The sequence below is a fragment of the Podarcis bocagei genome, assembly GCF_964188305.1.
Source record: "Podarcis bocagei genome assembly, chromosome: 13".
Taxonomy (NCBI): Eukaryota; Metazoa; Chordata; class Lepidosauria; order Squamata; family Lacertidae; genus Podarcis; species Podarcis bocagei.
Genome location: NC_138138.1, coordinates 31773937 through 31845317, shown reverse-complemented (window position 1 = coordinate 31845317; position 71381 = coordinate 31773937). Strand labels below are relative to the sequence as shown.

Below are 71381 nucleotides of genomic sequence, written 5' to 3'. Positions count from 1 at the left end.
TCACTATGGATATTTTGAAAGATTGTATTATGTGTATTCTCAGTGAGGCTTTTCTATTTCTTGCTAAATACTTTAGTAATGTAAAACATGGAAATGGAAGCTTTCTTCAAGTATATTGGAATAAAAAATTGTCAGTTCTCAAATATTTGGAGGTTTTCCATCAAAAATATATGACAACAAACTATCATCCAAGTGTATGTGTTTTGAAAGGTGCTCTCCATTTTTTTCAATTGAACAACAGCATAGCAATTCACATATTACCTAAGAGCAGTGAAGAATCAACCTGAATGAATTAAGTTTTAGCAATGAAGACTGATTGCTAGAATACTGAAACATCAAAGATTTCAACAACCTGCAAGGAGAATTGAAAAAAATCCAAAACTTTATTTTATTTATTTCTAGTAACATGGCCCATGGAAACACTCCAAAAATGGCTATACTTCTCAATGTGCAGGCAGAATCATATTAATTTCTATCCTATTCAAAAAAGACAAGACAAATTCCATTTGGATAAGTAATTTCTATTCTAGTGATCGTATTACCATATATTATAATTTATTTCATTTAATTTTTTTGGAAAAGATAACCCAGAAGCATCCATCTCTCAATTAATTTCTGTCATATGCAGTAGGTAATTTGTTTAACCAGCCAATCTAATGAGCTGACAAGATAAAGACTGCACCCTGAATCATTAAAAGCTTCCCATTGTTGGAAATGCCATAGTTACTGAAGAATTCCGGAGTATCTGCTTACCACCATTGTTGCTGTGAACAAGAAAGAGTTATGGTAGCACTTGAACTTACTCTATTATCATATTTCTTGTCAGTTGTCAAATGTCAGTTGTCCATATTCCAGTGTGAAATATATCTCTGCACAGTTTTTCCAAGTTTTCTGTTGCCTTCTCCTATATATAAAAGAAATGATACTTAAAAAAAAATAAGAAGTCCACTTTACACCAACTACTACATCAGTCATTTTGCAATCTTTTCAGAATTGAAAGCTCGAGCATCCTTGAGTCCCTTCATTCTCTTTAAAGAGATCAATAAGGATTATACTCACCACTGTTTCTCTCAGATTAGAGTGCCAATGTGCTTGATGTGATATTTATTTGAAGGTACATGGCTTGTCAGGAGGAGGTGGAGAAGGTGATGTCATCCTCCTTTCCTGTGCTATTTCTGGTTCTCTCTTTGGAGAACATACCAGTCCCATGGTGCTGTGCAAAACAAATGTTGTCCATTTCCCTACTAGTTCTTTTAATATGCATAAGAATATAAGAGCCTGCTGGATCAATCCAGAAAGCGAAGGACACAAAGGGAGCTGAGCAGATGAAAAACTCAACCTAGCCAGCCCAGTTCTGCCCCAGTTGCTCCTCAATATATGTGAAAAGCAAGACGAACAGGAGAATAGTGATATCGCATCAGAGTATTTCCACCCAATCCTTGTATGCTAAGGTTGTCTCATTCACTCATTTCTGCCAGTGAAATGTACACAATGTGTAAATGAAAAGAAGTGGCAATGTTTCATGGACAACAAAAATCCAAAACACACACACCAGTATAATATCAGCAAACTGCATTCCCCAGATTTACTTGTTCTCAGATATGCAAACAAAGATGTCATTGCAAAATCTCTTGAGAATCTTTGCTCCAGGGAAGTTTGTGCTCTCCCCATGTTGGTGCCACTTGAATTAATTTATATTTGCTGAAGGATGCCCCTTGAGGCACAATATTGTACAAAGAAGATGAAACGGGCTCCAAAAATTAATTGACTTCTAGTATGCAAGGATACTTTTTCATTTTTTTTCTTGTCATGCATACCTAAATTTCATATACGTAACATCACAACTATTTTTATTGTCCTCTCCCCCAACACTGGCAAATTCTTTCTGATCATGAACTTCTACTTCTGCTTTCTGATCATGAACTTCTATTTTGAGCTTCCATAAGTGTTCAGCTGAAGGAGCTTAGATTGCCCTTCATATGAAGTATGCTCTTCCATCATGTGCATTAGAGCTTACATACGAAGGTTGGGAAACTGGGTGCACCCAATGGCAGTAATAGACATTATAGTAGTGCAGTGGCTCTCAATTGACCTCCACTCAATTTCATCACTGCTGCTTAGCAGGAGTTAAGAAGCCTGCACCTGAAAGGCTTTCTTTAGTTGTGTCTGTCTGTTCCCTACTGGAAACTCTCACAGCATAATTTAAATTAAAAGATCAGGTGATTGACAGGTACATGGCCTGCTCAAACATAGACATCAGCCAGTAGTGGATAGCGTAATGGGGTGCTGGCATACACTTGAGCTCTGCTCACTCACACTGCTGCTTACAAAGGATAATCCAGTAATGGCCAGTTCTGCTAGGAACTCAAAAGGAAGTTATCTTCAGGCTTCCATTTAATCCCAATAGCACATCAAGACCCCAGAGCATCCCCAGGGATAAATAAATACACACTGAAACAGAACTTTAGTTTAAGGTTAATGGGCAAAACTTTAGGGCAAAACTTTATTGATTACAGCAATGTGAGTGGTATTCGCTTAGACATTGGCAATAACTATATCTGACTCCTGCCCACCTTGCAGGAAGTCTGGAAGGGTAAACAACCAAAGGAAGGAGCACTATCGATGGCAACCAACTGAAGCTCACTCTGGGGTACCTGCTGGGTCCTGGCATGGCCCTAACCCTTCAAGCGGATTTCGGATGAGATCTAGACCCACAGATTCTCTTACTGCAATACACTTGTATTCCAGTATATGATGATGGCCACACCTCCCTTCCGCCACATCACAATAAGCCAATGCCTAACTGCCACACGAGCCCCACACTTGCTGCCAATACCCTCATACCTGTAACCAATCCTTCAAACCTCTAACGATCTCGTCCATCCACACATCATTTCCGCCATCAGAAAGATGCATACTATCAGCCCGAAACAGGGCTCTATCACTGAAGGTAATACCAGGGTGGCAAATCACTCTGCTACCCAGCACCAACACCTTGTTTGACACCTCAGGGTTAACATGCTTCCTGGTTCTGTTGGTGGCAGCTGGGCATGAACTATTGTGTCAAACCTGACGCACCAGGAACTGTGACCAAAATATTGTGGTATCTGGGAGCACTGCTGCCAGCTCCTCCAAGTCCTTCTTAATGCAAGTCCTCAAGTCCATGCCCTTCAGCAGTGGCAAGCCATTTTCACCCAGCTGCACAACCAATGCAGAACGTGGGCCCCAAGTGGTTGTTGGGATACTGCCAGGGAGACAAAGGCCATCATGCCCCCACGTCGCCTCCGGACGATCCATCAATCTCCCGTAGAAGCGCAGTATCAGTCAATTATTCAGCGTTGGTCAGAACAAAGAAAAACATGACTGCCTGCCTGCGTGTCAAGGCACAGAGAGAAAAACAACAGCTATATACAAAACAGAAACATCCTGTGAACAGGAAATAGGCAGGCTGTGACTCACAACAGCCTGTCCCCTTTTAAGGTGGAACGGAAATATCCTAACAGTGGTCACCCGAGCCTTCACTAGTGGTAAAACTTCATTCCAGTGCATCTCACATCTGGACACCCAGGAAATCTTAACTTGAGCAGGTAAGCCAAGTTGGCACCCAAAGCCAGTCTCCACTGCTTGCACACTGGCCCAGTGCACGATGCTGTGACCCATGATCCACATGTGCAATTCTGGCAGCACTGAAAAAAAGGAAAAGACAAAACATGTTAGGAGGTGGACAACATGCTACTTGCTTTTCTGGATGTATCCCTTATAGGCATTGGACTTCCACCAGCCCAAGTTTTTTATCCTGTCCACTGAAAGGCCCCAATGAACTGCCATCATAGTGATGCCAATCAAGAAAGAATGGGCAGCAAATTCCAAGGCTGGCAAGCCACAGGCCGCAATAGCCTTCCACGTAACCCAAGTGAATTGATGCCTGCTAAAGGGTTTCTATCCTCATGTATCAAGAACGGGCAAACCCCAGGAGGCCTAATCTGTAAATACCTCCTGGTGTCTTTTACAGGTCAGGAACCTCCATGCACCATACCTGGGGGTAAACTTGACGCCTAAAAATTTGAATTTGTTTAAAGACAATTATGAAAAATGTTGGTCAGAAGTTAAGAAAGACTTAGAAACCTGGTCAAGATTGAAGCTTTCCTTGCTGGGCCGAATTGCTGCTGTAAAGATGAACGTTTTGCCAAAAATGTTGTTTTTGTTTCAAACCTTGCAGGTCGTGGACAGAGTGGAATGTTTTAGAAAGTGGCAGAGGGATATTTCAAAGTTTGTCTGGCAGGGCAAAAAGCCCCGAATAAAGTTTAAAATACTAACTGATGCAAAAGAAAGAGGGGGGTTTGCCCTGCCAGACTTAAGGTTATACTACGAAGCAGCAGCCTTCTGCTGGTTGAAAGATTGGTTTTTACTAGAGAATACAGATGTCCTAGACCTGGAAGGTTTCAATAACTCGCTAGGATGGCATGCGTATTTGTGGTACGGCAAGGTAAAAACACATGGAATGTTTAAAAGCCATATTGTCAGGAAAGCAATTTTTACGGTCTGGATGAAATATAAAGACTTACTTGAAAGTAAGACTCCGAGGTGGCTATCACCAATAGAGGCCAAGGCACGTAAAAAACCCAATATGGAGGCCGTCTGGCCGAAATATTGGGAAATAATAGAAAATATTGGAGATAATTGGAGGTTGCAGAGCTTTGAAAAATTAAAGGACAAGGTGCAAGATTGGTTCCATTATGCCCAAATTAATGAGGTTGTTAAGTTGGATAAAAAAATAGGATTCCAGGTGGAAAAATCGAAACTTGAGACAGAGTTGTTAGAACCTAAGACTAAGGTATTATCGAGAATGTATAACTTGCTGCTTAAATGGAATACACAGGATGAGACAGTTAAATCAGCCATGATAAAGTGGGCTCAAGACATTGGGTACAATATCATGTTTGAAGACTGGGAAAGGTTATGGACCACCGGTATGAAATTTACGGCATGTAATGCCTTGAAAGAAAACATTATGAAAATGATATACAGGTGGTACATGACCCCAGTCAAGCTTGCTAAGATATACCATTTGTCTGACAACAAATGTTGGAAGTGTAAGGAGGCTGAAGGAACATTCTTTCACCTTTGGTGGACCTGTCCAAGAATGAAGGCCTTCTGGGAAATGATTTATAATGAGTTAAAAAATGTGTTTAAATACACCTTTCCTAAGAAACCGGAGGCCTTCCTCTTGGGCATTATGGGCCAAAAGGTGTTAAAGAAGGACAGAACGTTTTTTATGTATGCAACCACAGCAGCAAGAATTCTTATTGCCAAATATTGGAAGACTCAAGATTTACCCACACTGGAAGAGTGGCAAACGCAATTGATTGACTATATGGAGTTGGCCGAGATGACTGCCAAGATCCGAGATCTGGGAGAAGAAGCAATGGAGGAGGACTGGAAGAAATTTAAAGACTATTTGCAAAAACTATATAAGTTATATGAACTATAGGATTTCGTACGATTTGGAAGGATAGCCCCAGCAATGAGAGTGGTATATATATGAAATTAGATAATAATAATGAAAGAACCAATGTTTAAACTTTAAAAAAGGATAACATATGTGTTTATTGAATAATTTGGACAATAAGTAATTTAAACTTAATATGCAATCGAAAGTACAAAAGAAACATATGAAACAAGGTTATAATTTGCTGATAAATACATTATTTGAGAATGCATTGTTCGGGAGATGTGGGGAAGTCCGATGATGGATTGAAACAAGCTTTGTTAATAATCTGTCTTTTTTCTTTTCTTTTCTTGTTTTCTCTGTTTTTCTGTGCTGTTCAAATCTATCTGGAAAAAATGCAATAAAAATATTTTTTTTTAAAAAAAGAAGGCGCATCAGAGCTGGAGGGAAGCACCGCACGAGGAAGTCAAAGCAGCCGGTGATGTGTGTCAGAGCACATTTCCTCCCAAGAAGTTGGGTGTGTGTGTGCTATAAATAGGTTTGTAAAATTATTGGTGGTCTGAAGAGAGTAGGCACAGAAATACGAGCTTCTCAAAATACTAGGAAACAGTTGTTGTAAACCGCCGGGATATATTTTTAATGATACAGTGGTATGTAAGTATTCTTATAAATAAAATCCGACCATTGGTCACGTTGAAAAAAAAAAAGGAACCTCCATGCACCATTGCAGGCAACTTAAGCAGGGCCTCCTTACCTCTTTGGTCCGTTTTGGACCGACTAATCTGGACCACCAATTCTGCCTCTCCCAAAGATATGTCCTCTAAGTGCAGACCCCTAGGAATCCCCCCCCCCCCACGGACCTCCTCAAAAACAACCTCACCCATTCTATTGCGATAGAATAATTGGAAGAGAACAACCGTGCCTCATACCGGAATGAGCAAACAGATATTATTTTTTCATGAATTTTACATAATAGGTCAAAGGTGACAGGCCTGAGGCCAACACCAGAAGATGGTTGAAGTCTACGCCAGCCCTCCAGAGCCTTCCGGAGCACAAAAGCTGCACACGGATCATGGGCAAACAGGGATTTGCTAAAAAAAAAGAAATGGCAGCAGACTGGATTTTAAGAGTCTTAGCCGCACGCCAAAGCTAATATAAGTGTGCTATGTATTGCAAAACCTGATCTGTAGAAGATCCACAGCAATAGATAAATTCTGCACAAGGAACGTTATAAAATCAGCCAGGCTTTCTTGTAAGATTTAAATGTGGAGGGGGCCAAGGAAGAGACTACTCCCTGCATAACTATGCACTTCCAAGGCTCCATAGGTACGCCAGAAAAGGCTCCAGCAACTGCTGTGCATCCAGTGCCAAAGATCTGAAGTGGTCCATCTGAAAGCGAGACAGAGAAGCCAGGTGAATCCCCAGAAATGTACCACCACCTTTTATATTCCCCCACGATCACACCACCAATCTCTGTTTGGCCAATAGGCCATGGTGTGATTGTGGGGCCATTGTGTGGGCTGGGCTCAATCTCCCACCTCATCAAGGATAGTGGGGGGGGGGGAGAGACACGCCTTGGGCCTGTGTACAAGGTGGACCCTCAGTTAGGAAGATCCCATTTATCTAGCAATAAGCCAAAATGAATTCAGTCAAGCTTATTTTGAGCAAACATTATGTGGATTGCAGAAAAAAGCGACCAGATCAGATTAATTTTATTTATATCAAATCATCAGATTACCACACATCATATATATATATATATATATATATATATATATATATATATATATATATGCTTTCGTAGATTTTCACGGGTACAGGAATGCAGGTTTTGGTGTCTTCGGGTATCTTCCATATATATGCAGGTTTTGGTGTCTTCGGGTATCTTCCCGTGTAAGAGTTGGGGTGTCTAGGCGACGTTTCGACGAGGTCTCACTCGTCATCTTCAGGCTGGTGCTTTCGGCTTCTTGTTACTAGAACAGAGCAGGATCTCAGTGTTTGAGTTCCTATAAATACTGTTGAGGGAACTCAAACACTGAGATCCTGCTCTGTTCTAGTAACAAGAAGCCGAAAGCACCAGCCTGAAGATGACGAGTGAGACCTCGTCGAAACGTCGCCTAGACACCCCAACTCTTACACGGGAAGATACCCGAAGACACCAAAACCTGCATTCCTGTACCCGTGAAAATCTACGAAAGCATATATATATATATATATATATATAGTATTTGATCCCCTGCTAAATTTGTCCGTTTGCCCTCTGACAAAGAAATGATCAGTCCATAATTTTAATGGTAGGTTTATTGTAGCTGTGAGAGACAGAATAACAACAAGTAAACCCCCAGAAACCCAGAAGACAAAAGTCAGAGATTGATTGACTTTTCAAATACCATAATCAACTCATCGTGGAATATGTGCATATACATATACATATCTACACACACACACACACACAAACATAAATATAGAGTCCAGATTCCTTCTTATTTCGCCAGTTCTTATCTGAAGTCCAAATATTTACTGTTCCAGTACTCACGGTTGGTTATTTTAGATGCCAAAGGCAGCGCTCTCCGGCAACGGCTATGCGGCTTTGCTCCACAGAAAAAGCAGTAAACTCACAGCACCGCGCCACTTCCCCCTCTTCACTTCGGAGCCCGTTTGTGGGTTCCTTTGTGGGTTGGGGGGGCACACACATTTTTAAAGGGTGTGCGACTTCTATGGGCTTTTCTAAGAGGTGGGGGAATTCCCCCACCTCGTAGAAAAGCCCGCAGGAGCCGTGCAGCCTTTAAAGAGCGCGCTGCTCTTGGGGGCTTTTCCCCGAGGAGGGAGAAGGGACTGACTGGCCGTTTCAGTCCCTTCTCCCTCCTGGTTGAAAAGCCCGCAGGAGTCGCGCATGGCTCCTGTGGGCTTTTGCGGGAGGTGGGGGAATTCCGCCACCTCCCGCAAAAGCAGGAAGAAGGTCTTGGAGTAGCGCACAGGCTGCGTGCAGCCTGTCCGCTGCTCCCAGAGCTGGGGGGGGGGAGAGATCATATATTTTCTTTGATTTCCTCCCCCGAAAACTAGGTGTGTCCTATGGGCCGGTGCGCCTTATAGGGCGAAAAATACGGTACTTTCCCAAGTCTTTCCCAAGCTCTATTCTTTGCAATAGGCCCAATACACATCTTTTTACGAAGCACTATTACTATTTTTAATAATAAATGCATTTTTATTCAGTCTTTAACTGAGTACATTCTGAACAACAGGAGATGGGCTGGAAGAGGGGGGCATCACTCAAAAGTGGGCACTAGAAATTTGCACAAAAAATTGGTATATGTGCGAGACACAACTTTAGCACTCATGCGTGAAACATCATGTGTGAAACTTTCCTAATATATACATTTTATATGCAAATTTGCCCAATACACATCTATTTGCAAAGCACTATTATGCAGTATAATACATTATTATGCTATTTTCAATGGCATTTGCATTCTTATGCAATGCACAGGGATTGTGATGTGTATGAGACACAATGCAAGTAATCATGCCAGGAGACTTCTAATTCTTTTCGGTATTTTCAACACGGCCTCTTGGATGTCTTTGTTCCTAAAGCTATAAATAACAGGATTCATTAGTGGTGGCAAAACATTATACAATAAAGCAGAGAGCAAATCCATTGTTGTAGAAGAAAGTGCTTTAGGTCTCATGTATGAAAACACAGCTGTGCTCATAAATAAAGAAAAGACAGTCAGGTGGGGGATGCAGGTAGAGAAAGCTTTATATCTGCCTTGAACAGAAGGGATTCTCAGCACAGCAGAGAAGATGTAGCCATAGGAAAGAAAGATGAACCCTCCACAAAATGAATCTACAATAAACCCAATGGCAATGATCAAAATTTGGTTAACCTTTGTATCAGTACAAGAAATCTTAAGCAACTGAGGGACATCACAGAAATACTGCCCAATAATATTGGACCCACAGAACTGTAGCCTGAAAGTGATAATGGTATGTAATGATGAATGGATTGCACTGCTTATCCAGGAAGCAGCTGCCATTTGGATGCAGGCATCCCAGTTCATGATTAGCTCATACTGTAGAGGATGGCAGATTGCAGCATAGCGATCATAAGCCATGATAGTGAGCAAGGCAAGCTCAGAACCTGCAAAAGTGAAAACTAAGAAAACTTGTGCAACACAGCCAGCAAAGGAAATCCTTTTGTCATCTGACAAAGAAGCAGCTATGGATTTGGGGATAGTGGCTGAGATGTAGCAAATGTCTGATAATGATAGGTTGACCAGAAAGAAGTACATAGGAGTGTGCAGTTTGTGGTTCAGGGCAACAGCAATAGTGATTAGGAAATTCCCCACTAAGGCTGTTAAATAAATGGAGAGAAATATCACAAAGTAAAACAATTGTTCTTCTCGATTACTGGAAAACCCCATCAGAAGAAATTCTGTCACTGTAGATTGGTTGGCCATCTTAATTCTTTAGTATTTCTTAAAACAATTTCTTGAAGAGTAGCTCTGTTATTGTGTTTTAGCAGCACCAGCAGAGGTGTTTGTAACACCTAAAATTAGAAAGGAGTTAATGAAAGTCTGTTGGATGAGGAAACATGCAGGCAATTGTATGTGGGGTTTGCTCCCTAACCCAATATGAGGTAATGGGTTATGCCAGCAGTAGACATTCAACTGACACCATTCATTCTCCCCAGTACTAATAGAATTTGAGAGTTGAAAAGGAGCATGGGGAGCATCTCTGCAAAGACCCATCTTGGTTTCATGTTGAATCAAGATTGAGAAAGTAGAATCAAATACACACTACAGCTTATCAGAGCAACCTTGCTATTAGATGCAAATAAGCAGATTCTCATTTGTTTGTTTGCATAAAGGATCTTAATGATGGTGTTTTTGTTTGTTTTTTGTGACCCATAACGCTTCTACTTTATTTTTAAAAATGCAAACCACATACCAGCTAGCATTAATGAAAAATAATTTGGCTTTGATGAGCGTTCAGAGTTTAAGACAAATCACCAGTATTTGGAAACACCACTGTTTTACCTTCTCTTACCTATAAATACTACCTATCTTTTCATAGAATAATCATATTTTCATTAATCCTACTACTGTATTAAACGTTTTAACATTAATGAAAAATCATGAGGCTTTTAAGCCCAATCACCAGAATTTTGAAACATGCAGACAATTGTATGTAGGGCTTGCCTCCTTTCTTAATATGAGATAATCAGCCGAAACGCCAGAATTTTGAAACACCACTTTATTATCTTCTCCTACCTATAAATACTACCTATTTTTTCATAGAATAATGTTTTTTCATTAATCCTACTGCTGTATTAAACCTTTTACAGTCTTTTCATAACTGAAATATGAACACCTTTCAAGTCCTAGTCTGCACTGATGATGAACTAATAGGATTCTACTCACCTCTGTCTTTGTCTGGAAGAAGAAACTGTCAAAATGTTGAAGTGTGGTCTTTAGTAGATGATTTATAGTTTGTGACAAAGAGGAATCAATTGAGCCTCCCTGCTTTCTGTAGTGAATCACTCCTTGGAGAACATCACCACGAGGATTTGCAAATCCTGATTTACAAAACAAGTGATGCAATTTTCTATATTTCCTAGAAATATTTCCCCTCTATCTTTAAACCACTGACCCTTAACTTCAGTCTTATGTAAGGGATGCTTAAGAGTGAAGTGCTGACTGAATGCAGACTGAATGGGAAACCGATTTCAAAACCTACATGGTGGTTATATCTTTTTTATTGACCTAAATGTCATGCTGCAGCTCAAATTAAGTACTGAATCTGATTAACATAAGTAAATTATTCTGACTATTCTGAGCCGGTATAGTGTAGAGCTTGGAGTGTTGGACTAGGACTAGTGAACCCAGGTTCAAATCTCTGTTCAGCTATTAAGATAACTGGGTGACCTTGCGCCAATTTTCTCAGGCTAAGCTACCTTACAGAACTGTCATGAGGTTAAACTTGGGAAGGATGACCTCCAGCTCCTTGGAGGAAAGGGGGGGGTATAATGACAATAAGTAAATATTGAGAGCAAACCATCTGAGACAGGTCTATGATTTTAAACTGGAGCAATAGATTTGGTTAAAGAAACTTGGGAAGGATCCAAAGCAAAATGTTATGCTTTGAAATAGGATGTCAGTGTGTTAGGTGTTCACACCTCAGCTGGAGATGAATTAGGAAAGGCTGAAGGACTCTTGCTGGAGTGAAGCTGGTTTGAGAAACAATACTGTTACTGTTTCATCTGTATTCCTAGACCCCCCATCAAATCACAGGATCTGGCAAGTGTTAAAATCTGAGCAAGGATTTTCATTCCTGGAATAGCCTCTGCTGTACCTCATTCCAAAGGAAACACAAACCCTTTCATTTTGAAATGATTAACAATCTCTGAATTTAAATTGCATCCATTTTTTACACTTTCTGAACGCACTCCTCCTGTAAAATACACATTTTTCTATTCTTTACATTTTCAATTCTTTACAATTAATTTCCCTATTAAATGTCCACTTTGTACATAAATATGTTTTGTGAGGTCTTCTTGCATTTGGAAACCTCATTGCAAATGCCAGTGTTGGACACAATTGTGGATCAGTCTTAAGTATTGGGTCATGTTGTTGAAGTTATCAGTGGGCTTGTCCCTACTTTTTCCAGTCTTCACTACTTTGACGATTGCTTCCATGATCTTTTGATGCGTACCCTCCTTGTTGATTTATCTTAAGCAGACAGTTTGCAATGTAGCCATATATCAGACAGTTAGCAACTGGCCTTTGGAATCCTCCCAGTCCCCCCTCCGGGCCCTGGAGGGGGGCTGCCAGACATCCATTTAGCCCTCTCTCTCTCTCTCGCTCGTAATCAAAAAAACATCTTTTTGCAAACAGTTGTATATGTAATATTGTTTCCAGTCTTTATAACCAACCACCCGTTAGCTCCTGTTTCTCTTAATCAGGGAAGTATTTCAGATATTCAGTAACGATGTGGTGGGAGACCTTTGTCCTTTGTTTTCGTCTTTAACAGACATTTCCGGTCTTAGAAGAGAAGTGGCTGCGAGTAGATCCCAATTATATATGAAAGTCCATCTGTACAGTGGTGCCTCACAAGACGAAATTAATTCGTTCCGCAAGTTTTTTCTTCTTGCGAGTTTTTCGTCTTGCGAAGCACGGTTTCCCATAGGAATGCATTGAAAATCAATTAATGCGTTCCCAGGGAAACCGCCTTCAGACCAGGTCCGGGGACAGTCTGTCCCCCGACCTCTTCTGAAGGCTGGGGGGGGGACAAGGGCTTTTCTTCCCACCCCCAGCCTTCAGAAGGCTGTTCTGAAGGCTGGTGGTGGGAAGAAAAGCCCTTCTTCCCACCTCCCGCCCCGCAAGCTCCGGGGACAGGAGGGCTTTGCTGCCGACCGCCAGCATTTTAAAAGCCCCTGCTGTCCCGGGGCGATTTTAAAATGCTGGCGGGCGGGAGCGAAGTCTCTGCTGTCCCGGGGAGATTTTAAAATGCTGGCGGGCTCCTGCCATAGGCACGCGTCACCTCTCCAGCCAGGAGAGGGTCGCAGGGGGCTGCTTTAGCCCCGTGCGCGCTCTCCCAGCTGGAGAGGTGACGCACGCCTATGGAGGCTCCTGCCATAGGCGCGCGTCACCTCTCCAGCCGGGGGAGGGTCGCAGGGGGCTGCTTTAGCCCCGCGCGCGCTCTCCCAGCTGGAGAGGTGACGCGCGCCTATGGAGGCTCCTGCCATAGGCGCGCGTCATCTCTCCAGCCGGGGGAGGGTCGCAGGGGCTGCTTTAGCCCCCCGCGCGCTCTCCCAGCTGGAGAGGTGACCCGCGCCTATGGAGGCTCCTGCCATAGGCGCACGTCACCTCTCCAGCCGGGAGAGGGTAGCACGGGGCTGCTTCTCTGCTGTCCCGGGGAGATTTTAAAATGCTGGGCGTCAGCAGCGAATGCTTCGCTCCCGCCCGCCAGCATTTTAAGATCTCCCGGGGCAGCGGAGAAGTCTCCGCTGTCCCGGGAAGGCAGGCGGGGGGAGCAAAGACTTTTGCCCCCTGCCGGCCTTCAGAAGAGGTCCAGGACCTCTTCTGAAGGCCGGCTGTGGGCGAAAGTCTTTGCTCCCGACCGCCAGCAATTTAAAACAGGTCCCCGGAGATTTCCCTATGGGCTTTCGTCTTGCGAAGCAAGCCCATAGGGAAATTCGTCTTGCGAAGCGCCTCCAAAACAGAAAACCCTTTCGTCTTGCGGGTTTTCCGTCTTGCGAGGCATTCGTCTTGTGGGGTACCACTGTACTCACTTTTTGAAGAGCAATTTAAGTTCTTAATGAGACTTGGCATGCATTATGGATTGTTGATGTTAAGGATAAAAGAATGTTTTTTTTACATACCAAGCCCCTCCGCATTCCAAACGTCATGATGCGGATCTCTTTGAAGTTCGATCTTTTGCAGCAGAGACTGTACATTCTGCAGGTTTTTTTCCAGCTTCTTCAATTTAGAGCATGTCTGTTTGTTTTCCAAATCTTTATATTTTCCCAAACAGATGCGTCCGGCTATGGGGTGGCGTCGCAGGAGTGTCAGCTGTCCCTAGCTCTGTGACCCAGTGCCCCTGCCATCTGCCACATCGGCAATCTGGGGCAAACTGCGGGTCATTGAGACAGTCCTCCTCTGCTCTGGGGAGGCTGCCAGGGCTAATTACCCCCATATCAACCCTGAATTATCGGAACGGCTGAAGTCCGATTGTGTGGGATCTGCCATTTTCCATCGCTGGAAACAGGAAGTGAAGAATGATCTTTTGATGTGAACTACCAACACAGGAATTTTATTCAACATTAAATGAGCATAAATTTCACATATGATCGTTTTGTGAGAATCGTGTTAGATAATTTCAGCCCCTTCTCTCCCTCCCATCACAGGTTATTTATGTTACAAATAAGCACCCACAAACAGCATAAGAGATTTTGGAAGAGCATTTCACACCAGCTTTTATTTCATTCACCAGCTGCTAAGGAGTCTCTTTTATGTTCGAAGCATTAATTTCTGGCATGGAAAATTGTACGTTGACTTTCATTGCTGGAATTGGAAGTGCAACCCACTCACATATTTAAAGCAAAACTTGCTGTTACTAACCCAACAAAGTAATGGTCAATGAATTCAAGTAACAATGACTCTGATGAATGAATCAAAATAGTTATCAAAAATTAGTTGCCAAAGACTTTTATTTGTACTATAGGTTTTTTAAAAATAAAATAAGAATATTTCTGACTTTCTATCCACAGTCATAACCTTCAGGGCAACTGAATTTAGAGTAAATATAATGAAATAAAGGTTTAAAAAATCTGTTCTAGGAACAAGTCAATAGAAATTGTATCTGTTTATCTCTTTTCATACACCACACACAGCCTCAGCAGCAATAACCAGGAAATGCATAAAAAAGAGCCCAGACATTCCTGTGGGATCCATTTCATATGCATGCTGAAATGTCATTATCTTAGCCTTACATCTAAAGACAAGCAGAGATGAAGCCAAAAGAACCTACAAGTAACACCATGATCTAGTCTAGTTTAGTCAACATTACACAATTGTATGTGTCTACCCACTTTATTAAAAAAAAAAGAAAGCAATGGGACATAGAACAGAACAGGGTCATAATGAAGACATAAGAACATGGGTAGGTACACTTTAAATCAGGGGAGCTGACTTGCCCCCACATTGAGGGAGCCCACTCATGTGATGCATTACATGATGGCGCTGGGAGGAGGCAGGATGCATGGAGGGTGATCTGTGCCCTTTGTTCATCTCAGCCCCCGCCTGGCTCCTTGGTGAGGGCAGGGGCACTCGGAGGGCACCCGGTGGTGGCAGAGGATGGTTGCCCCCTCAATATTGCAGGGCTCAGCCCCCTGCCCACCAATATTGAGGGGGCCAAAGCCCCTTCCAGTCCCTATATGTGGCGCCCCTGCTTCAAATCATCTTGTGTACTATGTGCCAGTCAGAAACTTCCATATCCTACTCAGGGAGTAGATGTTCCTGTTTGCATATTATGCCACAGACCTATACAGCCACATTTTCCTTTGGTATGTTTTTTCCAGGATCTGCCATAGATTTTCCACAACACTGCTTTGATCTCCTTGTTTCTCATGCTATAAATTACTGGATTCATCAGTGGTGGAAGGACACAGTAAGCCATGGCAACTAAACTGTCCAGACCCGCCAGGGAGTTGGAAGTTGGTTTTAGGTTGGCAAAGATGCCAGTGAAAAGAAATAAGGAGACAACGCTGAGATGAGGAATGCAAGTAGAGAAGGCTTTGTCTCTACTCTGTGCCGAAGGAATTCTGAACACTGTTTTGAAGATCTCCACATAGGACACAACTATGAAACTGAAGCAGCCGAGTCCTAGACATGCACTCAAGCCCAGAGCCACAGCTTCAACAAGGTACAAGTCAGAACAGGAGAGCTTAAGTAGTTGAGGTATCTCACAGAAGAACTGATTGATGGTGTTGGAACAGAAAGGAACAGCGAAGGTTGCTCCAGTGTGTAACGTTGCATAAAGGAGACCACTGATCCATGTACTAGTCACCATTTGGATGCAGGCTTCCTTATTCACTACTGTTTCATAATGCAATGGGTCACAAATGGCAACATACCGGTCATATGCCATGACTGTGAGGAGGAAAAAGTCTGATGCCATGAAGAAAAAGAGAAAGAAGACTTGAGCAATGCACTCAGAATAAGATATCAACCTGGTGTTCATGAGACAGTTAGCCATGGCTTTTAGTATTGTGACTGAGATGTACCCAAGGTCCATAACAGACAAATTTGCCAGGAAGAAGTACATGGGATTGTGAAGATGGGGATCTGTGACCACAGCCACAAGGATGAGGATGTTCCCTAGCAATGCTGCCATATAGATCAATAGAAAGATCACAAAATATACAAGCTGTATCTCCCGAACTTCAGAGAAACCTAGGAGGAGGAATTCCGTAATGGTGCTTTCATTGGACATTTTGTCCTTAATACATTTTGCCCTACAAAAAAACAGGCAGCATAACCAAAGTTAGTAAGGCAGAATTCTCTTTTTGTTACTCATATGCCCCCCCTTAAAAAGGCTACTTTTGATCTGGGGGGAAGAAAATGTCATAATTTTGACATGGGTGTTGTCCCCCACCCCCCTATTTCCTCCCCATTAACAATAACTGAATGGATTTAAAGTTTTAAGGGGGGAGAGATATAAGTTTCATCATCTCTTAATACCAGAGAACAGCATAGTGCTGCCCGCTCTCCCCATACCAAGCTTATCCAATATACCCGTCTCTCAAATCATTAGAACTACAATAGAAGTTAAATTATTTGAATCTCATGGCACACACATAGTGCTCAGTGAAGAGCAGTTTATCATGCCATGGTAGTATTGATTGGGGATGGACACATTAGATTAGAAGGTCCTACTTTTCCTTCCCCAGACACAGATAACTGCTATCAATTCTGATCACATATTTGGAGTAGGAGGCAAGGGTCTAGGAACTGTGTGAATCAAATGGCAACATTCATCCTGTCCTCACATGGAAATAAAATTCAGTGCCCCACCCCCACCCCCACCCCTCTATTTTAATAGAAATGGAAAGAAATGTCAAGAAAAATACATGAACTATTTTGATTGTGAGAGCGAAAGGCACTCATTGATTAAGTGCAGGCAGGAATAAGGAAGGCAAGAATTATGAACTGCTTAATTTTTACCTTTCAGTTGGATGACATGAGGTTGCAAAATATGAATAGGTACTGAACAGGTTGAGGGAACATTCAGGTTAACCCCGATGATATGCCATGTGTTCAATTTGCCCTACTGAAATCCTCAGAAGCTCACTTCTCCCCCAACAGAGCCTGTTAATAAATGCATTGCAGCCTACAGGTGGCATCACACATTGTATCTGTGGTCCCAAGTGTGCAAAAGACATTGGGAAAGAGACTACCAAACTTATTCTCAGTAGAACTGGAGACTCTCAGGTAGTCTATAAAGCTCATCAGGGGGGAATACGTGAAATATTGTGTGTGTTTCAAAAGGATCAGAAACTTGAAAGTAATAGTTAATGCAGATTCAGGTTGTGAAGTCAGAATTTTGGAAATTAATTCTTCTCATTTACTTGCCTGTATATTTACTTCTATTAATACATGTGCATACTGCACAAAATACTAGAACATCACCATTCCCTGCATCAGGATGTCAGCATGCCCTCTCTATATGATCCCAGTTCAATTTCATAAAAAGGTGCGATGAAACAGCCATATCATAATGATACGTGGCATTCTCCAGTTGTGTAAAAACTTACATAGCCCAAATAGTACCAAACAGGCACAGTAGGGAGATATCTGCATCCCTGGGTTTGTAGTTTGTGAGGGAGTGTGTGAGTTTTGTAAAAGAGACAGGGAGGGAGAGAAATTGGTACCAAATGCTGCCTGACTGTTGCAGGAAGAGTAGAAAACCAGAACACTGGAAGAGATTGAATGGATATCCTGGAATAGGGCAAGGACATGACTTGCTGGAACCATAATAGAAGCATTACACACACACACACACACACACACACACACACACACACACACACACTGTGTGTGTGAATCCCATTTATTTGTGACTGATGGTAATCTCTCTACAACAGAGAATTGTGTAACCACCAAAAACTGAATTGTTGCTTAAGTTTTCAAACGTAACAATTAAAGTTTATCACAATTAGCTTCATGAAATTCACAGCTGGATACAGTGTGATAATAATGTTTGTTGGAAAATTATAGTTAACAAACAAATTTAAATTGTAAAATTGATGTCTCTCAGAAATGCAATTGCATAATTGTCATTAACCAAGTAAAACATTTTATATTGAGGTTACATTTTCTTCATCTGAGACGCACACAATAGAGTTTTCAGGTCATTCTCAGCCTCATCATTATCAAAATTATTAATAACAGCTATATGCCCCTTTTCACAGGAGCTGAGAAAGTAAAAAAAAGTGGATTATAGTGTTACTGTTTTCAAACCAACTCTCTGAGTTAGCTGAGACTGTAAGACAGTATCTGTACAAAGACTGTCCTGTGAGATTCATCACTGAATAAATTTTTTAATGAATATCGCCTCACTGAAAGCCAGAAGCTCCACCACACCGCATTTGTTAGAGATTTCGAACAGTAAAAAAGATTAAATGTTTCCCAGGAAAATGATCTACACATCTAGAAAATTCAGCTGAACCATTTTTCCACCCTTGTAGATGTGTGTACACCTTCCCACCAACCTCCCCACCTTTATCAACTTCCATTATTTAATACTACACAGTGCATAGGTCCATTTTCCTGTTTCAGAAATCTGAGCTTAATTAAGGGCGAAGTCTTTCTCCTGGCAAGATGTTTCAGGGCCTCCTTGACTTTCTTGTTTCTCAGACTATAAATGAAAGGGTTCAGCAATGGAGTTACCACTATGTTCAGTATGCTGACTACCTTGTTCAGGTCTAAAGAGTGGTTTTTTTGTGGCTGAACATACATGAAAATGCAACTCCCATAGTAGAGTGTCACCACAATCAGATGAGAAGTACATGTAGAGAATGCTTTCTGTCGTCCTTTGGCTGCAGGGATCCTAAGCACTGTTCCAATGATGAAGATATAGGAAAAACTTGTCACCAGTAATGAGCCCAGAAGCAGCAAAGCTGCACTTACAAAATCAATCATTTCAATTTTCCTTACATCAAAACAGGCCAGCTTGAGTAAGGGGTCAACATCACAAAAGAAATGTTTAATGACATTGGGTCCACAAAATGGCAGCTGGCCTATCAGGATTGTAGGTGGTAGGACTGCAAAGAAGCCCCACATCCAGGAGGCAGCAATAAGCTGGAGGCAAAGGCGCATGGTCATGATGGCTGCATATCTCAGTGGGTTGCAAATGGCAAGATAGCGGTCAAACGACATGACAGCCAAAAGGAAAAACTCACTGGAACCTGCTGAGAAGAAAATGTAGGCTTGCAAGATACAACTATGGACGGAGATGGATTTTCTCTGACTCATGAAGTTGACTAGCATTTTGGGGATAACTGTGGTGGTGTAGAGAGCCTCCAAAATAGACAAGTTGGCAATGAACATGTACATTGGGCTATGAAGGCTGTTCTCACAGTACACCAAGGTAATAATGATAAAGTTGCCTACCATAGCAACAGTGTAGGTGATGAAGAATAAAGTGAAGAGTACTGGTTCATCCACCTTAGTATCAGAGAAACCTAAGAGGATGAATTCAGTTACAATCCTTGTCTGGTTCCTCATTGTGATGTGCTGCTGAAACAGTCACTTGAGGAAATGGAGAGATGGGTAACAGCTGGGCAGACAAATTCTTTTTCCACTCTGAAATTTTAGATAAGATAAGACAGGCATGAAAACTGAGTTTGAGAAGCATGGAAGAGTCCATATGGCATTCCCAGTCGGACCATGCATGGAGAAATCAATTTGTTGTTGTTGTTGTTTAGTCGTTTAGTCGTGTCCGACTCTTCGTGACCCCATGGACCAGAGCACGCCAGGCACTTCTGTCCTCCACTGCCTCCCGCACTGCGAGAAATCAATTATGCTTGCTTAAACTAAGGGAAAGTAGGGAAGAGAGAAGTATTGAAAGAACCAAAACTGGAATTCTATGTTTCATGAATGCAAAACATTTGCCCTCTATCAAATTACACAATAGAAATGTGCAATAAGGCCAATATTTCATTTTTAAACATAAATAAATAAAATAAAACACTTTAGAGAGTGTTAAACATGTTTATCGCCCATTAATTTCAAAGGCAAGACATGTGAGTAATTTCCTAAATGTTCCAGTTTAAAATCAATGGTACTGAAAAGCACTAATTGATAACCTGACTCTTATTATTTAATTCATCCAACATGCCCCCAGCTTCTGTTTTAAACTCTTACCGTTGGAATATTTTAATAAAATAAATACACATATTATTATCTCAGTATGTTTCACTTCTTCTACCAGTAGTGACACTGCTGGAATGAATTTTAGAACAGAACAAAGAGAATGAGGAAGCAGAGGGAAAAAGTGGATGGAACATAAACAGTGATGGCAAGAGAAGCAGAAGAGAAAATAGAACCATTCCCACCTCTCTCAGGTCTTCAGCAATAAGCCTTTATCTCTTTTCTCTACAGATGTAACTTGCACCCATAGGGTGCCAGTGAAACCCCAATCTTCATTATCGGTTTCCCCTTCTTATTTTCATTGACATGTTTGTCAAAATAAAAGGTAATTCATGAAGCATAGTCTAATTAAGCTACAATTTTTTCTGCCTTGCCTCTTTCAGAGAGCTGCAGGGATAAAATCGAAAACAAACATATATTTCCAAATTGCCAAAATTAAGCAATGGGTCCATCCTCAGCAATATTAATGTTTTTTTTCAAGCTTCTTTCAGGTTTTCATTATCTTGGATTCTTACCACCCCCACAGGAGAGAACTGGCTGAACATAGGTGTGTGAGAGAGCAGTTAATACTGTTTTAAAAGTTTCAGTGTAAATATTAGGTGAATGAAGAAGGCAGCAGCCTAGAACATTATAGTCCTTTATCCTTTTCTTCATGATAGAGACCAAATGAACACAGTGTTGTTTACTACAGGATATGTGGAAACAGTTATTCATCAAAGGGTAAGTATGTATCCCCAAGGAACAAATTATATCAGGCCTACCAATATATCCCTGAACCAGTTCCAAAGCACTTATTTGCAGACATTTAAAATACAGAATGAATAATGAAATATTTTGTTTCTCTGATCACTGAATCTTCCACTTCACACACAGAATTCAATGAGTTTAGAATTTGTGTATATAACAGGTGAGCTGTACACCTGTACAATTATTCACATGTAATGTTTAATGAGTGTTGAGTCTATATACATATTTACAAAAACTCCGTAGGGAGACAACTTGTGCCTTGGTTCAATGTAATATGTGAACAAGCCTATTGTCATCTGGCATGTTTCATTGGATTTGTGTTGGGTGTTGCACCTTTGTGGAGTTATCTACAAAATGTCTTCTAGATTCACATTTGTGTGAATCTGAATGTCTCTCATCAGGTGAAACATTTGAGGAATTTTGAGGAAAGCAAAAAAATGTATTTCATTACAGCTAATGAGATTTCTTGCGGTAGATGACATAAACTACACTTTGTGGTTGAATATGGCAGTTTAAGGACACTTTCCCAGACTTATTCAAAGCAGTTAGCAAAGAGATAAAACAATAGGATCATGAAAAAAACTAGAGCCATTCTTTGAAACATGCAAAGGTTAAAATACTAAAATAGTTTAAAATCGCCTCAGTTTCCTAATCATCTGGGTAGACTTGTCTGAACTAAAATGTTTTTAGCTGGCACAAAAAATAGTACAGTGAAAGCAGCTGCTTGATCTCAATAGGCAGGGAGTTCCATAGTGTAGGCACTGCTACACTAAATGATCAAGTTTTTTCTGGCACTTGTAGTAATGCTGATTTTGCCAATCAAAGTGGTTCAGTGGGCACATGTGGGGTAAGGCAATCTCACAAGCAAACTGGTCCCACATTATTAATGGCTTTATATACTGATAGTAACAGCTTGAACTTGGACCAATAGCAAATTGTCAGCCAGTGCAGATCTCTGAGCACATGGTCCCCACTTCTGTCAGAAATCGTGCTGCAGTATTCTGCGCTAACTGCAGCTTCCAAATCTAATGTTATGCATAGAATATTAAAATTAATGACCTGTTAAAATCAATGGACATGACTAACGTATGTCCATTAATTCCAATAGGTCTACTCTCAGTAAAATTTAATATGCTACACCCCTTACTGGGGATAGTGTACGTAGAAGTGACAATATTCTAGTGTTTCTAAATGCCTCTGAAAAAGCATTTAAGAACTTTAACAAGTTTAAAAACTCTTACGTTATTTTTTCCAGGCCAATAAATGCAAGGCGAGGAACTGTGATGGGAAAAGTTACTAACAGACATCTTGGCAAGCAACTGTGCACAGAGCACACAATTATAAATTTTAGAGTGCATTCTACCACACCACTTATTTGAGAAGTTAACTGTTTTGTTATACTGCAATAGATGCAGTATATCTCAGGGCTATTGTATTATACGTTCCTCATGCCTTGACTTTGTACCAGGGATGGACAGATCAGTCTAATCCATATCAGTTATCCATACCCATGTGCAGAATGTTCTTAACGGGCAACCTTGCCTAGTGCTACCACTGATATCTGATCAGCACCAAGCAGTCATTTTTGTTCTCTCAGGCATTTGGGTGCTGACATGGACATAGTGCTGTTTCTTGCAGCCATTTTAGGGGACATTCTATCAGTTTATGTAGGAATTATCCTGTTTATGGGATGAACTGTGTACTTATTGAATAATCACTTTTAATGTGATAATGTGCAGTGATAAGACTCCACTTCCAATATCAAGGGTTATCAACGATTCCTATCAAAAATGTACACTGTACTTCACATGTTTTATTGGTTTATCCTTTCTGGCCAAACTAGAAACAACATTGGACACACACTTAGCAATTGCATGAGTGTTGTTGTTTTTTGTTTGTGCTCTCTGATCTGGCTCAGACTGTTATGTTGAGTGTGGAAGTTTTACCCTTTGCTTCTTTGCTGTACACCTGGGCAGTGTTCACACAGCAGTTTATTTCATTTTCTGGATGTTTCCCTGCTAATTTGTGCATTATATTCAAGCTTTCACATGACATAAGAGCCACTTCTTAGAAATCTAAGAGAACAACTGCAGTGCTTCTTTCCATGTTATTTGCTTCAAGGAAGTAGTAGTAGTAGTAGTAGTAGTAGTAGTAGTAGTAGAAGAAGAAGAAGAAGAAGAAGAAGAAGAAGAAGAAGAAGAAGAAACCATGTTTCCAAGTTTGGAATCCATTTGCAAGCCTGAAAGCTGTACCAGCTGAAGTCCCGCAGAGTGTTTCACAAGCAAATTTCCTTTAGAAAAGCTGGTTATGGAGCCTCACTCCCCAAACTGCCCCCTCCCCTCAATAGGTGGATCAAGGAGAGGAAGGACACTTGAGGAGCACTCACACACCCAGCAAAGGATTGCTCACTGCATAACAGCTGTAATCCTGCAGGATACAGATGACACTCTGAAATTGGATTTCCTCACTCACCCACCCCAGGATCAACAGCTGTGTAGGGGAAAGGGCAATCTTTCAGATTCTGAGTGAGGCTTTGCCAATGGCTTTCCTAAAAGAAAGCTTCTTGTGAAGCATGGCACCTCCACACCAGACTGAATGCTCAATTGTTGGGTCAATCCTGGGGTGGGAGTTGAGGTTGGAAACCACAAAACTAGAAGGGATGTAATGGAGTACCCTGGAATGGGATATGTCTGACTGGCTGGCTGGCACCTTAAACAGAAACATTCCACACCAAAATATTTTGCTGCAGATTCCATTTAATAGAGACAAATGACTGTCTCTCTACAACAGAGTACTAGTTGACTATGCAAAAGAAAATTGTGGCTTAATTCTTCAACGTTTGCAATTAGAAATCATCATAAATAACTTCAAGTATTTCACAACTGGCTTCAGCATGACCAAAAAATTCCCCAGAAAATATTTGTGGAATATATTGCTGCTGGAGATCTATAAATTCAAATATAAAGTACCAGTCAAAACATTAAACAAAACTCAGAAATGCAACTATATAATTGTAATTAGCTAAGTGAAACAGTTTCTTTGAGGATTTATTTTCCACATCTAACACTCACAGAATAATTTTCAGGTTTGTAGTAATATATATTATTAATAACAATGATATTGGTTTTCTGCTGCTTTCCAAAGGAGCTCAGGAAACCACAAAATTGTGAGAATGTGTGACCCTGGGTGAGAATGTTCAATCTGGTCTTCTCAGTAAAAACTACAAACTCAACCCCACCCACTACTAAAAGTTTTAAAGCTGTAATAAAGATTTTTATTTTTTATTTTACAAATAGTCCCCATTTACTTTAATTGTTAATCAACACTACATAGTGTAGGGAAACTTTCCCCTGTTTCCAGGACTCAGCAATTAATTAAAGGGAAAATCTTTCTTCTGGTTAAATGTCGCAGGGCCTCTTTCACTTTCTTGTTTCTCAGACTATAAATGAAAGGATTCAGTAATGGAGTTATCACTGTGTTCAGTATGCTGGCTACCTTGTTGAGGTCCAATGAGTGGTTTTTTTGCGGCTGAACATAAATGAAAATAGAACTCCCATAGAACAATGTCACCACAATTAGGTGAGAGGCACATGTAGAGAATGCTTTCTGTCGTCCTTTTGCTGAGGGGATCCTAAGCACTGTTCCAATAATGGATATATAGGACACACTCGTCAACAGTAATGAGCCTAGGAGGAGCAAAGCTGAATTGACAAAATTAATCATTTCAATTTTCCTTACATCAGAGCAGGCCAGCTTGAGAATTGGGTCAACATCACAAAAGAAATGGTTGATAGAATTGGGTCCACAAAATGGCAGCTGGCTTACCAGGATTGTAGGTGGTAGGACTGCAAAGAAGCCCCACATCCAGGAGGCAGCAATAAGCAGGAGGCAAAGTCTCACGGTCATGATGGCTGTATATCTCAGTGGGTTGCAAATGGCAAGATAGCGGTCAAATGACATGACAGCCAGAAGGAAGAACTCACTGGAACCTGCTGAGAAATAGATGTAGACCTGCAAAATGCAACTATGGAAGGCGATAGATTTTCTCTGACTCATGAAGTTGACTAGCATTTTGGGGATAACCGCGGTGGTGTACAGAGTCTCTAAAAATGACAGGTTAGCAATAAACATGTACATTGGGCTGTGAAGAGTCCTCTCACACCACACCAAGGCAATAATGATAAAGTTGCCTACCAAAGCAAAAACATAGCTGATGAAGAATAAAGTGAAGAGTACAAGTTCAACCCTTTTAGTTCCAGCGAATCCTAATAGGATGAATTCAGTCACATTCCTTGTCTGGGTCCTCATTGTAATGTGCAGCTGAAAGAGTCACTTGGGATAGTGGAGGTACAGGTATTGGTCATACCAATTCTTCTTCTGCTGTGATAATTCTGGATTATGTAAGAAAGGTATAGAAACCATGAGCCAGAGAAGGACAAAACTTCCCACATGCCTGTTTCTGTGAGATAATGCATGGAACTATACATGAGAAACATCAGCTGTTTTTGTTTAAATCAAGGGAAGAAATGGACCATGAGAAATTGAAAAAAATACAAGATATTAGGACTGATATACTATTTTTCATAGATTGAAAACTAAGCCCTTTCTTGTACTAAACTGAATAAATGATGAAATAAAGAAAAGTTTCATTAAAAAACTTTTTAAAAGCTTTATAGACAATAAAAACGTTTATCTCCTACAAATTTCAAAAGGGGGAAGCATAAGCAACCTCCTAAATAAGTTTGAAACTAGTACACACAAGTTCTTACCTTCAAGCTTAATATTTAATTTAACTGTTTGAAACTGTTACTGTTGAAATATTTTAATAAATAATGAACCATATCTGATGCTGCTGCTTCGGCAGCACTTCAGACTTCCACTAATGCCACAGAACTTTCCCCTCCTCTCCTCCATAGTGTCTCCTGCATCCTCAATATCTGCTCCAGAGAGGAGGAAGACCCATTGGAGCAGATTTAAAGAATACATAGAGAAGACAGGGTTGAAAGTTCAGTTGTTCAAATCGAACTCCCTACATGAAGCATTACTCAAAACCCTATATTTATATATATTGTTATGGAACAGGCTACCCTCCCCAGCTTGAGGTGTTGTTGTTTTTTTACTTCTTTTGGCAGTACAGTGGTACCTTGGGTTAAAGATGCTTCAGGTTACAGACGCCACTAACCCAGCAATAGTACCTCGGGTTAAGAACTTTACTTCAGGATGAGAACAGAAATCGCATGCAGCAGTGTGGCAGCAGCAGGATGCCCCATTAGCTAAAGTGGTGCTTCAGGTTAAGAACAGTTTCAGGTTAAGAACAGACCTCCAGAACGAATTAAGTTCTTAACCCGAGGTACCACTGTAGTAGTATTGCTGCAATACCTTTTAAGCAAAACAGAAAAAAAATATGTGCACCAGAAAGTGGATGGCACATTAGTAGAAAGAGCAAGGGAAGTAGGAGAGAAGAGAGAACCATTCTGCAACCCTCTCTCTTTGCAAATATAATTTGCACCCATAGTATCTCATGGAACCATAAACTTCCCATTATTATCCTTTGCTCCCTCTTATCTTCCTTGATTTGTTTGTGAAAGTAAGAATTAAATCACGTTACCATGGATGGTCTCATTGAGATACATTGTTTTTATCTGTCTTGCCTCATTCAGAAAGCTATAGAGATTCATACTGGAGACACACCCCTCACAGTCATATTTCCAGTTTGACAGCAATAAGTAATTTGTTCATTCAGGGTCATATTGCTTCTTTTCAAGTTTCTTTTATACCTTCATACTGTTAGTTTTGTGGGCCATGGAATCATTTTAATATTTGAAGCAATTGGAGGAGGATAATACAGTGGTACCTCGGGTTACATATGCTTCAGGTTACATACGCTTCAGGTTACAGACCCTGCTAACCCAGAAATATTACCTTGGGTTAAGAACTTTGCTTCAGGATGAGAACAGAAATCGTGCAGCGGCGGCACAGCAGCAGCAGGAGGCCCCATTAGCTAAAGTGGTGCTTCAGGATAAGAGCAGTTTCAGGTTAAGAACGGACCTCTGGAACGAATTAAGTTCTTAACCAGAGGTACCACTGTACTTAATACCCTTTTAATTTTTAAAAAAGTTGCAGTTTAAATATTCTAAGAATTAAGTAGCCACCAACCTGTGTCATGCCCCACTCTTCTTTTCTTAATGATAGAGACTGAATTAGTACAACTCTGTTTCCTACAGAATATATGGAAAAAAATTGTTCATCATTCAGCAGGTATGCATCCCAAAGGATCAAACTATGGCAACACTTTCCTGAGTCAATTCCAAAGCACATATATGCAGAACTTTAAGAGTTCTCTGACCTCAGATTCAATGCCCTAACATAAAGTATAATGTTCCTCCCATCGCTTAAAATCAGGCTGATCTCACATTACATTTGTGTGTAGAACATAAGAATTTGAGTTGTGCACTTGTTCTGTTATTCTCATGTATTGCTTATTGAGTGTAGAGCCTGTCCTTGTGTGTAGACAATTGTTGAGCCATATAAATCAACAAGGGCACACTCTTAAACACAATGCGGTATAGAGACAACCTGTCCACAAGCCTATTGTCATGTGGGGTAGTATTGGGTGATGCCCTTTTGCTGGTTAACCTCCAATATGACCCCTTTTGTGGAATTTGGATGTCTCTCCTCAGGTGAAACATGTGAGGAACTTTGAGAAAAGCTCCAGGTATTTCATTGCAACCAACAGATGCGCCAACTCTAGGGGGCCAATGTGTCTCCAGCTCCCTCAATCTTTATTGGAAAGGGCGCCTCAATGTTGAGGGGATCAGACACAGTGCACATGCATGACGTCACAGGTGTTGCACATTGCGTCACAGTTTCCAGAACACCCAACCTACTCCAGATGTTGCGATGTCCTGCATGCGTCCATGCACAACGTGTGTGATGTCACATACATGCAGTGTGTGCTAGGCCCCCTCAATCTTGCGGGCAACCTGGAACCTCTGACAAATAATCTGATTCCCTGAAGAGAGATTACACAGCCCACAATGTAGTGGTGGAATAGTGTAGTTTTTTCTTCCGAGCCCCTACAGGTGCAATGACACTCCATTGGGGTCAGGGGAGCACCCAACACCCCTCTATGGGATTGCCCAGTGTTGACCACTGGGAGGGGGCAAGCCAAGCTACCAGGGTGTCACTGGGCGGCTAGAGTAAGAGATTCCAGAGTGGCAGAGGCTCTAACCTGAGTTTAGTACATGGCTCAGGCCCCTTATGGGGGCCCTTATTCTATGCTGATCCAGCCCACTCCATTTCCTCCAAATTATACAGAACTTCAGAAACTCCTAACAATATTAAGCCTTTTTTTAACTTAGGGAAAGGCAAAAAAAAAAAAAAAAAAAAACCAAAAAAAAAATGAGGGAAAGGCAAAAAACAGTAACAATTAATGAAGGCCAAGAATTTGAAGCTCAGTGCAAAGAAAGAGACACTGTTTGGAGGGGGGTTCCTCAGTTTGTTTTGGTAGGGTACATCCTTTTCTGTATGGGGTCACCCTCCCCCTGAAGTTGCAGTTGTGCTCCTTACAGGTACACTTGGATCTATTACTGTCCTTAGATGCACAAATGGCATGTGTTTTGTGGAGTGCTTTCTGGATAGACATAAATTGACTTCAATGGTCTATGCTCTGATAAACCCTAGGCTAGATTACAGCAGCTGCATTATACACGAAACTGCCTTTAAACTTAAGAGTATATGAAGCATGTGCTGGATAATGCCAAAGTCCTATCTAATCTAGCATTTTGTTCTCCCAGTGGCCAAGCAGATGCCGATGAGAAGCTCACAAGCAGAAACTGAGCACAGAGCACTCCCTGGTCTATGATTCCCAGCCAGAGGCATATAGTCACTGATAGTGAAGACCACTGATAGTGTAGAAGCTGCAGCTAGTGCATAATAAAGCAGGTGGATTTCTGATGGCCTCTAGGGAGCCGAAACATTTATTTTCTTCTTCTTTTTTCTTCAAATCACTTTTGCAAGAGCTGGCAGATTTCTAAACAGAGAAGCAGCATCAAACTCCTCAAAGGTCACCACACACCCTTGTTGTGAGCTACCTAACACTGTATGTGACCAACTAGCACAAACACAATGCATACCCTGACACACTTTCAGCAGAAAAAGAATGAAATGAGAATCAAATTTGGAGAAGCAATCATGTAACTGGTCCATTGATGCAGCTTTCCTTACATAATGATACCTCTGAAACATTTCTAGGAAGAGCTAAAGCAGTAGCAGTTGAAGACCCAAGAGATGTTATGGTCTCTTGCTAAATTAAATTTAGGCAACAGCTTCAGAGACCACATGGGGAAGCCAAAGTTGACTGTGTTTTCTCACAGAAGTAGGCTAATTTTCTCTCCTGCTTATTACAATACCAGTGATCACATCAAAGCTGTAAGTACATTAGATTTTGGAAGGTCTTGGTGAAGTAGAATCTCAGATCTTGGACACATCAGGTATTTATGGTGCACTTATTTCATTTCATTTAACATGTATCAATTCAAGAGTTTCAGGCTTGTTTCTCACACAATGTTATGGCAACTAAAGTGAAGCATTTTATTTTAATGGCAGATTTGAGGTTTTCCCATTGACATTATGGGACTTTAATTTGCTTCCTTCAGACTGGATTCTCTCTCTCTCTCTCTCTCTCTCTCTCTCTCTCTCTCATCTAGCTAGCTAGTTATCATCTTAATTTTGCTACTTAAACACATTTAGTGTGAAAGCCACAGAAAGTCCTGTGAGATTGGGCAATGGCTTTTAGATTCAATAATTCATTAAAAATGATTGCACAAGCAATGAGGGCAGGTCAACATACCAATTGAAGCATCTAGGTACAGATGCATTGTACTGCTAAATAATAAATTGAGGGACATAACATATAGGATGAACAGCAAATTTTCATATGTGGTGAATATATTTTTGTTTTGTTTTGGGGAAAATTAGGCTTGTCTGCTACATAATTGCCTTCCAAAGAAGGTACATATCCTTCTCTAAAAGGTATTGGACCACTTCTAATTGCTTCTTTGTTGAATTCTTTGTTGTTGTTCTAAATAGTCACATCTTAATGGACACAATCCCACTGACTCCAGTGTCAACACAGAAAAGCAAAGTGGGAGAGCTGCTGTGCAGCCCCTTAAATGGAATCCATCTGTCTCTTCTACAACAGGCACAGATAACTCAAGAAACACTGTGGTGGTAGTGGTGGTGGTTAATTTATTCCTCACCCATCTGGCTTGGTTTTGCCAGTCACTCTGGGTGGCTCCCAGCAGAACAGTAAAAACAATATTATAATAAGGATTTTTGTTATATCTCAGCCTATTCCTAATAATGAAGAGCAGGGAGGTGGGGAAGTGCAGAGAGATACATAGATGTGCAGATTAGAAGAATAGCATGGAAAGCAGAGTGTGATTAAAATGGAAGCAAAGGTATAGAAGTTATCATTTGATAGATGTAATCTGCATATGGTTGGAAACTATTGAGCCCAACTTACTCCCTCAGTGTTTTTATTATTGACATGGATGTTGCTGGACAGCAGGTAATATTAGCCTTCTTATGGATGAGATTTTTTTTTTTAACTTTTTAGCGTGATGGTAGTAAATTCTTTCTGCAGAGTTTCTGGCATTCAGAGTAGACAATATTAAACTGGATGGATAAACATAAGATCACAGGAGGGCATAAGAAGGCACTGCTGAATCAGGCACATGGCCAGTCAAGCCCAGTATTCTGCTTTCCAGTCACAGCAGCCAAGCAGATGCCTATAGGAAGTCCAAAAGCAGGAGACAGATAAGATTTTTTAAGACAAAATTTAAGTTCTTGAAATTTTTCACGAGGTAAAGTGACCAAAAATAGAATCACCCATATGCTTTGAACATTGTGAAGAAATAAACTGATAACCAAATGAAAATGTGGATAAAATGAAATAAAAAAAATATTATTTCCTCCCTCCAGATATTTGTCACAAGTCTTCAGAATGGCAGTGGATAACTCCACAAGCAGAGTTACAGAATTTGTATTAGTAGGAATGTCACAAAATTCAGAATTTGAACAGTTTTTATTTTTTCTATTCCTGACAGTTTATACAGCTACTTGGTTAGGGAATGTCACCATTATAATCACTGTAATATCAGACCACCACCTCCACATGCCCTTATATTTTTTACTGGCCAACTTGGCTTTTCTGGATGTTAGTGAATCTACAGTAACTGCACCTAAATTGCTGCAAGTGCTCTTTTCCCAGAACAAAACCATCTCCTTCAATGGATGTTTGACACAGATTTTCTTTTTTCACTTCATTGGGGGTACAGTCGTTTTCTCTCTTGCAATGATGGCAGTTGATCGATATCTAGCTATTCACAAGCCATTGCAGTACATGATCATCATGAACAAGAAAACCTGCTTTGGGATCATTTTGTGTGCATGGCTAGGTGGCTCCATTCACTCCATGGTCCAGGTAGCACTGATCCTGCAGTTACCATTCTGTGGTCCCAACATACTGGATAATTTCTACTGCGATGTTCCACAGGTGGTCAGATTGGCCTGCACAGACATCTATACTGTTGAACTACTCATGGTCTCCAACAATGGACTTGTTGTGACAGGAACCTTCATTGCTTTGCTCATTTCATACAGCATCATCTTGTTCAAGATAAGAAATCATGTCTCAGAAGGGAAGCACAAAGCTCTTTCAACATGTGCAGCCCAGATCACAGTAGTGAGTTTACACTTCATCCCATGTATCTATATTTATGACCAGCCCTTCAAGAAATTTACAGTGGATAAGGTGGTCTCCATTCTTTACACAGTTATCAGCCCAGTGCTGAATCCAATCATTTACACATTAAGAAATACAGAGATGAAAAATGCTATAAGGAGGCTAGTGAGGAAAGTGCTTAGGTTTTATCAGAAAGATTCAAAACTGTAAATGTTATTTAAATGTATATCGATTCTTATTTAAGCATCCTTATATATTGCTTTAAACTTATTTAGTGATGAAATTACCAAAAAATTAAAAATATTATATTATATTATTAGTTTCTGCCCAGAAACTAATATTAGAAATGCCCAGGAAAAGAGAACTGCATTTACCTGGCACTGAAATGATGAGAAGTTGGGTTTTCTGCGGAAAGCATTCTTTTTTAAAAATGAGATACGACTACAAAAAGGGCCTGTTCTCTTGTCACCACCTTCTGGACCTCCCTCAACAGTGGCACAAAGAGAAGGGTTTCTCATGATGATGTCACAGTCCCAGTAGTTTTACATAGGGAAAGTCAGTGCTTGGGGTCCTGGGCCACATAAGGCTTTTAATATCTAAACACCTCAAATTTGGCATGGAAACAAAAGGGCTGCCAGTGTATATTCAGGCCGTAAACTATATTTATGGTTAAGGACATAATGAGTTGGATTTATGTAGTAGTAGTAGTAGCAGCAGCAGCAGCAGCAGCAATAATAATAATAATAATAATAATAATAATAATAATAATAATAATAATTTTTATTTATATCCTGCCCTCCCTGGCCAGGACCGGGCTCAGGGCGGCTAACATCAGAGTATATAATACATTAAAACATAATGTAGGCCATTTCAGGAAGTTAACATTAGTTGAATGAGTAGTTCTAATAACAAAAATGAAATTTTCAATGCCTGAAGGTGCAGCTTCAGGGTTGAGAGCAATAAAACAAGAAAGACTCACTGTGTTCTGTATAAGAACTAATGCATGGGTACTCATCTAAAGTACTGATCTGCCCCCTGTCACTATAGCAGTGTTAGTGTTCATATTTTATTCTGTTTTTAGTTTATTGCTGATTTTTTTAAAAAATGTTTTCAATAGTTGTTTTTAAACCCTTTTAATGTTGATGTTGTTGTTTTATTTTCTTCATAAACTGCTTTTTACACCCAAGTGGTGCATAAATTTGTCCCCATGAAAGAGGCAGAGTGCCATGGGGTCATGTGGGCCTTCAAAAGGCTACTCAGCTGTAAGCCTCAAAGGATAGCATGATCTAATGGGGCTATAGTCAAGGTATTGCTCTTTGACCTTTACTCCTGACCATTAGGTCCAGTCGTGACCGACTCTGGGGTTGCGGTGCTCATCTCGCTTTATTGGCCGAGGGAGCAGGCATACAGCTTCCAGGTCATGTGGCCAGCATGACTAAGCCGCTTCTGGCGAACCAGAGCAGCGCACGGAAACGCTGTTTACCTTCCCACCGGAGCGGTACCTATTTATCTACTTGCAGTTTGATGTGCTTTCGAACTGCTCGGTTGGCAGGAGCTGGGACCGATCAGTGGGAGCTCACCCTGTCACGGGGATTCGAACCACCGACCTTCTGATCAGCATGTCCTAGGCTCTGTGGTTTAACCCACAGCACCACCCGTGTCCCTCTTCTTTGACCTTTAGAAAAGCCCTATTTGCACTTGCAGTGGTGTGGAGGGGTCTTTATGCTTATTGTTTAGCAGCACTTTCTACAAAAACCTCATGGGACATGGTGACATTCTCTGGATTCTATGAAGTGTTACCAGTCTCTCAGCCTGTTTGTGAAAAGCCCTGCATGGCTGCATGTGTTTGGAAGACATTTCTGTAAAGGCTGGAGTTTGAAAATGACCCTCAACCACTTGAGATATTTAACATTTTAGGTGCAATTTCTTGCCCCCACCATCAAATTACAAAGTTTTCCTCTCTTTCACCCCCTTCAAATATCTTCTTGTTTTGCTGCCAACAGCTCAAATTTTCAAAACCCCACCCTTTTTCTATACAATTTTTGAACCATTAAGGCGTAAGCAAATAAAAATGCACAAATAATCTTTGATGGGACACCAGGGTCTTGTTAAGTCTTGTGTTTATGCCTTGTGTTTGGTGGGACACCAGCCTTGTGTTTATGCTGTGTACACTTGATTGTGGGATGGTGACAGTGAGGGGTTGAGCACTTTGGATGCCATACTTAAGCTTCAGACAGTATTTCACTGCATTTTCCTGATGTTTTATTACCTGATAATTTCCATGTTTTATGTGATCTTTCACACGATGTAAAAGCCACATCTGAAAAACTAGCAGAATCTGGTGGAAGTTTAGCACTCATTTCCATGTTATTTGCTTCCATAAAAAATTCATTTGCAACTCTGAAATCAGAAAATCACAGGAGTTTTGTGTTGTAATTTCAGGGCTTAGCCACAATTCTATTTGTCTGGGAACCCCTTGATGGGGAATCCACACAGAACAGGGTGACATATGGATAGCATAATCACATATGCAAGGCCAATCACAATCCAGCTGTCATAAATCCTGGGATTGAATTGACAGACTATGATGCAGAAGGGGGAAGAATGTGTGTGCCCTGAAGGGTGGCTGTGAACTAATCAGGCAAAGGAAGAAGGCTAAGTATCAGGCAGGGGAGGGGAGTGGAGCAGAGCAGAGAGACTTAGTGAGATAGACCATATAGTAGGGCTGTCTTCCATCATTTTTTGGAGTTTTTGAGAAAAAGAAAAAGTCTCAACAGCTTTTGGGGTGTCCTGGTTATTACTTTTTGAAATAAAACCAATTTTGGAAAGAGCAAAAAACGAGCACAGAACTACTGATATATCACAAATGGATTCTTTATTTACTGCATTCGCAATTATTTAAGATAAAATCTATTTTGGAAAGAAACTACTTTTGCCATTTTATGGGTTTTATTGTTTGTTTATAGATAGTTGCCTTGGTGATATTAACTTGTGTCTATTGCAGTAGAGACACCACCCTCTTTATTGTTTTATTGTAGGTGTTTGTCAGGCAGGATAAACCCATTTCATTTCGTCAGTCACACATACGTTTGCACACTGCTGAAGACTGAAGAATCTGTTTTCCATCTCTGATTGTGTGCCAAACTAAATATAACATGGTACTTGCAATTAGCAACAGCATGAATTCATTGTCATTGTCATCACTATCATTTTTTTGCTGTGTGTTGTGTGCTGAGAGAGAATTGCAGACGGGAATTTAATGCCGAAGTCTGGATAGTTCACTCTGCAATTTATTTATGGCTGTGGTTCACAAGTTAGTTTGATAACAGTGAAGAGCAATTAAATGTGACCTTGTACCACTCATACCAACACTGTAAACAACAAGAGAAAGAACTGAACTCTTTCAACACACCAGGTCTAGAACAAAAATGAAGAAGAAAGATTACACACGTGTAATGGATTATAAATATATACGTAAGATTTAACCAAGGTTGCTGTTTGTAAGGTGAAAACGTGGACAGCTGGAAGAATGGCTTGACAACAAGTGAAGGATGTCAACTGGAGACTAAATAAGAAAGGAAGTAGCGAAACAGTTCTAATAACATATCTTGGACATACGATTGCATCGGAAGTGGGAAAGCTGATTTTAAGAAATTGTATTAAATTAAAATAATTTGGTTTGATTGGAATAGTTTGAAAATTAATAAAAAATATTTTTCTTAAAACAAACAAACCAACCACAACTAGATCAGACCCTTATGTTTGGATGTTGACCTTTAACCATTTGCTTCATGCTGTAGTCTTGATCAGATATGAGTCTATGGCGCTATTTGCATTGGGAAGAACTTTCATTGGCCCAAATTGGTGGTGGGGTTGGGAACCAGAAAACTAATAGGGGTGTAATGGAGTACCCTGGAATAGGGCATGGTTGGGTGATTGGCTGGAGGCCTAAACAGGAACATTCCACACCCAAATATATTGCCTCAGATCCCACTTATGTTAGAAAAATGACAGTCTATCCACAACAGAAAACTGTGTTATCACAAATTGTTCCTTAATTCTTCAACTCTAAAGTTAAATATTATCAGGAATACTTTCAAGGAATTCACAGCTGCCTCTAGAGAGCTAAACGTGTTTGTAGAAAAAAAAATACTGTTGGAGATCTATAAATCATAATTAAAGTACAATTTGAAACATTAAACTTGATGCCACTGAGAAACACAGTTACATTATTTGCATTAGCCTAGGAAAACAGCTTCTAGCGATGGTTAATTTTCTCCTTCCAATAATAACATATTATAGTTTTCAGGGGCTTTTTTAGATTCCCAATTATAGAAATTGTTAATAACTACCATATTTGTAGGCTACTGTTTCCAAACAAGCTCAAAGAGTCATGAGTGGATAGTTTTTGTAGCAACTTACTGATCTGGAGTTGAAAGACAGTGCCTGTTCAAAGAATATACTGTGAGAGTTATCCATGAAAGAGGATTTTAAGTTTTAAACACCACAGAATTTCAATAGTTAGTTTGAAAGCTGTAATTAAGGTTCAATATCTCCAAAAAAGAATGACCTACAGAATATTTCCAGAACTTTCAGCTGAACCATATTTCTTTCCCATTCCAATGCATGCATGTAAACCCCTACATAATCTTCATTTACTTACATTGTCAGTTAATACTACACAGTGTTGGGACCCTTCTTCCGTTTTCAGGACTCTGAGGTTAATTAAGGGGGAAATCTTTCTTCTGACTAAATGGTCCAGGGCCTCCTTGACTTTTTTGTTTCTTAGGCTATAAATAAAGGGATTCATTAATGGAGTTATCACTGTGTTCAGTATGCTGGCTACCTTGTTGAGGTCCAATGAGTGGTTTTTTTGTGGCTGAACATAAATGAAAATAGAACTCCCATAGAACAGTGTCACCACAATTAGGTGAGAGGCACACGTAGAGAATGCTTTCTGTCGTCCTTTTGCTGAGGGGATCCTCAGCACTGTTGCAATAATGAATATATAGGATACACTTGTCACCAGTAATGAGCCTAGGAGGAGCAAGGCTGAATTGACAAAATTAATAATCTCAATCTTCTTTACATCAAAGCAGGCCAGCTTGAGAACTGGGTCAACATCACAAAAGAAATGGTTGATGGAATTGGGTCCACAAAATGGCAGCTGGCCTACCAGGATTGTAGGTGGTAGGACTGCAAAGAAGCCCCACATCCAGGAGGCAGCTATAAGTTGAAAACATACATGTGTGCTCATGATGGCTGCATATCTCAGAGGGTTGCAAATGGCCAGATAGCGGTCGAATGACATGATAGCCAAAAGGAAGAACTCTGTGGAACCTGTTGAGAAATATATGTAAGCCTGCAGGATGCAACTATGGAAGGCGATAGATTTTCTTTGACTCATGAAATTGAATAGCATTTTAGGGATAACTGTGGTGGTGAATATAATCTCTAAAAAAGACAGGTTAGCAATGAACATGTACATTGGGCTGTGAAGGCTGTTCTCACACCACACCAAGGTAATAACGATAAAGTTGCCTACCATAGCAACAGCGTAGGTGATGAAGAATAAAATGAAAAGTAGCGGTTCAACCCTCTTAGTCCCAATGAATCCTAGGAGAATAAATTCATTTACAGTCCTTGTCTGGTTCCTCATTATGCTGTACAACTAATACAGTCACTTGAATAAATGGAGAGCAGCAAGATGAACAATTCTTCTATGTTGAAATCTCTACATGATACAATGGTAGGGACACCATAAGTTATTTAAGCACAAAAGATGCTGGATGGTGATTCCTGTGGGATAATGCATGGAAATATGCATGAGAAACATCAGCTATGCTTGTTTAAACCCAGAGACAAAGTGAAAAGAGCGGTGTAAAGATGGCTGCTAATTTGAACCTTTTTATAGTTTGTTACTATAGATCATGGCAATTCAATATAAAAATTGATCCCCATTATGCAATGTCTTGAATCTGGTCTTTGTTCTTATCTTAAACACTTTAAATAAATTTTAAAATGTTTATATCCCATTGATTTCCAAATGAAAAAATGTTTTCAATTTCCTAAATATTCCATTTTGAAATCAAAAGCACACAAAAGTGCTCAAATTTGACCCAGTTCTGCTTATCATTTAATTTATCCAAAGTTATAGCATCTTCCATTTGAAATTGTATTGTTGAAACATTTTTTATAATGCTGCTGTTCTGCTAACATTACAGACTTCAGCTTGCACCCCTCTTTTCCTCTGTAGTGCTCCCCCCAGCATCTGCTGCAGAGCACGGAAGGCTCCATCAGAGCAGATTTTGAGACCGCAAGGTGATAAGAGAGGAATGGGAAGCCCAGTTCTGCAAGTACAGCTCCCTGCATGCAACTTTAGATACAGCCCAAAGTATACATAGTTTTATATAATTGTATTGTATTGTATTGTATTGTATTGTATTGTATTTTAGAAGGAAATTCCCTCTCCTTCCCTAGTAGAATAAATTTTAGGCCAACACAAAGGAAAAAAGAAAGTGGATGGCACATGAGTACAGATAACAAGGGAAGTAGGAAAGGAAAGAAAAGAGAATCATGTGTACCTCTCTCAGGTCTTTCCTCTGTAACCCGTTCCCACAGTGTCTCATGGAAACCCTTAACTCCCATCCTCATGCCTTTCTTTCTCTTATACTCACTGATGTGTTTGGAAAAAATAAAAATTAACTCAGCTTATCAAAGACACCAACACCAATGACAACAATGTGGATGCTCCCATCGACCTCCGTGTTCTCTGTCTTGCCTCGTTTAGATAGCTGCAGAGATGAAAACAAAACACTTATTTCCAATTTCACAGCAATAGGTAATTTGTCAATTTTGTGTTCTTCGGTTCTGTGGGCCATGGAATAGTTTTAACATTTGAAGCAGATTGGGCATGGGTCTGAGAGGAAAATAATACTTCATACTCCTTAAAGTTTCTAAAGTTTCAATTTAAGTATTAGAGAAATTAGGAATCCACTTACCTATGTCATACCCTTAGGTTCTTTCCTTGCTGGTAGAGATTGAATCAGTACATTTCTGTTTCCTACAGAATATATGGGAAAGGTTGTTCATCATACAATAGGTATATATCCCTAAGGGTCAAATTATGGCAAAACTTTCCTGAGTCAATTCCAAAGCCCTTATATGCAGAATTTTATTACATGGAGTGAATAATGAAATATTTCTGTATTAGGGATTTATAAATCGGTCCAGTGCTTAATCCTGTATGCAGTACCCCATCGTACAGTTTCCGAGCGCAATTCAAAGTGTTGGTGCTGACCTTTAAAGCCCTGAACGGCCTCAGTCCAGTATATCTGAAGTAGTGTATCCACCCCCATCATTCTACCCGGACACTGAGGTCCAGCGCCGAGGGCCTTCTGGAGGATCCCTCACTGCAAGAAGCCAAGTTACAGGGAACCAGGCAGAGGGCTTTCTTGGTAGTGGCGCTTGCCCTGTGGAACGCCCTCCCACCAGATGTCAAAGAGAACAACTACCAGACTTTTAGAAGACATCTGAAGGCAGCCCTGTTTAGGGAAGCTTTTAATGTTTGATGCATTACTGTACTTTAATATTTTGTTGGAAGCCGCCCAGAGTGGCTGGGGAAGCCCAGCCAGATGGGCGGGGTATAAATAAATAAATAAATAAATAAATAAATAAATAAATAAAAAATATTCCCAACGTTTAAAATGTTGTCCAACATAGCTATTAATAAGATTCAATTAATAATATTATACTGTATTAGTATGATTCAAAAATGGCATTTATTCTCATCAGCACTCTTCTCTTCATTTTCCCCACAGCAAATAATTTCATTCTACCCTAAAGGTGTAACTGATATTCAATTAGCAGTTTAAATGAATCACTGTGGTACTTGAAGGTATTATATATCAATTCTTTCAACCACAAGAGGCAAAAAGGAAATGCAAACACAAGGATTATTATTTCTTTATTAGTATCATTTTTATATTGCTACATATTACTATTATAACTGAAAATGCTGGCAAAATATTGATTCAATGTAATAAAAATAATTATTATGAAAACTAAATGAAAAGCATGTTGTCTGCTGAACATTGCCTATGTACTGAAGTCTCCAGACAGGAGCTGATAAATAGTATGTTCATTTATTGCCAGGAGCCAGTTTGGGGTAGTGATTTACAGTGTTGTACAAAGGCATGGGAGACCAAGGTTCCAATTCCCACTTAGCCATGAAGCTTACTGGGTGTCTCTCTGCCTAACCTAGCTCACAGGGTTTGGGGGAGGTTTTTTGGGGAAGGGAAAGAATCATGTACAGTGGAACCTTGGGTTAAGAACTTAATTCGTTCTGGAGGTCTGTTCTTAACCTGAAACTGTTCTTAACCTGAAGCACCACTTTAGCTAATGGAGACTCCCGCTGCCGCCGTGCCACAGCCACGCGATTTCTGTTCTCATCCTGAAGCAAAGTTCTTAACCTGAGGTAATTCTGGGTTAGCAGAGTCTGTAACCTGAAGCGTATGTAACCTGAAGCGTATGTAACCTGAAGCATATGTAACCCGAGGTACCACTGTATACCACCTTGAGCTCATTGGAAGAAAAGGTGGGATAAAAACACAGTAGGTAAGTAAGTAAGTAAGTAAGTAAGTAAGTAAGTAAGTAAGTAAGTAAGGTAAGCTAATAGTGGGGAATCTCTGAGCCAAATGCAACTATGTAAGCCTCTCTGTCTGGTTCTCAACACCAAATCCGTGAAGCGGAGTGAAGCACCCACCACAGGTGGCCGAAGCACAAGATGCAACACCCACCTCATCACTTCCACCACCACCAGAACACCTCCCCTCCTGCCAAGTTCAGCAAAATGGGAGGGCATTGCTGCTCATCTTCCCTGCCCCTTGGTTGGAGAAGATAAGCGTCAACGTCTTGCAGACTGCCACCCCTCTTGCTGAGTTTGGCATGCAGCAGAAGTGGGGGTGGGGTGAGGGGTGGGAAGCAGCAGTGAAATGGGATGGGCCACCCAAGCCACAACAACATCCACCCCTCAGGCCTCAGGGACACTCCAGAAGTGCATTGGCCTAGCTCACGTATCCCTGAACTATTATAATGCTCATTGTTTACATGCGTGGTGTGTGTGTGCAGAGATGTGCTTGTATGGATTAAGAAATCTCAGATGCATTAGGCTTGCCATACGCCTGGAAAATTCCAGACATGCCAGGAAATCAGAGACCTAAAATGGCATCCTGGGGGGAATTTTGAATTTTAAGAGATGTCTGGAATTTCCCGTACATGTATTTTTGTTAAGGTTTTCTGTTGTTTTTTCCAGGAACTGAGTGAAGCAGTGCTCACCACAACAATAGTTTCTAGCAGCTGCAGAGACAGAACATAGGCCTAGCCCAGAAAATTTTCTAAGCCTGTTTTAAAGCCACCCGGGAATCTGCCATTCTACTGCCCCTTTGCCCATTTTAATTGTAGAGATCCTTTGAAACTGTTTACAATTTATTTTGTTTTAATCTCTCTGAACAATTTGGTATCAACAGCCACCACTCACTGCGAACACTAGATCATTTATGTACAAGTTCAAAAGCACATGTTTAATACCAAACATTGGGGGATTCCAGTTGCTACCTCCCTTCATTTGGGAGAACAGACTATCCCTAATCTTTGCTTCCAGATCTACAACAATATGTGAGAGATGTGAGCAGAATTCCCTGAAATAACTCAATAAGCAAGTTGTTTCTTCTACATGCTGGTAGCTTGTAGGAAAGCCCAGACATGCAAGGATGAATCATCAATTAACATAACATTAAAACAAAGTTATCAATTAACAAAACATTGAAACAAAGGCTAAATCAAGACACATCAAAAAAATGTTGCAGGGAAATGCACTGTAAACCTCCTAATGGGAAATCACATTGCCCAAAGGTGGAACTCCACAGTGCCATCTGGTGTCACAGTGCTATAACACATTTAAAACCCATTTTTCTTTCTTTTTACTAATGTAGCTGATTCCAAAGACTCCATCTTCTTTTTTGCAGCTCTAACTGCACAAGCACCTTTTGCACTTGGTACAGTTCTCTGCGAGGCATCTGCAAATGCAAACCTCCACACAACTTTTATGCACATTAAACAGATATTTTACAAAGAAGATCTCTCTTCTTTTTCTATCCTGCTAAGTTTACTCAGGAACATTTGGTGAAGTACGTTTTGAAACTTTAAGAATTATTGTATTTTAAATAAGTACACAATGTTTTCTGGATTGCCTCTGTTTGTATGCTTCTTGACATTCTCAAATAAGCTTAAAGGTTTGTGAAGACAAGTCTTATGCTTGCAGAAGCCATGCTGCCTCTACTTCAGCAAGACCTGTCCTTCTATATGCTTGACAATGCCATTCCCATCCTTGAGTGTGGGCCAGTTCCAGCATCTCTTAGTTCTGGTGCCTCTCAGGTGGGCATCATTGCCATTATAAGAAAACAAGGGAGGCGTTCATGGTGAGTTCTACCACCTTTTTTCTAAAAAAAACCCCCAGCACTAACAGTAACTATTCTATTATGCAAGCTGCATTATTACTTTATAATAATCCAAAGAAGCAAAATTGGTCTTTTATATTCAGATGAATCACAGCTCCGAAGCCTACAAATTATACTAATGATTGGAAAATATTTTATTTAAAATGTTCCAGAGCTTGCATCCTCTATGGCTGTCTGTGATGAGCAAAAAGTGATGGTTAAGTCCTTTTGAAAAGCAAAAGTTTTCTCATTATTTTCCCAACATTGTTTTTCATCTCTGTGTTACGCAAAGTAAAGATCATTGAGTTCAGCATTGGTGTTAAAAGGCTGTAGAGGACTGAGGCAACCTTGTCTCCTGGAAATACCTTGAAAGGCCGGTCGTAAACAAACATTCCTGGAACAAAGTTTAAGCTCATGACCATGATTTGTACTGCACAGGTAGAAAGAGCTTTGTGCTTCCCTTTTGTGACATGTGCTCTAATCTTCACCAAGATGACAGTGTATGACACAAGCAAGATGAAGAAGATCAATGTGAGGAGCAGTCCACTGTTGCAAACCATCAGCAACTCTGGGATATACGTATCAGCACATGCCAGTTTGATGAGCTGTGGAATGTCACAGAAGAAATTATCCAGGATGTTGGATTGGCAGAAAGGCAGCTGAATGAGAATTCCAATCTGGATGATGGAGTGAGCAAAGCCACCCAACCATGACCCAGCTACCAAACCTATACAAACTCCTCTATTCATAATAACTAAATATCGCAGTGGCTTGTAGATGGCTATGTATCTGTCCACTGCCATCACCACGAGTAAGAAGACCACAGCACCCCCAGTTAAATGGAAGAAGAAGATCTGTGCAATGCACCAATTGTAGGAGATGGTATGAGTATGGGAGAAGAGGTCCCATAATATTTTCAGTGATGTGACTGTCGATTCACTGATGTCTACGACAGCCAAGTTGGCTAGCAAAAAGTACATGGGAGTATGCAGGCTGGGGGTGGTGATCACAGTGACTATAATGGTGAGATTTCCTAACCAAGTTGTGCTGTAGACAGTGAGGAAAAGGAGGAAGAGAAGGGACTGTATTCTGGGATTCTGAGAGAAGCCCAGGAGGACAAATTCTGTTACTGCTGTGCTGTTCTTCTCCATGTGAGCATCCTACTGAGGCTCACTAAGGACCACTAAAAGTCATGTCATCAAATTACTTCCTCAAACAACTCTTGACATACCCATTACAGGTCCCCCACAACAATAAAAACATAAATTTGGGTTGTAGATAGACAATTGGACGGCATCAAGTATCACTTCATCTGTCCAGCATCACTAAAAAATGTAAACATTTTCCACGGTTCAAAAGTTGGCAAATCCCAACCATGTCTATGGAGAAGTAAATCATATTGAGTATATAAGTCTTATTCCCCAGTAAAGGTATAAGGATTGCTTTACTTATTTTTGCAAGGGTCATGTGCCATATTGACATAATCTTATGGCAGTTTATTGTAGAAAATTTGTATGAATTCTAATTTGTTTTAGTCTATTATATGGCAGTTTTAACTTTCTGTATGTTTTAAATTATGATGTACACATAACATGATGTACATGTTAGTGATAATTTTAGTGTGTTAACATTTTGGAAACAACTTTCAGGTTTCCCCCCTGCCCCCTACAATCAAGCAGTATCTAAATGTTATGAAACAGAATAAATAAATAAATTTCCACATTTTATACCACAACAGTCCAATTAGCTGGGAACTTTCCATTTCTAATCACAAAACAAGTTGAAAACTGTCATCCTAGAGAAGCACAGTTATTTCTCCTCGGTGAGTATCTGTTCAGACGAATAATGTAGTTCAGTGCAAAAAAAAAAGTCTATTAAACCATCACCAACATATAGCATTCAACTCATCATTCTCTTTTTAAATCATCAGTAATCCATGATAAGTTGAGCATTAGAAATCAAGAAGGCAGAATATTGAAAAAAGGATCAAGCCCCATTTTTCTTTCTTCCAAAATTATTTCATTCCATTTGCTAGAGTCTAGAGCGTATTACTCCAAGAATGCCTTCTTATCTTCTATAGTGAACAAATTAACCTTCAGTGCTTCTGCTTTTAATACCAGAAATGAACACAGAGACAAGAGTAAGAAAAGAGCTATAATGAAATAGTGACTCCAGAAACCTGCACCTAAAGGATTACCTTTGAAGGAGAATAACCCTACAGTCTCCCGAAATGATAAGCAATGCTTATTGTCTCCTAGTAATAATATGAGATGACAAAGGATTTGTATCCAAAGGGGCTCTGGTGTTGAACATGGAGTCACTCCTATTTATATGTCTGCAAATAATAGAGATGCTATGAAATTGCTTATGAGTTTCAGCATTATGTGAAGAAGGCTGTACTAGGAGAAACTGGGGAATCAAAACACAGGGGAGATCATTAAGGTCCAATATGTGATTTATTCAACAGAGGCTCAGCTAATGTCGTGAGATAAGCTGAGTCAGGGGCACAGTCCACAAGATTTGGTTTATAAAATCTAAATGAATAAGTGTCAATGAAAATAAATACCGTATTTTTCGCTCTATAACACACACCCGACCATAACACGCACGTAGCTTTTAGAGGAGGAAAATCCGTAGGCATGCCACCCGTAGGCATTCCCTCCATAACACGCACAGACATTTCCCCTTACTTTTTAGGAGGAAAAAAATGAGTGTTATGGTGCAAAAAATACGGTAAATACTCCTGATGCCAACGGAATTGTTGTTCACCCACACATTCAGGGACTTGGAACCCTAACAAATGTGATTTTTTTAAATAAATGTGATTTCTTAAAATATATATATATAATGTTAATAAGATGTGCAAACCGATCTGATAAAGTCAATGTGATATTTTTTTTAAAAAAAATATAATGTTAATAAGATGTGCAAACCGATCTGATAAAGTCAAAGTAGGAACCTGTGCAAAATAATTTCAAGAAGCAATGTCTTTGATTCAGACATATAGTGGCTTGGAACTCTACAAACAATAATAATGATTGGAAAAACTATATTAGTAACACTATAGTGGAGCTCGTAGAGCTCTCTATTGTCCTCTCTGATGAACACATAATAATTTAATAATAATTTATTATTTACACCCCACCCTTCTGGCTGGATTTCCCAGTAATAGTGACAGTGTCATCCTTTTGGAAATTAGTGTTATCATCATGCATGTACAATATGCAATAATGATTCAGTTCCACTAAATCTGACATAAAAACATCACATGGTTAGTTCAATTTTTCAGAAAGATATTTTAAGTATTTAGTCATTCATGCAAAAAGTCCAGAAGACGTTTTCCAAGCTAATCCAATAAATGTCAATAATTATTGAGCACATTAACTTTTCTTTCTGCTTTGAAGATATCACAGAAATAGTAAATAACACATAAATAAAGAAATACATATAGGTCAAACTAGGGTCACTTTATTTATCTATACCAGTGTTTCCCAAACGTTTTTGGGCAACGGCACACCTGCTTACCAGAAAAAAATCTCGCGGCACACCACCATTAAAGCCCCGCCCCCGTGACGTCAGCGCGCAGCGTCACGCCGGGAGGGACGCACAAAAATGAAAGTTTTTTCCCTCCCCCTTGCCGGGGTGGGAGGAGGCAGCAGAGCGAGGGCAGCTGAGGCGGCGGCGGCAGCTGAGGCGGCGGCGGCTGCGATAGCGGGCGGAGGAGGAGCCGTCGCCGGGAGTTGCTGCTGCTGCTGTTGCTGCTGCTGCCCGGACATGCCGGCCTCCTCCTCCTCTGCTGTCTCGCGCTCCTCCCTTTTGCGCGCGCTGCCCCGCCGCTCGGCACGACCACCGCGGAGCCGCCCCGGCTCGACGCGGATCCTCGCCGCCGCCGCCTCTCGCCGCCGCCTCTCGCCCGCCTCCCTCCCACGGCACACCAGCCGGTGTCTCACGGCACACTAGTGTGCCGCGGAACACCGGTTGGGAAACACTGATCTATACCATAAAAACTGCTGCAAAGGAAAGACTATTGGTTCGGGAGCAAACCAGAACCTGAAAGAAACTTTAGCTTAGGGCAAAAAAAACCTGATGCAAGAACTGGAGGCTTTACTATCCAGCCTTCATCCCATTCCTAGGCCACACCAAGAAGGTGAAGAAGTTAATGTTGTTTGTTATTATTTACTATTTATATGCCAAGTGTGTTGGTTCCCCCCCATAAATGTTACGTTAGATTATATATTGATGTACCTTTCATCTGTACCACACCGACTTGCATTCATTCGTGCAAGGTTCAATGTCCTTCCATCGAACCTGCTGAGCCACAGATTTTCCAAGGGTTTGGTGTCTCCGCTATGCGTGTGTGATGGGAAAACTGTCGAATCTCTTCCACATATAATGTTCAACTGTCCCCTACATAGCATAGCCAGGACTAAATTCCTGGGCCCTGCTTTACTGCGCTTGGTGGGCAGGCCTGTTGAGTCACACGCCACACTACTTTTGCAGGATACAGATCCTTCTGTAACTCTGTAGGTGGCGAGATTCCTGAACGCGGTTATCTCACACACAAAAACAACCAAAAAACAACAACAACACCAAAACTAATCGGACAGTTACGATGAGAGTGCATGTCGGTCCTCGTCTTCAGTTTTCCTTTTTCGGTGATCCGTCCCTTGGAGCTCTTCGTGCCCCAAGCTGTTATTTGGCTCTGCTCATTGATCCCCCTTGCATCGTGGTGTCCACCCTCTGGGGTCGAATATATCGGCCCTTATGCCCCTGAGCTTTTATGTTTGTACATATTTTATGGGCTAATAGCCGTAAATAAATAAAAAATAAATATTGATGTATTGAATGATTCCCCATTCCTTTTCCTCCTCCTCTTATGGTATTTTTGTGTCTGTGTGTCATAGGAGCCAACTGCTAGGGGCCATGGGGGTTTCACCCACCAAAATAAAATATTTGAGGGGGCTAGGCCCCAACAAAGTTAATGGGCATCCCCATTCAAATAGTGTGTGTGCATGTATCATTTGATGCATGGCAGGGCTTGCCTGGGCCTCCATAATATTTTATTCAAGTTGGAACTCCATATATAAGAGGGTCCCAAGGTAGTGCCACATTAAGACCTTTAGAGGCCCTAAGCACTTACAAGATGTTGGTGCCCCCATATATATCTAATTCAAAATATCAACAATAATAAACCACGAAATAAAATTTTATTTTTTGAAATGAAACGAAACCTACCATATGATGGAAAATGATGTTTGGTTTTGTATAGTCTTCTGCTTTTTAGAATTGCAAAGTTTTTGATCAGATCCTCAGAACTAATCTTACATAATTTCTGTGCTCTCCCCCCCCCCCTTCTTTGGTGCTAATTTTGCTTAATAGTTAATCCAGCCTTGTCCCCAGGCTAAAAACACAATTACTCCCCTTCCCACACCTGAACTTCCCAAAGTGACTAAATTAAAGACCTGGTTTGTCTAATCAATATAGGGCTGCCATATGTTCAGAATTTCCTGGACATAGCCAGGATTCAAACATCGAAAATATCGTCGGGGCAGAATTTTGGTAAAGCAGCTAAAGCATCTGGGAAGACTCAGGCGTATAGCAGCCCATATCGGAAGTGGGTTTTTTGATTATTTTCCTTTAAAAGCCAGGATTTTGCAATGGGAACCCTAAATTAATAGGACACCAGATCATCTAATGCCCACCACTCAATTATTCAGTATGGAGTATGTGAAAAACAACAAAACCCACAAACAAGGTAGATCAGCAAAAAAATTCCTACTTGGCCCCAAAGCAACCAGCAAATCACATTGATAGCTCAGACAGGCAGGTCTGCTGCAAAGAGAAGAGGGAGAGGTGTGGATGCCCAGCTCTTAAACAAGGATGTCTGCCCCACCCCCAAGCATAAAACATATGAGTGATGCAGGAGCATCACACAGGCTGTAGCAGCCTGGACAGGATGCCAATATGGCTTACTGCCCATAGGTGGAATATGCAGTAGAACAGGCCTTTAAGTGCAGGGACACACACACACACACACACAGAGAGAGAGAGAGAGAGAGAGAGAGAGAGAGAGCGCGCTCCTGGGGGTGATTGAAGTCATCTTCACATGCATGGGAGTAGAAAGCAAAATAAATTTTAAATATGTAGTATATACTTTTAGAAAAACATCAACAAAAGGTGCTTAAGTTCTATGTCTCTCTTTCATGAACACACAGTGATGGTTTTGTCCTTTCAGAAAGCAGAAAATTTCTTGTGAGCTTTCTAATTGTGTTTTTCATCTCAGTGTTACGCAGAGTAAAGATCATTGAGTTCAGCATTGGTGTTAAAAGGCTGTAGAGGACTGAGGCAACCTTGTCTCCTGGAAATACCTTGAAAGGCCGGTCATAAACAAACATTCCTGGAACAAAGTTTAAGCTCATGACCATGATTTGTGCCGCACAGGTGGAAAGAGCTTTGTTCTTCCCTTCTGTGACATGTGCTCTAATCTTCACCAAGATGACAGTGTATGACACAAGCAAGATGAAGAAGATCAATGTGAGGAGCAGTCCACTGTTGCAAACCATCAGCAACTCTGGGATATACGTATCAGCACATGCCAGTTTGATGAGCTGTGGAATGTCACAGAAGAAATTATCCAGGATGTTGGATTGGCAGAAAGGCAGCTGAATGAGAATTCCAATCTGGACAATGGAGTGAGCAAAGCCACCCAACCATGACCCAGCTACCAAACCTATGCAAACTTCTCTGTTCATTATAACTAAATATCGCAGTGGCTTGTAGATGGCTATGTACCGGTCAACTGCCATCGCCACAAGTAAGAAGACCACAGCACCCCCAGTTAAATGGATGAAGAATATCTGTGCAATGCACCAATTGTAAGAAATGGTATTTGTATGGAAGAATAGGTCCCACAACATTTTCAGTGATGTGACTGATGACTCACTGATGTCTATGACAGCTAGGTTAGCTAATAGAAAATACATGGGTGTGTGAAGGTTGGGTGTTCTGATAACGCTGATTATAATGGTGAGGTTTCCAATCCATGTTGTGCTGTAGACAGTGAGGAAAAGGAAGAAGAGAGCAGACTGTACTCTTGGATTCTGAGAAAGCCCCAGGAGGATAAATCTTGTCACTGCTGTGCTGTTGTTTTCCATGTGAGCAACCTGTTGAATGATGTAAAAAAGCTTTTTTTTTTTTTGCAATGATCACTAAGGAGCAATAAAAATCATGCCACCAAATATTGTCCAAAGCAACTTATCAAGTACACCTGCCAGAAAATTTTACATATTAGAAGCTCTTCCTGATTCTAATGATAATATAGGTCATATAATACACTGGGTAACTTAGGTGGACAAAATTTAAGTCCAAGTGAATTCAACCAGACCTTTATATTTGTAGTATTTATGATCACTGTGATGTTTTGAAATTGGCACCCCTGTTACTGTATTTCTTTTGAACACTCTTATAAACAGGATTCTGTAATCATGGGTTTTTCTTTCATGTTGTTGTTGCGGTTGTTGTTGTTATAATATCTGTAACAATGTTTATAGATGTAAGGGAGCTGTACGTTGTATCAGTTCTATGTCTGATAGAACATTTAGTTAGTTGGCCGACATATATTCCATTATGTAGCCATTATATTGTTTACATTTTGGGGAATTGTAAAGATAATGGAAACATGAGTATAAACTACATTTCCTATGTTGGTCTTCCTCATCTCCATCAAATATTTTTAATATGCTGCCTAATATGCTAAAATGATAATATGCTGCAAAGTGTATTCATATGAATATACTAACCTATATTTCTATATAGCAAGTTTAATCTTCAAATAATAAACAAAAATATTGTTGAATTTTTTTTCCCCTCAGGGGCACAGTTTTAGACCAGAGTATTTAATTTTCTACAACTATATTTCTGAACCAACCATAATTTCAATATGCTGTTGATGCCACAACATTCCCATTAGCAGAGCATTTTCTGATTACAATTAGAAAAGACCAAGCTGATACAGGAATACTTCCATTTTCTTTCTAGAAGCACAGATTCTTTCACTTGGGGGATACCTCTTCAAAGCACACAGTTCAGTGCAGATAGCCAGTCAAACCATTCACCACCAACATTTAAGATAATCAGGATCAGGCATTCAGAAACTGAAAAAGATCCAAGTCCTATTTATTTTGTTTTTCTTTCCAGAAGCAGATGGGTCCCAGTTGCTAGAGTGCACAACATATTACTCTGAGATCTTTAAAGTTATTGTCTTTGGTGACCAGGTGGAGAATAGCTCTACAATATCCTGAATAGGGAACTGGGGCTCATTGTCTCTGAATAACAAATGAGAAAATGGATTTTGTGCACCTTGCTGGTGTTGGCTATGACCTTCCCTCCTTGGAAAGGAGGCTTGCTGCAAACTGAGAATGTAATTCAATGGAAGGGGACTTCATCCTCAATATATGTCCTATAAATCATCTTTATCTTCAACATACCTTTAAATGTCATTAGACAGCTTATGTAGTAGTAAAAGCCAGGAAATACGGACTAGTTCTTTGGAAGTGGGAACTTCCAAAAAAACCCTTGTGTCCCTTTTCAGCCAAGCACCTCATGATTCTTCAAGAAGTATGCTAGGATCAGAAGTTACAAAAAAGTGTTCTGTTCTTGATTCTCTATAATTTCACAGTCCCAGCTTTAATAAATGAAACTTTCAGTATGTCAGAGGGAGTGAAGTTAAGTAGGCTTCTCCCTATACAGAAATCACTAACACCTCCGGACATCCTAAATACCTGTAATACCTAAAACAAAAAACCATCACCATCACCCTCAACAACAAAACTATTGATTGAACTATGTGCCTAAAGCTACTTAGTACAGCCAAGGTAATAATAATGCAAAATAATTCCCCAAAAGGCTTGTCTGTGAATCCAGCTGGATTCTTATTAATCAAATAAACAATGGAAGACTCCAGCCACTGCACTCAAGCTTTATCAGACTTTGGAGAATAACTGCATCTGCACTGTGAATCGGGAACAAAACCACAAAGGGGATCATTAAAGATTTTCAAAGCTACAATCAGCTAAATATTGGCACAGACATTACAACTGATATTGTTTCTTTCCTTTTCCTTTTTTGTGAGCAAGACATACACATGCAATTGAACTTACAAGTAATACATAGCTACAGTATTCCTGTGTTCTGCACTTACCTTGGTCCACGTTTATTAGTTGTTTCTGTTTAAGAATGTATATTTTCAATTTGTTACCTGCTCTGTTCTAAAATGTGGATATTTTGGGGGGGGGGGGTATTATTTGACTTTCATTTGTGATATTTTAGGGTATTTTGAACCATGTAGAGATTTTAATAGAAATACAAAATGGCATATAATTTACCTAAATAAATAATTTTAAAAGATACAGCAAAGCAAGTATGGAAAAGAAGTTTAACAGAGAACCAAACAGAATGTTTGGACTATGACCTGGAAGATGCATATTCAAATCCATACTCATATATGTGGATAACTTGAGGAACTTGGGTCAATCAATATCAGCCTAAGCCATCTTACAGGGGCAGTGTGAACAGCATATATTTAAAGCACATTATTTCCATGAAATAATCTTGTGAACTGTAGTTTACTCCTCACAGAGCTACATTTTCAAAACCCTTATCAAACTACACTTCACAGGATTATTTCAAGGAAATAATATGCTTTAAATATTCTTGTGAGAATAAGTGCAAGGAGGAGAACCATGTTTACAGTTTTTAGAGGGAAAGGGTACGCGTGTGTACAGTACACAGAAACTACATAGCTTTGTTGAAAGCCATTTTGTCTTTGTTCAAAATTCTTCAGATCCCTGTTCCATGCTAACACGAGGTCCTACACCTGATTCAAAAAAATTGCTTTAGGTAAAACTCAGTGGCAACTTAGGAATGCATGAACTCACCACATTAAGTCATTTCATACATGTTGTGTCAATGTTTCATGATTGCTAGTGAATGGGACAAAGAGAGGCCAAGGCTGGGGTAAAACAAGGCAACAACTTTATTGGTTGTTATTATATTAAGTGTTGGCATGGCATACAGGCAGGGATCCTGGCATCAGTCAGCTCAGCTGCTGGCTGATGCCTCTCACACACCCCAGTTTGTCGACTCAGGACTCAAAGGGGAAGGGAGTGGGCCACATTGCAAAGGCTATGCTTGACGGGGCCCAACCCATGACATTGGTGTGAGGCAACCATTCTCAGCCCCCCTAAGTTGAATCTGAGACTGTACATGACTCCACCCAAGACCCCTTATCAGGGTTCCCTTATTTGGCTATGGATTATGGCCCATACTTCTCACATGCCAAAAATTAAAAGTTGTGACACAGTGTTACTTCAAACCATTTTTTTTAATTACAAAGCTATATATGTTGTTATAAAGAATATACTAAAAACAAAGCAAAAATAATAATATGCAGATACCAACGTCCAAAATTGGACTTAGACACAAATTTGAGGGAGGGCAAAGAATGCATATAACATGCTGTTGAAATGTGTACAAGAATAAAATGTAATTTTAATCTCACATGTAGATAGTGTATCCCCAATGATTACCTTCCTTTCTGCACCTCTGTCAAAAAGTCACCCACTGTGACAAAGTGTGGGTTCTTGCCAAAAACAACTTCTCTTGAAATTATTCAGATATTTCCTCTGAGGAGGAAAATATATAGCCATGATGGATTTTTACTTCAGCTAAAATTGAGTGGCAAATCTAAGAGTACCCATTCTCAGTGAATTTTCAAATTGGATCACTATAAACTATAACACTATATAACTGTAACACTAAAACATCTTCAACAGTCCCTGTAAAACCGAGACTGTTTTGGGCACTGCAATCTCCCCCTCCCTCCAAAAAGCACTTTTTGGGCCTATGTTTTTGGATCACCCCTCAAAAAAAGTGTCTTTTGGGGCCACAATATTGTGTAAGTTATTTGACTTGCGTGGGTTAGGGTTCTGAGAACAGCAGTCTCTATGAGTAAGATGTCATTTTGATTCAGTTATTTTGAATAACATATTATTACCAACCAGTTTTCGAATGCTGTTTTTCATTTCTGTATTCCTCAGAGTGAAGATTATTGGATTTAGCACTGGAGTGATTGCAGTGTACAAGACCGAGGTTATTTTGTCCACTGGAGATACCCGGAAAGGGCGGTCATAAATGAACATTGCTGGAACAAAATGTAAGCTCATTACTATGACCTGTGCAGAACATGTAGAAAGGGCTTTGTGCTTCCCTTCTGTGACATGCATTCTAATCTTCACCAAAATCATAGTATATGATACAAGTAAGATAAAAAAGATCAGTGTGAGAAGCAGTCCACTGTTACAAACCATCAGTATTTCTGTAATGTATGTGTCTGTGCAAGCCAGTTTGATTACTTGCGGAACATCACAGTAAAAGTTGTCCAAAATGTTGGGCCCACAGAATGGTAACTGAAGTACCAGTGCTACCTGGACAATAGAGTGAGCAAAGCCACCCAACCATGTTCCAATAACCAAGCCTATGCAAGCTCCTTGGTTCATAATAAGTAAATATCGCAGTGGTTTATAGATAGCTATGTACCTGTCAACAGCCATAACAACCAGGAAGAAGACCACAGCACCTCCAGTGCAATGGAAGAAGAACATTTGGGCGATGCACCAGTTGTAGGAGATGGAATTTGTATGAGAGATGAGGTCCCACAGCATTTTGAGTGCAGTTACTGTGCAATCACTGATGTCTATCACAGCCAGGTTGCATAAAAAAAAGTACATAGGTGTGTGGAGGTGGGGTGTGTAAATCACTGTAATTATAATGGTGAGGTTCCCAAGCCAGGTTATGATGTACATGGTGAGAAAGATAAAGAAGAGAATGGACTGAACTTTTGCACTCTGAGAGAATCCCAAGAGAATGAATTCTGTCACTGTTGTATTATACTTCTTCAGAGCCATTTGGTGTCCTTATAATATAGCTGCAAAGAAAGTAATCATAGTGAGAGCATTTACTTTTTCAATAATAACAAAAATATTTGGAAAAAGAAAGTTTCTTTATGTCCATGATTTATTTCTATCAAATGTTCATTGTGAATGGGAAATTCAGTGTTAGTTACAGCAGTGAAATAAAAAGGCCTTTCTGTATTATTTAAAGCACTGACATCTATGAAGTAGGCCTGGACCCACTACAGTGGTACCTTGGTTCTCGAGCTTAATCCAGTCCAGGAGTCTGTTCGTCTCCTGAAACCATTCAGAAACCAAGGCATGGGTTCCAATTGGCTGCTGGAGCTTCCTGCGCTCAAGCAAAAGCCGCGTCGGATGTTCAGCTTCTGAAAAACATTCACAAACTGGAACACTTACTTCCGGGTTTGCGGTGTTCAGGAGCCGATTTGTTCGGCAACTAAGCTGTTTGGGAACCAAGGTTCCACTATACTGGGTTACACCTGGACCTAAGGTAGGTCACATCAGCAGCAGCACCACAACCATATTAATATATAACAAAAAAGATGTAGATCCCCAAATACATGGAATAAAGTTGGATCTTGGCTCATAAAATGTTGAAGAATACCATTTTCAAGAGCACCAGTAATTGCCCAAAATCTAGGCCAGCTCAATAAATTTTTTTGCCTGGGGTGAAGGACAAGATGATCAACATTCCAGCATCACAAGCCAAACACTGAATCTAATTTCATATCCGGTTATGGGGCTGTGGTCATCACCACACCTCAGGACAGTGCACTAGTTTAGAAAGCACAGGGCAGGTGTGAAATTATTTACTTCAACCACTCACCACCACTCCCTGCCCCTCAGCATATGCCACATAAGATAGCAATCTCATTCCACCCAAAGGTAGTTCTAGCCCTTTCCAGAATCCACCTTTGTGTGTGTAAGTAGTTCCTCAATATTGACAGACTATATTAGGCAAGTTGTTGTGATACTAAAACTTAAGCTACTTGAAGGAGCAGGGGCCACAGGACATTTAGAGAAGCAGTACTATGTTCCAGAAAAGGAGAAGATCCTGCATTGACACACTTGATGATGGAAACTACAGAGATACATATTTCGAAGAAACCTGAGAAACCTAATACAAGCTCTATTCTTATGCCATCATTTAATTTAGCGGTCCAGTCCACAAATCCTTACTCCAGACTTTCACAACCTGGTGTTCTTCCAATGTTGGATTCCCACTTCCATCAGCCCAGCATGTCCAATGGTTAGAGAGTTAAGAGCCCATCAACATCCAGAGAACACCAAGTTGGGCTATTGTGGGCATACACAGAGAGCAGTACTCGACAAAATTTGGTTTGCTCATCTTAATGCAAACTGTGAGAGGTGATTCAGTTTTCTCTGGGATTCAAAACATGAGAAATACAGAATCACCCCTAGCTTGTATCTCAAGCTGAGAATTAGAGGTCCTGTGGCCCTCCAGATATTGATGGAGTCCAGTTCTCATCAACTTGCCTCACTATTTGTCAGGGATGGTACAGCTACAGACCAACAACAGCTGTTCTGGAAAGCACAGGTTCCTCATCCTTGCCATAGATTACAATTTCCAATTGACAAAGTGAGATTCAGATGATTTTCTAATTAGCAAAAAGCAGATGTTCTGTTGTCTTACCTGTTTCAGCTACTTCACATAAGATTTAGAAGCAGCTTCACAGTGGGTAAGTTTAAAATCCACGTCTATCATCGTTCCAACAAATTATCTCTCTTGTTATGACTTCAGATTGTTTGCTTCGGCTCACCATATTTCTTTAGCAGCTTTAGAGACCATAACAGTATAAAACCTTTTTACTTCAGTTTCCATAGTGCATTTTCTTGACAAATGTGTGAGAAGCAGGAAGAGAAAGCAAACTTTTGAAGACAAAAATCTTATGGATAGAAATTATTAGCTGAGAGTTACATTTTGGAATGCAATTTCATTCAACTGTATAGTAAAGCAGCATTTCGTAAACAAGGCCAAGCTGAAAACTCTCTAAGTTTCCAATGCAGGAGAAGAGAGATGAACTGATAAACATTTGTTTGCAGAGATTTTGAATTCTGCTATATTGTTGTATGCACCACCAATCTCTGAGTGGTACAAGATTCAGGGGTTCTAGGTGCTTACCTAGGTTTTGGCTTCCTTGGAATGAGGGACGGTGGAGACTGTGGTGTCTGTATGATATATGGTTGTTTTTACATATATATGCAACTTGAGTCTATGATGTAGCATTAACACCCCAGTATGGCATTGCTTCTCCCATAGCCACAGCCTTGGATTCCAGCAGAAATCAGGCATGGCTCTGTCCCTGAGCTGCCTAGCCTGCAGCCTCCTGCTTCTAGCTCTCTCACACCTTAACTCTGGTTTTTGTCTTTGCAACTACCAGATAGTTGAGGGAGGGTGCCTCATGGTGAGAGCCACTTCCTTTGTTACCTTAACAACCCATACTTAGGGGCATCATGTCTGGCTGTTCCAGCAATGGGATCCTGGTTGGATCTAGGAATTAGAAGAGACTCAGGCATACAGCCTATCCACTCCACCCCCCAAAAAAGAACCACTTCACAACAATATTCTTCTCAAAGGCAGCTTTGAAAGTGAACAAGGCACACAACTGAGAGCTTCCAGCATCCTATCTAGCGCCCCATTTTCTAGATCAATGATGCAATACACTCATTCTCTATTCCTTTGTTCCAGTGTTCATCCATCACAGTTTTACAAAGTAATCTACAATCCTTCATCACACAATGGAGTTAGCAGAGGCTGCCTTCAGTGTATAGAGAGATAACAAACAGCTGTTTTCAAATGGCATTATGGGGGTGGAGAAACATTCAATGAGCACATTGTGGTCTTCTTATTCTCTTACCTTTTTGGAGAGCAGCACTGAGCTTCCCCAAATACCCAAGTTATTGCTTTCAGGATTTTTGCCTTGGACCTCAAGGGATTTCATTAACAAGTGCATATATTTTTAAAGGTCCCCTCTCCCATTGTATTTTATAATAATTCTCAGGTGTGCTGATATGAACTTCCTGTGAGAATGCGCAGAGCCACACACTTGCACCTCAATGAGTTTTGACAGAATATAATGCTCTTCTAAAATTAGGGATACTTCTTTGGCAGTGCTACACCTATACAGAATATATCAGTGCCACGATTTAATTTATTGGCTCAGTCCACAAATCATTACATCTTTCCTTCATTACCACTGACACCCTTCTTGTTGGTTACCCACTCCAGTAAGCTCTAGCCAGCATGTCCAATGGACAGAGAGTTGGAGCCCATCAACATATACAAGGATACTGAGTTGGGAAAATAAGACTATACCCACAAAACTGTGCAAAATACAATTTTGTTTGCTCAACTGAGAGGAAGTTATGTCTGTTGTTTCCCTCTGCAGGAGCTTTGTTATGGGTTTAAATAAGGAGGTCCAAGTTCACCCCAGGTTTTGTTCCTGTCTCTTGATTTGGCCTTGAGGTTGCAAAAGATCACGATACTTTAAGGCTTTTACTTTTATTTAAAACACTTATAATTAGCACCAAAATGAAGAGCTGGTGTATAACTCTAGTAAATAAAAAAGACTTAGATTAAAATATGCCCCCCAACCCTCCCCTTTAAATCACAAAAGACATGAGTCAGTCAAATTTAGCCACTTTAATACCATTGAAGCAGAGGAGTAAAAGGACCTATTTATTTATTCCTTTTTTGAACAAAAATATTCACTTTCACTTCTTCCAGGTTACACACAGAGTAGGAAGGCGCACATACATGGTAATAACTACATTTTATCTTTGCAACAACCTTCAGAAGTAGGCAAGAGTAACAGAAATTAAGGAACCCAAGTTAGTTCTCTGTCTAGGTGGAGATTTTAATCTGGTCTTCATGACCTATGTCCAACATACTACAAGCTGTCTTATACTGACTCTCTCCCATTTAAATAAAAGAATCCTAAAACTCCAATTGATGGAATATCCTGTAACATTCATTTCTTAAGAAACATTATGATTTTACTGAATGAAAGTTTCATGCAATCCTTCACCTTCTCATTCCTGAGACAATATATGAAAGGGTTTAGCATGGGTGTCACTACTGTGTTCAGTACTGTGCCTATTTTGTTGAAATCCAGAATGTTCCCTTTGGTTGGACGGACATAAATGACAATTGAGCTCCCATAATACAATGATACCACAGTGATATGAGAAACACAGGTTGAGAAAGCTTTCTTTCGACCTTGTGTTGATGGTATCTTCAATACAGCAACAATAATATAAATATAGGACACAACTGTTATAAGAAGTGAACCCAGAAGCAATATGCAAGATGTCCCAAAATCAACCTTTTCAGCCAATGATGTGTCAGCACAGACAAGCTTGAGCAAGGGGGCGCTGTCACAGAAGAAGTGGTTGACTATATTTGGGCCACAGAATGGAAGGCCAGCTGTTACAATGCTGGGAACTAGAATAATCAGAAAGCCACCAATCCATGATCCCAAAAGGAGCTGGAAACAGGCATTTCTGTTCATGATGGATGCATAGCGCAATGGGTAGCATATTGCAACGTAGCGATCAAATGACATTACAGCCAGAATGAAGAATTCAGTTGAGCCCATGAGGAAATAGAAGAATGACTGAGTAAGGCAGCCTACAAAGGAGATGGTCTTCTTCCCCGTGATAAAATTTATTAGCATTTTAGGCATGACAGCTGATGTGATTATGAGTTCCAGGAATGAAAGATTAATCAAGAAAATATACATGGGCAATTGAAGCTGGTGATTGGCCAGGACTAGTGCAATTAATGTAACATTACCGGTAATGGTCAATGCATATATAATCAGGAAGGTAATGAAGAGCAGAATCTCAACAGAGTGGATTGTCTCAAATCCCAAAAGGATGAACTCAGTCACAATAGTCTTATTATATTTCTCCATATTTTCATGCATTCTATTCTATAGGAAACAATATATTAGGAAAAGAAAGGAAAAGAAAGAAACAGAGTTGTTCACTAGGCATGTGCAGCAACCACAAGATTCACTCTTAATCCATATTTATAGCATTTGGAAGCAGCCTGATTGGTGCTGCATCCAAAACAGTTGTTCTGATTCTGTGTTCTGCTTTGATTTGTTATTTGGAGCAAAATCTTATATGAAATATGAAGCTCTGTTTTGCTCCCATTGAGTATAATGGAAAATCTCCCACCAGGAATCAGCCCCTACCCTCTCTTCAACATCCCTTCCCCATTTGATTTCTGGGTGTTTTCTCAGTCAGCTTCTTTGTATCTCAGAAAAGAAATGAAGTTGTCATTATTGAATGTCGAATCAGGAACTCAGTGCCAAATTTGATGAAACAACCAAATTTTTTGAACCAATGTCCTTCTCATGTCCTTATGAGGGGGTCAGCTGATATATTTTTGAAACCAATTCTTAAGTGTTGATGGATGATCTTGTACATTGGATCTGTAGCAGGTGGATTTCTTGGAAATTACAAAATTAAGGAAACATTTTTTAAAAAAATCATGTTTCATTTATAATGCATTTCTAACTCAAGAACAGAAAGTTTTCTTATGTTTCAAATTGATGATTTGGGTCATCAAAGAGATACATGTGTTAGTTAAAGGGTATGAGAAAACCCAGGGGGTAATTTTAGATTCTGGATGTAGTGCTGTTATGAGGTCCTCATTAAATTATCAGGAATGTTACTTCAGTTGTGAAACACACTATTAATATTATTTTCTCTTCCCTCTCCCTACAACATTCTGCTTAATTCCTGATGAGTTATTGAATGGAGCAATACAGCCAGGACCAGTGGAGTCTAAAACTCCACTTGCCAAGGAAACAGTATTTATGTACTAAATGTTTTACAACCCAGACCTAAACATGTATACAAAAGCTATGTTGCCCCAGCCTCATGGTTAAAGTGGCAGTGGTGGTGGTGGGGGGGGAATAATTCAGTTCATGTTCAAAGCAAATGTACCTAATTCACTTTTCCAAAACTATATGAAAACTGAAACACAGCCATCCTTCATAATTCACAATTTTTTTGAATTTCACAGTGCAGTTAATCAGTCAAGTGCCATTAGCAAAAAAAGAAGCATTTACTAAGGTAAATAGTGCATGAAAATGCATATATTCGTGAAAATAGCATTAAATACATTATAAAAGAAGTATATTGAGCAAAGTTTCACATAAAATTGTTTATATTAGGAGAAATGGACACTAAAGTGGTGATAAAATTTCATGAAATCTTTTTAAATAGAAACTGATGCGGAAACATGGAGAACTGAGAAAGTGAGAGAAACCCAAATTGGTCTATGATACTACATTTGTACAGAGCTTGTGTATCCAGTCTCAGGCTCCTCTTTTCTAACATAGCAATTATCAGCCTACCTCTAATAACTCCACATAAATCTCTAAAAGTCATCTGATGATACAGAAAGAGATCATATTCCCATAGCAGGATTTATGATGCTTACCTTTACAAATCCCAGCAGGAAAAAAGTGGATATGTCCCTGCAGAAGTTCTAACAGAAGGAGAATATCAGATTAATGGAACCAAATGCTCCCTATACCCAATAATTTGGAAACTTCTCTGTATTTCTCATCAAGTTTTCTTTAATTGTGTGTGTATGTATTACTGATATTCAGTGTGTTAATTATTTCAAAAGTTATACTACTATTTAATGATTCAAGCCGAATTAATGCTAATGATGATGATAAAAATGTACACCACAATGCCTGCTTGTTTCTATTCAACTTCATCCATAGAAAGACAACATTGGCCCATATTTCAAGATACTCTGAGTCGGCAAAGAGGAGGAAAAGATAGCACGTTTCCTTATATTATCACTGACAAATCCAAAGTATTAATTATTTCATCTTCTAAAATCATTCAATGAACCTCTGGGAAGCAATTAAAAAACTGCTATCCAGAGATTAAGAATGTCATATTCTTTTTTTAAAATACAAAATGTACAATTATTATGGATTGAATCAAGATTAAGGGCTCTTCCACTTGTCCTGTGCCTAGAATTATGGGTCTGAGTAGTTTCCTCCTTGCTCCACAAAAAAACCATTATTTAGCTCTAAACTGGAGCAACCCTCAATCTGGAGAAACCAAAATGCTGTTTGCTCTGCTTGAGCACTAATAAGTGGTTTTCCCCAGGTGTCTGCCCCAATCAGCAGTCTAGCTGCTGCATTAAGCACCAGCTGGAGCTTCCAGAACAAGCCCACGGGCAACCTCACACAAAGTGCAATATAAATTTGCAAATACATCACATGGGTTTCATTAAATATAATTTGAACAGATAACTATACTAGTAGGGGACTGAATTTTTGAAACTGGAAGTTCAGACCTGAATATTAGAAGGGGTTGATAGGTTGGCTGGAATGAGAGTTTCAAATCAATACCCTTCTATTGCACTTCAATGGGGAAAGCGAATTTTTGTAAAGCTGCACCAAGCCAGTGTGGTTGCCATTTTCTGCTCTATTCCAAGGAGATGTTTGAAAATATATTATGATCATCCCAATGAAAATGATGGCAATCTGCCCAATGGAAATAAGGTTTGACTCCTATAATATTGAAATTTGACTTTTGTCTGAAAGAGCAGCCAATCTCTGATTTTTTGTGTGATATGATATCAGTCCTGCAACGAACAGAAAGTCAACTAATAAGAGGTTACACTTAGGATTAATAACTCTTTTTTTCAATTAGGACCTTTCTTGTGTTCAGATCAGATCTTAGAACAATGATGTAGCATTTTGGAAGAAATATGCAAAGCAAGAGGCCAGTGTTGGAGGCCAAGATGGCAAAAACTTCCACAGCCACTATGTATTTCCCCTTGGTGCTCAGGTAACCCGGAATGAAGGAGATCCAAACACTGCAAAACACCAGCATGCTGAAAGTGATGAACTTGGCTTCATTGAATGTATCTGGCAGTTTCCTGGCCAGGAAGGCTACTGTGAAGCTGATCATGGCCAGAAAGCCCAAGTAGCCCAAGACACAGTAGAACATGGTGATGGAACCTTCATTACATTCCAATATAATATGTCCAGCCTGTGAGTGCATGTCAGCTTTGGGGAAGGGAGGAGAAGTTAACAGCCACACAATGCAAATACCCACTTGAATGAGCGAGCAGAAAAGAACAATGGAGGTGGCTACTTTCTGCCCTAGCCATTTCCTCATGCTGTTGCCTGGCTTTGTGGCCAGGAAGGCCAGGACCACCATGATGGTTTTTGCCAACACACAAGAAACTACAACAGAGAAAATGATGCCAAATGCTGTTTGCCGGAGCAAGCAGCCCTGCTTCCCAGGCTTGCCAATGAAGAGAAGGGAAGAAAGGTAGCAAAGCAAGATGGAGGCAAGCAGAACACAGGTGAGGTTCCGGTTGTTGGCTTTGACAATAGGGGTAGTCCAGTTTTTTAGAAAAATGTGCATTACCAAAACTGTTAATGCAGCAAAAAAGATAGCAAGGACAACCAAGACAATGCCCAAGGGCTCGTGATAGGCAAGGAAGCTCTGAACTTTTTGAATACATTTGTTTTTGTTCCTATTTGGATATTGATCTTCTGGGCATTTGAGACAATGAACTGCATCTGAAAGGGATCAAGAAAGTATCAGTAAATATTGTCATTGCTATGCCTCTATTAGTTTGCATAAAGCTGAAGGTGTGTCAATTTAATGGTAGATAATAATGACTCCCTGTTTCACATCTAACTGAAAGGAGATGCTCCCAACCAACATTATACAAACTTTGCCTAGTCCCCGAAACATATTAAAATTTTATTCTGAATATCCATGGATAGGATAGAACTTTTAGTCTCTAGTGGGCATAAGTGTACCTAAATATGTCTGGTCAATTTCTTTGAAGATATTTCCCTTTTGTGTACATATTTAATTGCACTCAGCTCATGTAATTATAGAATTCAGTTTATAGTATTGTAGAGACAGAAAGAACAATGAGGATCATCTAGTCCAACCCCCTGCAATGCAGGAATCTCAACTCAAGCATCCATGACAGATGACCAACCAATCTCTGCATAAAAACCTCCAAGGAACGAGAGTCCACCACCTCCCAAGAAAGTTCACTCCACTGTCAGACAGCTTGTTTAGCTGGAATCTCTTTTCATGTAACTTGAAGACATTGGTTTGGGTACTACCCTCTGGGAAAGGAGAAAACTACCTTGCTGCTGCTTCCATGTTACAGCCCTTTAGATATTTGAAGTTGGCTATTGTATCTCCTCTCAGTCTGTATATCACCTACCTGTCTCATTAGAAAACATGTTTTCTGGGCATGGATTACAGCCATAACAACAACTTGGTTTGCCTTCTTGAACCATCCTTTGCTGTCCATGGTGACAGCTCTCAACACACCTAGAACTTGGTGGTAACTAATGATTAGAAAACGGATATTATGTCACATCCAAATTTTCATACAAATACAGCTATATTTCTATTCTACCTGATAACCCAAGAACTTCTTGCTCTAATCAGCTGAATAATTATTTAAAGTCATTGACAATACATTTTCAGGGGAAATATCAGTGGGGATGGACAAACAACCACCAATGGCTCAGGGATTTATATGATGATTGAAGAGTAATTTCAGGAGGATGGGCAAATTTGGGGGTTTCTTGCAGTCTCAACTACAATAGAGTGTTTGTGTACACAGTCATGTTTTCACATTGCACTTGACTCTGAGAGCAACAGGACATCATCAATTCTCGTTGCTCTATTTAAAGCACACAGAAGAAAGAAGCCCAGCGCACTCATGGCTCCTATGAGCAAATGGGTAGAAATGCAAATAATCATAATCATAATAAAAGTACAAGGCAAGTGAAGAAGCTCGTGGACTAGCTCATAAAGGGACTCGTGGGACTGCAGATTTATAGGATTCATGATCTGTTTTGCTTCATGATCCACCCAGACTGAATCAGCTGAGTCCACTTTGAAATCCAAGTTCTGTGGGTTTCTGCTCTGTCCCTACTTCCAAGAACATTAATCTTACCTCTAAGATCCATGGGCAACAGTGCTGCAGCATCTGGACAGTAACATATTTTTATTCAGTTGTGACTATAAGCTGCTAAGTATTTTCCTACCTGTTTAAGTCTGTCGTTCCACACAATATCTATCCCAGTGAGGGTGAACTCATGGTTTGGGGAAATACTTGCAAACTTGGGTTTAATGACAGAGAAATTGGGGTAAATGATCCAGTTGATGATATCATAGCCAGCCGAAACTTCTCCATATTCAATCAATACTTCATGCCCTGCACCATTGTTAAAATGGATGTTTTTCAGTATGGAATTCAGCTGAATTGGAAGAAAATAGAAGAAACAAATTCTGAAATTGTCCATTATTTATTTTGCAATTCTGTCTTGGGAGCAAGTCTCATTGAACTCAACAGGATTTATATCTGCATAGGCAGATAGAACATATTGAAAGAGCAACCGGAACCCTGCAGGATTTATGACTTAGCTCAACAGCTGTTGCACAAAAGCATCAATCCTGCAGGGTGCTGCTTCAAGGAAGGGGTATCAGGCAGGAAGGAAAGTCAGGCTCCTACCTTCTCTTGGGAAGATTCAGCCAGTGGTCAGGTAGGTTTTGGCTTTTCCACTGGTTTTTCCACTTATTCCCTCCATCCCTCCCTCCCTCTCTTTCTTTCTTTCTTTTTAATACTCTATCCCCCCTCCGACAGCCCTAGATCTTTCTGGCCTATCCAACCTAATCTACAGTGGTTTGTGGCTTTCACAAACCAACTCAACCAGTGCCTCCAAATAGACACAATTTGGCTCAGGGATCAGCCAAATCCAATGCATAGTAGGAATAAATCTTCATTCCTTTATGCCAGAATAGTTCTGTTCCCTTTTCAGGAAACGGCATCTTAAGAGAGCCAGTGTGGTGTAGTGTTTAAGAGCAGTAGACTCGTAATCTGGTGAACCGGGTTCGATTCCCTGCTCCTCCACATGCAGCTGCTGGGTGATCTTGGGCTAGTCACACTTCTCTGAAGTCTCTCAGCCTCACTCACCTCACAGAATATTTATTGTGAGGGAGGAAGGTGAAGGAGATTGATAGCCGCTTTGAGACTCCTTAGGATAGTGATAGGGAGCCTAGGACTTGCCAGTCAGAAGATCAGCGATTCGAATCCCCATGACGGGGTGAGCTCCCATTGCTCGGTCCCTGCTCCTGCCAACCTAGCAGTTTGAAAGCACGTCAAAGTGCAAGTAGATAAATAGGTACCACTCTGGCAGGAAGGTAAACTGTGTTTCCGTGCGCTGCTCTGGTTCGCCAGAAGCGGCTTAGTCATGCTGGCCACATGACCCAGAAGCTGTACAACGGCTCCCTTGGCCAATAAAGCGAGATGAGTGCTGCAACCCCACAGTCGGTCACGACTGGACCTAATGGTCAGGGGTCCCTTTACCTTTACCTTTATAGGGTAGTGATAAAGCAGGATACAGTAAACAGTTTTCCTCATTAGACATCCTGTCAAGCTCATAGACTTTATTATGGCAATGTATTTACCTGCCATGATGGAATATTCAGCTGTTCAATTCTGTCTCTTCTTCGTCTTGACTCATGGATGGCATGTAAAGCATGGGCTATAGCATAGACAGCATTGTAGATACCATAGGTCTCACCAGTCATATCCATTTCAAATGTATACTCAGACAGATATTCCAGTTTCTCTTTGCCTGTGCACATATTGCTTTGTGAACAATGTGAAAAGCTGTCTTCATAAAAATAACAAACGAAAGCAGTTGACCAGAAATCCATGAAAAAGCGAATCACTGGCTTGTCAGACATAAAGCTTCCGAGAAACTCACGGAAACCTGGCACAGGCTTTTTGTGGACTGAAAAAGAAAAGGCACCATTGTACGTTTCTGGAGGTGTTACAAATAAACCAATATGCTGTTTGAAATCCCACCGAGCAGTTATGATCCAAACTTTCCCAGGATTGATCTTCCAATTTTGTCCCATGAGGTTTTGTAATCCACTCATCGAATTATAGTCTCCACTGACTATTACCACATTTATCTCACTTAAGAAAAGTTCTGTATATAACTTTGACATATAGTTGCGATAAGTTTCATGCCACACATATTTTGATTCTCCTACTTTATACTGGCGGGCAACACAAATGCCATACTGCAGAAGCAGAGATGTCAGGATCTGACCAAAGCTTTCTCCATCATCATCATTTGAAACAATGAGCCCAACCCATGTCCATCTGAAATGCAAAAGTAGCTGAGTAATTCCAATGGGTTGAAGAGTTTCTCTTGGTGACATTCGATACAAAAATGGGAAATTTGTTGTACCTCTAAGTGTAGACTCATACGCACCATAGTTAAACTGATGGAGAAAAAACAGTGCTGATGAGAGCAAAGAAATAGCACATGTCTGAGCTGTTGTTGGGAGCTCCTAGAATCCAAATATACTATTAACTTTCAATATATGAAATGCATAATTTTCCCCCACTGCATAACTAATATTAGCAAGTAATGTTGGCATAATACTTCCCAGCCAGCATAATCATGAAGTGGTGCAAACTTAAATTTCTGCAAAAAAATATATTAAAAAGTTTCAATGCTTTAGAAAAAATGAATGGATTAAGTGTGGAATCCCACAAATACTCACTGGGGAGTTAGCCCCCTTGAACTCAATAAGACTTGCTTCTATAAAGTAATGGGTTTGCATTTCAGGATCGAGGGTGGGTGGGTAATTTCAACTTTCTCCTCCCAAACCAAGACAAAGTGTATAGCCTTAATTTATTTTAATTACATGTTGTGATAGCTCAGTCAGTAGAGCATGAGACACTTATTCTATGTTTAATAATTCTTTATATTAAATTTCCATGTTCTGGGATTACAGAGGTGAATTCAATTAGCTCAGTGGATAACCAAGAAGAAATGGGTGCCACACAAAGAAAAATACACACATACCTGTGGAATCTTGAAGACACTTGAGACTGTTGCCACCTCGTAGGCATTTTTTGCATTGAGACCAGCAATGACAGCAAACACATCCTCATTCATATATTTCCTATTAGGTCCATTCTTTTGCACATTTTCTTGTTGTGTGAATAGTAGGTCCAGCATGATATCATATGTCATCTTTTCATCATAAAGGTTGTCATACATATGGGAACCCAGAGTAATATTGGGCAAAAGCTTTGGATTCTTATTGATCTCATGAATGGCAAACAACAAACCGAGAGCATGCTGATAATTATTCAGCACTGAACTACAATGAGATTGACAGAGAGTCAAGCTTACTTTTATCAAATATATGTTTCCTACACATTCATTTCTGGATTGAGAAAGGGCGGGTGAAATGCCTCAGGGAAATATGAACTAGGAAAAAGAAAAGCGGCCTCTGACAGTACAAGAAGATCTGTGACATAAATTGTGAGTCAACCAGCATTGGTTAACTTATATCATATGTCTGTGAATCAGCGGCGTAGCGTGAGTTGTCAGCACCCGGGGCAACGCAAGTAATTTGCGCCCCCTAACCCGGGGCAAGGCACGTAATTTGCGCCCCCCTAACCCCTAACCTGCGAGTTGCTGCTGGCACTGCCGCCCAAATGACGCCGCTTGCCTGGAGGAGGAGGGGGGCAGAGAGGTGAGGAAAATGCAATGGCCCAGCAGCTGCAGCAGCAGCGGCGGAGGCGGGGCTGTGAGGAGGGGCTGCCTGGCGCGTCCTCCGCGGCGAGCGCTGAGAGCCGCTGCCTGCCGGGCGCCTTCAGCCCAGACGCGCGCACAGCTCATCGGTTCTGCAAGACATGCGGCTCTGCTACAGCCTGCGCCCGAGGCTCTTCAGCGACTCCGGAGGCAGTGAGCGCGCCCCCCCCCAGATGTTGCGCCCGGTGCGGCCTGCCCCCCTTGCACCCCCCACGCTACGCCACTGCTGTGAATTCAAAAGATGTACCACTGCCCATCAAACATCAGTGGTTTGAAATTGGTCAGAATGGGTAGACTCCAGAAGTAATATAAATCCCACCTTCCTCCTGATCTCAGAAAAAGAGACATTAAAGAAAATTTTCAAAATCTAACTGATTAAAATTAAACATTGCTTAACCCAACTCTCTTGAAATAACTGACATGTTAGATTTTCTAATTTAGGACATTTCCAGACTGTCGCTATATCAGATGAGATTCAATAACATCCTGGCAAAATAAACCTGAGCAATTGGAGTTAATTTGGAGCTTTTGCAATCCAGATCTACTTCACCAAAAGATCAGACTTTTTGTGATAAGTGAAGTGAATATGAAAATGTACTGAAAAGTGTAGGATAACATCTCTTTGCCTCAAATAAATAAATGTGAATGTATGGATTCTCAAGATGAACGAATCATGAATATTCATTAAACAGGGGCTTCTGGAAGCCACTGTGGCCTGGATCTCGCCCCCCCTCCCCCAGCATTTAAGGCATTGAGTTAAAGATAGCAGAATTCACTTCTGTTGAGATACACTTCCTGCTAATAAGCTACAAAGAACTTACGTATATATTTCATGACTTCTACGAGGAGGTTCATTCCAGTTTCTCTCAGGATACTGGGGATATACCAAAGAGAATATCCCACCAATTATGGCTTCTCCTGGTTGATACAAATTGTCTTGGACACTAATAGTATTACTAGGCTTCCATTTGGTATCCTTGGACACAAGAGAAGGGAGCAGCAGCAGCAAAAATAACAGGATGAGTAACCACCTGATTGAAAACCCATCTCTCTCTATCCCAAAGCTGCAAACTGGCATTCTTCACAAGACTCCCAACTATAATTGTTCTAAGACTTACCCACAGAATCTAAATTGTTCTGTTAAATAGCAAAGCAGATATAACAAATTATGGTTAACTACCCCATCTCTTTTATTGATCAACACCCAGTTCTCATGACACAGCACAGGACGGAGTGTTTCTTATCTGAATTTTTGTTGATGATGTTACTGTCTCTCCATGAAATGGGGGTTGAGGAAATGATAGTGATTTTAATAATTATAGAGTTCGTGAACAGTTCCTGGTGTGAGAACTGTATATCTATGTAATTAAAAAAAGCCATGTTGGTAACACCTGCTCCCTACTATAAAAAGTTATATCCTTTGAAACATCTGTGTATTACAAGTGCGTAGAACTAGTGAACCTTCAAAGGCTGCTGGACTCCAGCCCACATCAGTACTAGCCAGGTATTGGCTAGATGTAGTCCAAAGGATTGGAAGTTGGACACACACTTTTGGAGGGGTTCCACTCCTACCAGCTGGACTGCTACCAATGAATAGGCATGCAAGACTTTTATTTGGACTCTTGTGTTTATGCCGTGGTGTCAAGCAAACATTCAATTTTATTTCCCATGCTACTTTTATCTATTCTATATGAAACCCAGGCATCATCTGGAGACTTAGTATGAAGTATTCCTAATGTGTGGGTGAGACCCAATTCTATCTCTTCATATTATATGATTCAAGAGACTTTGCAAGTGCTAGAACAGTGTCTGAAGGCCCTAATGGGCTTCCTGAGGGCCAATAAATTGAAGCTAACACTGATAGATCACAAGCTTTGTGGATAAGTGGTTTCAGGTCCAAAAACAAGACTGACACCATCCCCCACACCAGAGCCCAAGAATTTAAGAATCTATTAGTCTTCCTTAATTTAGCATGTCCTTCATTATATCTATATTATTGCTGGCCCTGGATCATTTTATGGCAGTACGCAAGATGCTTTATAATGAAATTCTTATTTGGTTTATTAGCAATTTAATGCATATTTTAAAATACAGTACCATTGATGAACACTCTTCCATTGTTAACAATACATATTGCTATTATGTCTTGTTCAATACATTCCTTCCCAAAGCTCTCATTAATGCCTCTTTGACTTCCTTGTTCCTGAAACTATATATAATGGGATTTAGCATAGGATTGATTACTGCATAAAATATAGAAATCATTTTATCATTCTCAGGGGAGTAAAATGATTTTGGCCTCATGTACATGAACATTCCTGTGCCGTAATAGATGGTCACTACTGTTAGATGGGAAGAGCATGTGGAAAAAGCTTTGTGTCTGCCACTAGTGGTACGGATTCTGATGATAGCAGCAATGATGTAGCCGTAGGACACCAGAACCAGGATAAAGGGCAGCATTAAAGCGCCTGCACCCCCTATCAACATCAGAAGTTCATTTAAGGTGGTATCAGTACAGATCATGTGCAGCAGAATGGGAGCCTCACAGAAAACATGATTAATAACATAGGGTCCACAAAGAGGGGGCAAAGATAAGTAGAGTGGAACCACAGAGACTAGAAAGCTGATGGTCCAAGATGCTGCTGCAGTCTTCACACAAACACGGTAGCTCATTATTGTGGTGTAACGCAAGGGATGGCACACTGCTACATAGCGGTCAAATGCCATCACTGCTAGAAGGAGACATTCTGCTGCTCCCATAAAGAGGGAGATATAGGTTTGCAGCATGCACAGATGATATGATATAGTTTTCTTGGTGGATATCAGGTTGGCCAACATTTTGGGGACCACAGCAGTGGTGTAGCAAAGGTTCAGAAATGCCAAGTGTTGAAGGAAAAAATACATGGGAGTATGCAGATGGGGATCTGCTGTGGCCAAGCAAATTATACTAATGTTCCCAAGAAGGGTTGCAGTATATAGAAAGAAGAAGATTGCAAAGAGTAAAGGTTCCATTTCTGGATGATTAGAAAAACCCAAAAGCATGAATTCCCAAACTTCTGTTTCATTTGTTGGTCTCATAATGCCCCATCAATTCCAACTATTGGGAAGGGGGAACCTGGGAGAAGAGCAGACAAAACTACCTTTTAGAATGTGAGAATATAGATATATCATCATCATATATCCTAAACCTAAATCCTACATCTAAAATATCATTCATCAAACACAAAATACAATTAATGCAATGTTGTTCTATAACTTCACTAGGCATATCTCCATCAGTTGGTCAAGTCAAGTTTTAGTTTTCAGTTTTAGTTTTCAGTTTTATGCTCTTTTGCATATGCTAAGTCTGGACAAGATCAGTAAG

General features: G+C 40.3%; 11 protein-coding genes across 12 annotated transcripts in view; 1 reads left to right on the top strand and 10 right to left on the bottom strand.

The window, feature by feature from the left end:
- The window catches only part of LOC308570517 (olfactory receptor 14A16-like), a 16194-nt gene extending 12991 nt beyond the window's left edge, over positions 1-3203 (bottom strand). The window contains exons 1-3 of one of the 2 annotated variants that reach the window (XM_081165421.1): positions 2645-3203; positions 754-904; positions 262-352 (exon numbers count right to left, since the gene is read on the bottom strand). The gene's annotated coding sequence lies outside the window, so the exon portion shown is untranslated. Of the gene's footprint in view, positions 1-261; positions 353-753; positions 905-1059; positions 1149-2644 lie in introns of those variants that run through there. The other variant, XM_081165420.1, reaches the window with a different exon arrangement.
- A 5652-nt stretch (positions 3204-8855) lies between these two features.
- LOC308570551 (olfactory receptor 14A16-like) lies at positions 8856-10310 on the bottom strand. Its single transcript, XM_081165458.1, has one exon. The coding sequence runs from the start codon at positions 9904-9906 to the stop codon at positions 8971-8973; it is 936 nt and encodes a 311-aa protein (XP_081021584.1). The 5' UTR covers positions 9907-10310; the 3' UTR covers positions 8856-8970.
- Positions 10311-15448: 5138 nt separating this feature from the next.
- Positions 15449-16441, bottom strand: LOC308571732 (olfactory receptor 14I1-like; the record flags this gene model as incomplete). The annotated part of the gene is made up of 1 exon (XM_081167368.1): positions 15449-16441. One exon carries the CDS (start codon positions 16439-16441, stop codon positions 15449-15451), a length of 993 nt encoding a protein of 330 aa, XP_081023494.1.
- Positions 16442-18732: 2291 nt separating this feature from the next.
- On the bottom strand, positions 18733-19734 carry LOC308571731 (olfactory receptor 6E1-like; the record flags this gene model as incomplete). The annotated part of the gene is made up of 1 exon (XM_081167367.1): positions 18733-19734. One exon carries the CDS (start codon positions 19732-19734, stop codon positions 18733-18735), a length of 1002 nt encoding a protein of 333 aa, XP_081023493.1.
- A 4755-nt stretch (positions 19735-24489) lies between these two features.
- Positions 24490-25434, bottom strand: LOC308571730 (olfactory receptor 6M1-like; the record flags this gene model as incomplete). The annotated part of the gene is made up of 1 exon (XM_081167366.1): positions 24490-25434. One exon carries the CDS (start codon positions 25432-25434, stop codon positions 24490-24492), a length of 945 nt encoding a protein of 314 aa, XP_081023492.1.
- Positions 25435-31132: 5698 nt separating this feature from the next.
- Positions 31133-32083, top strand: LOC308571729 (olfactory receptor 4D9-like; the record flags this gene model as incomplete). Its single annotated transcript, XM_081167365.1, has 1 exon — positions 31133-32083. The coding sequence occupies one exon, from the start codon at positions 31133-31135 to the stop codon at positions 32081-32083; it is 951 nt and encodes a 316-aa protein (XP_081023491.1).
- A 4441-nt stretch (positions 32084-36524) lies between these two features.
- Positions 36525-37532, bottom strand: LOC308571728 (olfactory receptor 6M1-like; the record flags this gene model as incomplete). The annotated part of the gene is made up of 1 exon (XM_081167364.1): positions 36525-37532. One exon carries the CDS (start codon positions 37530-37532, stop codon positions 36525-36527), a length of 1008 nt encoding a protein of 335 aa, XP_081023490.1.
- A 5055-nt stretch (positions 37533-42587) lies between these two features.
- On the bottom strand, positions 42588-43520 carry LOC308571727 (olfactory receptor 4D1-like; the record flags this gene model as incomplete). The annotated part of the gene is made up of 1 exon (XM_081167363.1): positions 42588-43520. The coding sequence occupies one exon, from the start codon at positions 43518-43520 to the stop codon at positions 42588-42590; it is 933 nt and encodes a 310-aa protein (XP_081023489.1).
- A 5037-nt stretch (positions 43521-48557) lies between these two features.
- On the bottom strand, positions 48558-49523 carry LOC308571725 (olfactory receptor 4D1-like; the record flags this gene model as incomplete). The annotated part of the gene is made up of 1 exon (XM_081167362.1): positions 48558-49523. The coding sequence occupies one exon, from the start codon at positions 49521-49523 to the stop codon at positions 48558-48560; it is 966 nt and encodes a 321-aa protein (XP_081023488.1).
- A 3861-nt stretch (positions 49524-53384) lies between these two features.
- On the bottom strand, positions 53385-54332 carry LOC308571724 (olfactory receptor 4D1-like; the record flags this gene model as incomplete). Its single annotated transcript, XM_081167361.1, has 1 exon — positions 53385-54332. The coding sequence occupies one exon, from the start codon at positions 54330-54332 to the stop codon at positions 53385-53387; it is 948 nt and encodes a 315-aa protein (XP_081023487.1).
- A 3998-nt stretch (positions 54333-58330) lies between these two features.
- On the bottom strand, positions 58331-59287 carry LOC308570515 (olfactory receptor 6M1-like; the record flags this gene model as incomplete). Its single annotated transcript, XM_081165418.1, has 1 exon — positions 58331-59287. The coding sequence occupies one exon, from the start codon at positions 59285-59287 to the stop codon at positions 58331-58333; it is 957 nt and encodes a 318-aa protein (XP_081021544.1).
- Positions 59288-71381: the final 12094 nt, after the last annotated feature.

Excerpts from the sequence above, each read along its gene's own strand:
- LOC308570551 (XM_081165458.1), bottom strand. The coding sequence starts at position 9,906 with ATGGCCAACCAATCTACAGTGACAGAATTTCTTCTGATGGGGTTTTCC.